The 70703-nt window shown below is 39.9% G+C and overlaps 1 protein-coding gene across 1 annotated transcript; it reads left to right on the top strand.

Moving 5' to 3' along the window:
- Window positions 1-36254: 36254 nt before the first annotated feature.
- Window positions 36255-57678, top strand: C2H6orf58 (chromosome 2 C6orf58 homolog). The gene is made up of 6 exons (XM_063443166.1): window positions 36255-36657; window positions 37225-37311; window positions 43421-43605; window positions 48939-49069; window positions 52573-52811; window positions 56828-57678. Exons 1-6 carry the CDS (start codon window positions 36348-36350, stop codon window positions 57007-57009), a joined length of 1134 nt encoding a protein of 377 aa, XP_063299236.1. The 5' UTR covers window positions 36255-36347; the 3' UTR covers window positions 57010-57678.
- Window positions 57679-70703: the final 13025 nt, after the last annotated feature.

The raw sequence follows: 70703 nt of genomic DNA, 5'->3' as shown, positions 1-70703 counted from the left end.
GGGTTCATCAACATCGATCTTTCCATGCGACATTGGGAATCCTTCTGGAGACAGAGGCAGAGGCCTGATTTATGGCTAGTAGCTCGTTGTCACCAACGTCATAGTTTGATTCGGCCTGGGTCTGCCTTTTGGAGTAAAAGCCAAAAGGATGTAGGGTATCTGTCTCTTCATCCATTTGAGACAGGATAGCACCAATGGCTGTATCAGAAGCGTCGACTTCGAGAAAGAAGGGCATGTGCTGTTTAGATATGCGCAGTAAAAGAGCAGTAGTGAAAATGCGTTTTAATTTATTCAAGGCAGTCTGTGCCTGGTGAGTCCAGTGCCATTTAACATCTTTCTTGGTGAGATTTGTGAGTGGTTGTATGACATGAGAAAAGTCACATATGAAATGTCTGTAAAAATTGGTGACTCCTATAAAGCGTTGTACTTGTTTTTTAGTTTGAGGTTCTGTCCATTGTTGTATTGCCTGAACCTTGCATGGATCCATCTCTACTTTGCCAGATCGGATGATGAATCCTAAGAGCTCCACACAAGTTGTTTCAAAAATGCATTTCTCTATTTTTGTGTATAACTTGTGTTATCTAAGATGTTTCAGTATTTCCAGAACATGGTTACAATGTGTGGGTAGGTCAGGGGAAAAGATCAAGATGTCATCTACGTAAATGACGACTTACTGGTCCAAGAGATCTCTAAAGATGTTATTAAGGAAATGTTGGAACGAGGCAGGGGCATTGCAGAGACCATATGGCATCACTGTGTATTCATAGAATCCATATCGGGACCGAAAGGCGGTTTTTCACTTGTCTCCCTCCCTTACATGAAGGAGATTATAGGCACCCCTTAAGTCCAGTTTGGTATAGACGGAGGCTGTTTGTAGTCTCTCGATTAACTCAGGAATGAGAGGGAGGGGTATTTGTTTTTGACTGTGATCTTGTTCAGTTACCAGTAGTCCACACAGGAACATAAACTGCCATCCTTTTTCCCCACAAAAAAGATTCTGGCCCCTGCTGGAGAAGTGGAATGACGGATAAAACCTTTTGCCAGATTTTCATTGATGTACTCTGTGAGGACAAGAAGTTATTTTTTTCGCCAAGGGTTATATTCTACCAAAGGGTATGGGGTCCCCAGGTAACAGGTCTATGGGGCAATCGTATTCCCATTGTGGTGGTAAAGTATCAACCCCCTATTTTGTCAAAGACATCAGCGAAATTGTGATAAACTTTGGGAAGCAGAACCTATTCACCTCTCTTCATATCATTGTCCAGTATGGAATGCAAAAAGCCTGTGGTGAGGTTATTACGGAGGCAGTGCGTGGTGCAGAGAGTGGAGGAGAAGGACAAGTTACCCGAGGTCCACTTAATAACCGGAGCGTGCTTGCGTAACCAGGGAATAACCGGGAATAAAGGTGAGGGAACAAGATCGAATACAATATGCTCTTTGTGTTTCCCTATAGAGACAAGAATGGGTTTGGTTTGTTTAAGCAAGGGGCCAGATTTCAGAAAAGACCCATCTACTACTTGTATCTTTGGTTGAACCTCTTTATTGATCACTGGTATTTGTAGGGTAGTGGCCAAGGAAGAGTCAAGGAGTCGATTAGTGCCCAGCATTTATGATTAGCTGTGTTCCACTGTAAGGAGAAGAAGACTAGTTAGGGAGGAGTCGTAGTATGCTAAGTAGAAGGTAGGAGGGTAATGCTTATTTGCTTACCCCTTGTGGCTCTTGGTTTTTCTGGGCAGGTCTTCACGTTATGTTATGAATGTCCACAGTAAAGACATAGGTTTTCTCTCTTTCTACTTTGTAATTCAGCAGGTGGTAGAGGACCTTGAGTCAGTCCCATTTGCATTGGTTCTTCAGTCATGTGTGAAGCAGGGAGTGACTGGAACCTGGGAGCACAGACTCTTGCAGTTAGGGCGAAATTCAGTTAGGTTGCTTTCTCATGACGTCTCATGTAGCCATCTGTCGAGCTGGTTGGCTTGTTGTATAAAGTCTTCCAGCGAATCAGGAATGCCAAAGTGGGTGAAGTCATCTTTGAGTGAGTCTGAAAGGCCCAAGCGGAACTGGTTGATAAGTCATTTTCATTCTACTGGGTATCTTTGAATAGCATTTGAAATCAGTGATGTATGCTTCTACCGGTCTGTGTCCTTGACGTAATGCTCTGATGGCTGTCTGAGCAGTATCCTGTCTTTTGAGATTGTCATACATGGTAGACATTAGTGCCACAAAAAAAATCCCAGTGTAGTACAATAGGATTGTTAACCATTAATAATTCATGTGACCAGTGGCGTACTAACGGGGGGGTGGGTGGGGGCGGTCCGCCCCGGGTGCCATCAGGCAGGGGGGTGCTACCAGGGCTGGCCAGGCTTGCTATTCTGTGAGCTGTGTGGCTGCACCGTTTGCCATAGCAGCAGGGGCGCCGGGCAGCCGACACAGCTCACACGCAGGAGCTGGAGATCTGGCTGCACGGCGAGTTGGGGGCGGAGCTAGAACGGCCGTGGGGGCGGTGCCAAGCCGGATGCGGGGGCGGAGCTACATGCAGCCTCATACTGCTGCACACAGAGGGGAAGCAGGAAGGAGTCCCTGCTTCCCCAACTACAGCACAGGAGGCACTGAAACCACTCCTCCTCCAGCACAAGCTTACTGTAAGTGAGAGAGAGAGTGCTGTGTGTAACTGTGATTGTGACTGTCTTTGACTGTGTGTGTGATTGCCTGCCTGTGATTGTGTGACTGTGTGTGCTGTCTGTGACTGTGTGAGTGACTGTCTGCCTGTGATTGTCTGAGTGACTGTGTGTCTGTGTGTGTGCTATGTGTGACTGTCTGTGACTGTGTGAGTGACTGTCTGCCTGTGATTGTCTGAGTGACTCTGCGTGTGTGTGTGTGTGACTGTCTGTGACTGTGTGAGTGAGTGACTGTCTGCCTGTGATTGTCTGAGTGACTGCGTGTGTGTGTGTGACTGTCTGTGACTGTGTGTGTGCTGTGTGTGACTGTCTGTGACTGTGTGAGTGACTGTCTGCCTGTGATTGTCTGAGTGACTCTGCGTGTGTGTGTGTGACTGTCTGTGACTGTGTGTGTGCTGTGTGTGACTGTCTGTGACTGTGTGAGTGACTGTCTGCCTGTGATTGTCTGAGTGACTCTGCGTGTGTGTGTGTGTGACTGTGTGTGTATGTGTGACTGCCTATGATTGTGTTTGTGTATATCTGTGATTGTGTGTATCTCTGTGTATGTGTTTAGTAGATAGCTCCCTTATTTGGTGACTGTCTGTGACTGTGTGTGCGACTGTCTGCCTGTGTGTGTGTGTGTGTAAGAGACCGTCTGCCTGTGATGGTGTGTGTGTGTTTGTGACTGTGTGTGTATGTGTGATTGTCTGCCTGTGTGTGTGTGTGAGACCGTCTGCCTGTGATTGTGTGTGTGTGTGTGTGTGACTGTCTCTGTGTGTGTGTGTGACCGTCTGCCTGTGATGGTGTGTGTGTGTGTGTGACCGTCTGCCTGTGATGGTGTGTGTGTGTGACTGTCTGCCTGTGATTGTGTGTGACTGTCTGTGACTGTCTGCCTGGGATTGTGTGTGTGTGTGTGTGACTGTCTGTGACTGTGTGTGTATGTGTGACTATCTACCTGTGATTGCGTGCGTGTGTGTGACTGTCTGCCTGTGACTGTGTGTTTGACTTTCTGCCTGTAACTGTGTGTGAGTGACTGTGTGTGGGACTGTGTGCATCTGACTGTGTCTGACGGTCTTTGCCCTGCAGTGAGACGGCAGCCGGGATATGGTGTCATCACGGCCTTGGCGTTATTACAGGGCGTGTGAGGGGCCTGTGCAGGAAGAGCACAGAGATCCCAGCAGCAACCACTGACCACCAGGGACTGAGGATCCACTCCAGCCGTTCTAGAGCAAGATAGGGAGGCTGGGTGGACATCTTATTTATTAAATGTGTGTGTGTATATAATGTTTGTGTGTGTATGTGATTGTGTGTCTGTGACTGTATGTGTGTGGGTCTGTGATTGTGTTTGTGTATATCTGTGATTGTGTGTGTGAATGTGTGTATCTCTGTATATGTGTTTAGTAGATAGCTCCCTTATTTGGTGTCCTTAAATATTGCAATCTAATATAAGGATAACAAATAAGGGATTTATCTACTAAACAACTGAAAATAAGAAAAGGGCGTTTTTAATTTTGATCCTTTAGCTGTTTAGTAGATAATTCCCTGAATTGGTGCCCGTATGCTAGATTTCCATATTTAAAGATACGAAATGAGGGTGCTGTTTAGTAGATAGTTCCCTTATGTGGTGTCCTTAAATATGGCAAGCTCACATAAGGATAGCAAATAGGGAAGTTATCTGCTAAACAATGATCAAAGTTAAGAGGTGTCAGCCAGCCCACAACAAGAAATCTGGGTGGCTAATGTGAATTATATGCAAATGTGTTGTCAGATGCCAGCATGCAGAGCACAGTGTTTCTGCGTGTGTGTATATGTATCTGAATGTGTGTATGTGTATATGTGCAGACATCTCAAAATCTCGCCAACACTACACACCAATACACTCATGCATTTCAACGTCAACACTACATACAAACCACACCATTATATATAACCACATCACTGCATTCAAATACCACACAACACACAAATGCATGCTTGCATTCAAACACCAACACTACATACAAACACACACCCCCCTACATTCACTCACTCATACTCCATACAAAAACATGCATACATTCACACACAAACACTGCTCAGTGCTAAATACATTAAATTTTTTAGTTTTTTTACATTTAAAGTTGAGGGGGGGTGCCAAAAATAGGACCCGCCCCGGGTGCCAAATGCTCTAGGTACGCCCCTGCATGTGCCCATTCTTGTGGACGACAAGAGAGGAGGGATATCAAGGTATGTACTTTGATGGATTCAGAGTGGTACATGTGTGCTTGTAGATCGAACATCAGCTCACAGGACATGATAACGGACCGGTACTTTAAGTGATCACCTGTAAATTTTTCAGGCATGGTGATCCTAGGTTTAGGTGCCATAGCGTATCTTCTGGAAGAGGCAGTAGATGGGCAGTTGCAGCAGGTATAGGTGCCCTTGCTTGTGTTTGCAATTCTTGGAAATCTTGAGTCAGGTTGGACACTTGCTTCATTAGGGTATTGAGCTTTTCAGCCACGTCTGTGAGCTCCATTTTATAGCTCAGTTGTTCTGTCCGGGAATACAGTTTAGAAGATGAAGCCCAAGTTGCAGATAGATGCTGAAGGCAAAGAACCAAGTTTGCAGTACCAAAGGATTAGATGAAGAGAGTAGTCGGGGAAGCCAAAGGTCAGGACAGGCGGCACAGGTTCAGAAGCTAATCATGGCAGCATATACATATGGGTTAGCTCCTTCCCTTACAGTGGATAGGACAGGAATAAAAAAATGCATTTAATAGGAGTATCCATGTATATGTCTTTTTCCTTTCTTACAGCCCTCAGGAGGGGAGCTTTGATGCTCCCTATTTCTAATTACTTTATTTATTTTATTTCTAGCTTATTTGAGCTGAGTACTTGTTTGGCTGCTTTCAGGCTCTTCCTGTACCTCCTGGGGAGTTAAGCATGCCTTGAGTACGTTGGAGCCAAAAGTTAATTTTTTGGATCTGTTGGCTTGAGCTGGATCTCTTAAAGTGCCTGTGTCTTTGTTTACATTTGCCACAGGTATGATTTTATCTTTCCTCCCTCAGATGCTGTATTCTTATATTATGTTTAGGAGATATTTATCATTATTTTTATTTGTATTATAGTAGCCCATTATGAATTCCCCTTCTAGAACCCATTTACCCCTTTCTGCATCTAGGTGAGTATGGGATCGTATATTTCATATTTACAGTTTTTTAATTACTTTTCCTAAATCTGTCCTTTTATGGTAATGAAGAACAGACTGTATTATCTCTCCAGAGGAAGAGAAGGGAAAAAGCTAATCACTGATCAGAGTGTGAGGGGAAAGCAGTTGAGGGTAAACAGCTGTGCATACTCTGTCTACAGAAGAACAATGGACAAGCTTATCCTTATGGTAAGGAAGACTTTGGAGATACCAGAGGATTTGTCTAAAGTGGAAAGTTCAGATAAACACTTTGCAGATCTAAACAGACAAAAGCTTTCCTTTCCCCTTCATAGGGCAATAAAGGATTTGATCACTATAGAATGGGAGAAGCCAGAAAAGAGGGTTCCTATGCAGGGTAGATTGACGAGACTTTACCCATTGGAGGATGACATTTCCAAAAGATAGACTACTCCTCCAAAGTCCCTATTTCTAGGGTGGCCAGGAAAACTATGCTACCTCTGGATAGTCCCGCCTCCTTACGGGAACCTATGGATAGAAAGCTGGATGCTAACCTATCCAAAATATATACAGCAGCAGGAGCAGGATGTCATCCCGCAGTAGCCCTCATGACTGTATCCAGGGCCCTGAAAAGTTGGATTAGAGATATCGATTTAGGTGTTATAAGAGGTCAGAAAAGATATAGTCTCCGTGATGCATAGCAACTGAATTCTTCACGGAAGCATCCCTGGATATTACAAGGATTTTCTCCCGTCCTATGGCTCTATTAGTAGCAGCAAGGAGAGCTTTATGGCTATGATACTGGGGAACTGACGCCTCCTCAAAAGCAAATCTATGCTCCATCCCCTTTGAAGGCAAACTGCTTTTTGGGAAAGCCGGCAAGGGGGTTTAACCTCATGACAGAGGAACCAAGAAGCCAGGCACCTCATGGGCAGATAAACAGCCTTTCAGAGATCACTATATTAGAGATAGTCAAAGCTACAGGCTTGGGAAGGAGTACAATAGAGGCAACTTATGGCGTGGTGATCAATCATCCTTTCCTTACTCCAGCCAAGCCAGGAATCAGTCCTTTCATCCCTCTGGTAAGAACTTTTGACTATCGGACGGAGTTAGGAGCTCGGCGTTCCCTATTCAAAGAGGTTTGGACTCAGAACATCCAAGATTCTTGGGTAGTGTCCATAATCCAGATGGGTTACAGGCTGGAATTTCAGCTCCAACCAAGAGGGAATTTCTTTATAACCACTCATATTCCCAAAGACAAAAACAAGACCATGGCATTATGTGATTGCATCAGGGATTTTACAAGCCAAAAGGTCATCATGCCAGTTCCAAAAGAAGAATGGTTCCAGGGGCAGTATTCACCACTATTTTTAGTTCTAAAGAGCAAAGACAAATGGAGGCTGATCTTAGACCTTAGAAGGGGCAACAAATATCTCGAGGTAAGATCCTTCATTATGGAAACCCTCAAATCCATCTCACCAGCTATCCCAAAGAATTATTTTCTCTTATCTACCGACCTCAGGGATACCTATTACCACATCCTGATCACCAGAGAACACCAACGTTTTCCTCAGGTTTGCAATAAAGGAGTATCTCTTCAAATTCCTAGCGCTACCATTTGACCTCAGCACCACCCCCAGGACCTTTTCAAAGGTCTTGGTCGTCCTCATTGAGAGAATGAGGATCCGGGATGTTTCTCTATTTCACTACTTGGACTTCTTAACGTCTTCGAGCCCCAGCGCCTGAGGTGTACTCACCTCCGACGCGATCCGCTTCTGGGGGACTGCATGGGCTGCATGAGGAGCTGGCTGTGGACTTTTTGCAGGGCCCACTCTTTTCTGGGCCCTTCCTGACTGATGGAACTCCAGGCCCCAGTCACAGTTGCAACCGTGGTTACCTTGGTAGTTACGCTGCTGATCAAGGTTGTAAAGAAAGGAGAGTGGCATTGGACTGACTGTATGCATATTAAGTTAATAATAGGTGCACACTTTAGAGAGTTTTGTATCTTATTAATTAAAGGAGCACTATAGGGTCAGGAACACAAACATTTATTCCTGACCCTATAGGGTTAAAACCACCATCTAGCCACCCTGGGCCTCTCATGCCTAAATATATAAATCTTACTTGTATTCAAGTCTGCAGCTGCTGTCTCTGACCCTGTCTGCCTTTAGACGTGCTCACTGCCTGCTGACATCATTCAAAGTGGTAGCATGATCTAATCACAGTGCTTCCCCATAGGATTGGCTGAGACTGACAAAGAGGCAGATCAGGGGCAGAGCCCGCACAATTCAAACACAGCCCTGGCCAATCAGCATCTCCTCATAGAGATTAATTGAATCAATGAATCTCTATGAGGAAAGTTCAGTGTCTGCATGCAGAGGGAGGAGACACTGAATGTTTGGATGCATTTTAGGCAGCCATGACCCAAGGAGGATCCCTAACAGCCATCTAAGGAGTGGCCAGTGATGTTATCACTAGGCTGTAATGTAAACACTGCATTTTCTCTGAAAAGACAGTGTTAACAGCAAAAGCCTGAAGGTAATGATTCTACTCACCAGAACAAATTCAATAAGCTGTAGTTGTTCTGGTGACTATAGTGTCACTTTAATTTACAAATCAAATAACACTTGAAAAGCCTCCCCCCTTCACATTAAAAGTGCCTCTCCTCCACCACACACCTCAATCTCTAGGCAGATACAGGGCCTCCCTCATCATATGTTTCCTAATGCTGCAATATTATGTCAATGATACCACACCACTGGAAAAGCTCAACTGTGCAACTGCTAAATTTGTGGTTGACAACGGCAGAACACATAAACTCCATGGAGGAGCTAATTTACAGTTAGGTCTGGAAATATTTGAACACTGACAGCATTTTTTTCATAATTATGGCTTTGTACACCATCACAATGGTTTTGAAATGAAACAACTGAGATGCAATTGAAGTGCCGACTTTCAGCTTTAATTCAAGAGGTTGAAAAGAATTATTGTATGAAATGTTTAGGAATTGACACCATTTTCATTTCAGGGGCTTAAATGTAATTGGACAAATGAACACAATCATGGATAAAATTTAAATTTTTTATATTTTGTCGAGATTCCTTTGCAAGCAATGACTGCTTGAAGTCTGGACATTTCACATGGACATCACCAAACACTGAGTTTCCTTCTTTGTGATGCTTTTCCAGTCCTTTACTGCAGCTGTCTTCAGTTGTTGTTTGTTCTGCCTTAAGTTTTGTCTTCAGCAAGTGAAATGCATGCTCGATCGGGTTGAGATGAGGTGATTCTACGTTCTACATTCTACGTCTTTGCCTTAAAAAAACTCTTGGGTTGCTTTCGCAGTATGTTTTTGTCCACTTTGCTTAATTTGGCTTAATCTGACCTGACAATATACACTTCAGAATTCATCCGGCTGCTTCTGCCACATCAGCAACAAACTTTAGAGACCTAGTGCCATGGAAGCAATGCATACCCATACCATCACACTGCTTCCACCATTTTACAGATGATGTGGTATGCTTTGGATCATGAGTCGTTCCAAGCCTTCTCCATACTTTTTTCTTCCCATTATTTTGGTACAGGTTGATCTTAGTTTCATCTGTCCAAAGAATGCTGTTCCAGAACTGGCTTTTTAAGATTTTTTAAATCTGGCCTTTCTATTCTTGAGGCTTATTAATGGTTTGCACCTTGTCGTGAACCATCTATATTTGCTCTCGTGAAGTCTTCTCTTTATGGTAGCTTGGATAATGATATGCCCACAGAAAGGGCTCTGAACTGTACACTGATCAGCCACAATGTTAATACAACTGACAGGTGAAGTGAATAGCATTAATCATATCATTACTGTGGCACCTGTCAAGGGGTGGGATGTATTAGGCAACAAGTGAATAGTTAGTTCTTAAATTTCATGTTTTGAAAGCAGGAAAACTGAGACAGATCTTTAGCAAGGGCCAAATAGTGATGGCTAGATGGCTGTGTCGGTTTTCCAAAATGTCTTTCAAAAAGTATTCACCACCTCTACATCAACGTTTCGACCCTTCAGGGTCTTTATCAAGATAATGACAGTGTCAAATAGTGCAAATATATATCAAATAGTAAATATCTAACTTACCCCATCTGTGTAAAGTGATTCCCATTTGACGTGTAGTGCTTGCTACGCGTGCGCATGCGTGGGGGCGTGTATCCGGACGTGATGACGTGATACGTATGTGAACAGTGAAAATGACCTACATAAAAAAAAGGGCTCATTTTTTTTATTTGTTGCCATGTTTTGTTTTATGATTGTGCCATTCTGTAACCTACAGTTTAATATGAATCCCGTAAGAAATAAAAGAAATGTGTTTTGCCTGCTCACTCATGTTTTCTTTAAAAATGTTTCACATATTTCCAATTCTCCAAGGTTATGCAAACTTTGGAGGACAACTGTACACTCCTTCATGGCAATGGTGTTCCCTGATGGCCATGATCTCTTTCATCAAGATAATGCATGCTGCCACACTGCAAACATTGTTCCAGAATGGTTTGAGGAACATTATAAAGAGTTCAAGGTATTTCCCATATCTCTTTCCAATTAAGCATCTGTTGGATGTCCTGGAACAACAAATCCGAACCATGAAGGCCCCACCTCACAATTTGCAAGACTTGCAAATCTCAGTGCTTGATACCACAGGACACGTTCAGAGATCAGCATCTGTGATTCCTTCTAAAGCCAAGAGATTTTTATATGCACTAAAATCTGAAGTGCCAAAGGATTTTATAACTTTCATATAAAAAGTCTCTGTTGCCTCAAATATTGGTAGATGCTGCATAATTCATTTCATCCTCTAGGTGGCAATGTAATATAATGTAAGCTAGTGTCTGAACGTATAGTAATGGAATGAAAATGACTAAAGATAATATTTAAATAGCCTGTACATTTTTGAGGTTAGATTTTTTTTTACTCTGACCTCAATTGCTGTGGTTTTGGTTTCAGCCAGAAAAGAGTGACCATGGTTAATGTTTTAGTTAAGAATCTAAAAAGTAGAAAACATAGTTTTTTCTTCAGTCATGCACACATATAATTTACATTACCCACGTAAGGATAGAGGCAATTTCCAATTTTTTAACCAAAATAAAACCTGGAATTTGTGCTGTGTGTTTATTACACTGTAATTTAAGGGTGCCCCCATATTTATTATATATTGTTTTATGAAGTACAGAAAGAGCTTTCTTTTAATAGCCTATATGTATACCTAACACAAACTCAGGGATGAATAAAATGTTAATAAAATTGGAAATTTTGCTTTGCTTTACTTTTACACACTAAACTCAAATAGATTCACTTATTAGTCCTGATTGTTCAATATCTTTAATGTCGAAAATCTAAATACATTAAATTACCGTATATACTTGAGTATAAGTCGACCCGAATATAAGTCGAGACCCCTAATTTTACCCCCCAAAAACTGGGAAAACTTGTTGACTCGAGTATAAGACTAGGGTGGGAAATGCTGCAGCTACTGGTACATTTCTAAATAAAATTATATCCCCCAAAAATTATATTAATTGAATATTTATTTACAGTGTGTGAATGTGTGTATATAATGCAGTGTGTTTGTATGAATGCGGTGTGTGTGTGTGTGTATGAGTGCAGTGTGTGTGTATGAATGCAGTGTGTGTGTATAAATGCAGTGTGTGTGTAGGAATGCAGTGTGTGTGTGTATGAATGCAGTGTGTGTTTGTGATGCAGAGTGTGTTTGTGTGTGTGATGCAGAGCCTTGGTGGGGGGGTGGGCATTTTTATAATTTTTTTTATATTATTATTTTTTTTTTTTTATATTATTAATATTTTATTAAAATTTTATTATTTAAATTTGTATTTATTTTTATTTTTTTCGTCCCCCCTGCCTGCTTGTTAGCTGGCCAGGGAGGGGGGCTCTCATTCCCTGGTGGTCCAGTGGATGGGCTGTGCAGTGGGGGAGGGGGGGGGGCTGGCAGGAAGCTGTTACTTACCTTTACAGCAGCTCTTGTCAGCTCCCTTCTCTCTCCTCCGGTCCGGTCAGCTCCCCTGTAATTCTTGCGGTCTCTCGCGGCTCTAGCGAGACTTACAGTGGGAGCTGACAGGGAAGCTGACCGGACCGGAGGAGAGAGAAGGGAGCTGACAGGAGCTGCTGTGAAGGTAAGTAACAGCTCTTTGCCAGCCCCCAACAGGACCGCCAGGCTTGTAATGAGCCCGGTGGTCCTTGTCTGTATTATGGCAATGTAAGTTGCCATAATACAGACATTAACTCGAGTATAACAAATTTGCTGAAAAACTCGTCTTATACTCGAGTATAACGGTAGTTGGCGCTAACCCGAAGGCAACTAACCCCATCCCTACACCAACACTTACATTAACCCTAACCACATCTGGAGTGCTGAAGGTTGCCTACTGTCAGGAAATACTGGGATCCTATACGCAGAGTGTAATAGAAAAGTAAAGTGTACCGGAACTTAGAATGGCCGGGTTGACATCACAAGGACAGAGAATAAACAGGTACAAGCTGAGGTCAGGGGAGCCAGAAATCAAAAAACAACAAGGGTACACAAGCTGAGGCAAAGGGTAACAGAACGAAGAGATGTCAAACAAGCCAGAGTCAAAACCAAGAATACAATATTAGAATACAACACGCTATTGGAACTATAAGACCCACAGGGCAATGAGTCATGTCCTGAAGTTCCCTTTTATACTGTCTTCCTTTAATTTGTAGCCACCCCCTCAAAACATTCAAATTCTAACTTTTTGGCAGGCCGTGACTTCATAACCGTTATGATGTTGGCGCGCACGCGCTGCGTCATAAAAAGGGTCAGGGCTATCGACTATCGGGGCTGGCGCAAGAATCTTGGAAACATTAGGAGGACTTCTGGAAAGATCCCAAACCTCCTGCAGGATGTCATCAGCGTATGGCACAACCTGTGCACACACATAAGGTACCCTGACACCTACACCTGCATTACACTAACACTTACCCTTACCCTTCACCTAATCCTAACTCTAATGTTATCCCTAAGACTTACTTAGAAGGATTTCCCACCTTGCACGGTAGTGGACTTGTGGACAGCTAATATATTTGGCACAGCTGAACCATTTCTTCCAGATTTAGCAAATTTTTGGGATGCTCAAATTTTGGCATATGTCAGTTTAGTTCAGCAAAATTTGCGGTACTAAAAAACTAATTCAGACTAACCAAAAGTGCAAGACAATGGGTCAATAAGTGTTCTGCATATCACTATGGTGTAGGCCAGTCAGTAGCAGACTCTGTTGACAACTGAAAAGAAGAAAAACTACCACAACAAGAGGATATAGTCTTCCTAATATGGTATATGATATAATATCACTGTGGACCAGGACTCTGAAAGGTCGGTAAACTTAAAACAGCTTTTTATTTGGCCATAAGAGATAAATTAATGATAAAACAATTGGTCCTACGCATTTCATCCCAATGTTGGGACTTCCTCAGGGACCATAATTGTAAAAACAATGACAACTTCTGCCCTTTAGTCCCCTTAAATAGGGCTACTCATTAAAGTTAATTGGTGGTTCAATGGGTGTCTTCCTTTTCTCTAGAATCTATTGGTCCACTGGATCAGTTCAATCACTTGTCCGCCGGCTTCAATTCTCCGATAACAACATGCACTTCCGTGAGTTCCATTTATGACTTTCCTCACTAGGTCCAAGATGGTCATGCATTTTACCATAGGTCTAAGAACATCCCATAATGAATATCGATCTCTCCCTGGCGTTCGCTATGGGTTTTATATTCAGCATTATTTGTAAAGGAAAAAATACGGAAAATTTTATCATACTTACCGTAATTTTCTTTTCCTGGCTATTATTCATGGCAGCATCACTTATGGGTAGCTCCGCCCCAATCAGGAACAGGACAGGACAAAATCAATTAGTCCAGACCAGACTGGGTATAAAAGGTCCCTCCTCCTTCTATCCCACAGTCTAGTCCCAAAGCTAATTCTAATAACAAGGGAGGGTTGCTGATGCTGCCATGAATAATAGCCAGGAAAAGAAAATTACGGTAAGTATGATAACATTTTCCGTATTCCTGGCTAATCATGGCAGCATCACTTATGGGTAATACCCAAGCTTCACCATAGGGTGGGAAAATAACAGAAACTCCAAACCAAAAAAATGCTGAAAAAGTTTAATTTAGATAGATTCCACAGAGGACAGAACACCTCAACCAAAGGCCGTAGAGGAAGAAGCCAAACCCAGATGGAAGAAGGAACTTCTGCCCAATAACCCATGATGTTGCTAAAGCCCTTGTAGAGTGTGATTTGATCCTACTAGGAGGAACAAGGTCTTTCAACTGATAAGCCTTGACTATAGTCTTGGAAATCCAACGACTCAAGGTGGAAGTAGAGGCTGCCTCCCCTCTCCTGGGGCCAATCGGAAGAACAAACAGCTGTTGAGACTTCCGAAATTGAGTAGAAACTTCTATGTACATAAGCAGACACTGCCTGACATCCAAATCATGAAGTTTCACTTCCTCTGGAGTAGAAGGAGATGGATAAAAGTAAGGAATAACAATTTTCTGTAAGATGTGGAAATTCAAGACGACTTTCGGCAGAAACTCTAGTCTGGTCTCAAGATCACCCTGTCGTGGAACACCTGGAAGAGATTTTCATCGCAGGAAAATGCATGGATTTCAGACATGCGCTTTGCCGTAGTAACAGCCACCAGAAATAATGTCTTATATGTAAGTAAGACCAGACCCAGCTCATCTAATGGAGCAAAGGGGTTTTCAGATAATGCCTCCAGTACCATAGGTAAATTCCACGGAGGAGAGTAGTTCCTATTCGGAGGCCTTATACGGATGGTAAAGATTCCAGTAATCAGAGGATCTGATGCCCAATATTTGTTGCAGAGGGCAGATAAAGCCGATGCTTGGACTTTAAGAGTACTAAGACTCAGTCCCTTTCCCAGACCTGTATGAAGAAAGTGTAAAATATTGATGTTAGAAGGCTGAAGAAAATCCACATTATTAACTTGAGACCAGGAACGAAAAACTTCCCATATCTTATGGTAGCAGGAAGAAGTTGATACCTTTCTGGATTTAAGGAGTGTAGACACCTCAGCTTCTGAGATCCCTTGAGCTAGCAGTCTCTCCTTTTCAAGAGCCATGCCCCCAATTTCAGCTGGCTGGGGTTGGGATGAACAGCTGGTCCCTGAGTCAAGATGTTTGGTCTGAGAGGAAGAGGCCAAGGAGGTTCTAGGCTCATCTTGTTTAGCAAGGGAAACCAAGGTCTGCGAGGCCAGATTGGTATGATGGCAATGACTTTGAGGCCTTCCTTCCATATTTTCCTCAGTAGTCAGTAGATCATTGGTAGGGGAGGGAACGCGTACCCCAGATCGAATTCCCATGGAAGAGACAGGGCATCCTGTCCTACCGCTCGATGATCTGCATGAAGGGAGTAAAACCTCTTCACCTGAGTATTGTGGTATGAAGCCATCAGGTCGATCTGGGGTACACCCCACCTCAGGGTGATCAAGTGAAATATTTCCGGGTGCAGTTTCCATTCTCCTTGGAGAATCCTCGTTCTGCTGAGGTAATCTGCCAAAAAATTCTCTGGTCCCGGAAGATAAACCGCTTTTAGGCCTTGTAAATGCAGTTGCGCAAACCTCATTATCGGGGACAATTCCATCAGTAGAGCATAGCTTCGAGTGCCTCCCTGATGATTTATGTAGGACGCCACTGCTCTGTTGTCTGTGTGTATCCTCACCCAGGCATCCCTTAATAGAGGACAGAACCCTATTAATGCCTTGAGAACTGCTCTCGTTTCTCTTAAATTTGAATGAAGTTTTGACTCCTTCCATGACCAAGCTCCTTGAATCCATGAGTCGTTCAAGTGTGCTCCCCATCCCAGGAGGCTGGCATCTGTTGTAATGGTCATCCAAACCGGCTCTTCCAAGGGAAAACCACGAAGAAGGTGTTCTTCTCTTGTCCACCAATACAGCTCTTTCGAAATCCTCGGGAGAGAATGAATCTTCTGATCCCAATTCCCGGAGTTTGTCTTGAACTGTAAGAGAAAATGCCTCTGAATGGGTCCCATCCTCCACTGGGCCCATTTTACTAGGCTTATCGTGGAAGTAAGGGACCCTAACAGGCTCATGAAAACTCTTGCTGTGACGAAGGATTTCTGACGCAGGCTTCTGATCTTCTTCACTATACGTTCTTTCCTGTCTGTAGACAGAGATACCATTCACCGAGTCTATATTTGCTCCCAGGAAAATCATCTTCTGAGAAGGCACCAAAGAACTCTTTTTGGGGTTTATCAGCCAACCATGATCTTGAAGGCATTTGATGGTTAAGGCCGTGTGGACCTTTACTATCTGACTGGATGGAACTATGATCAGAAAATCGTCCAGATAGTGAAAAAGCTCGATGTTCTTTGTCCTTATAAAGGCCACCAGTGAAACTAGAATTTTCGTGAATGTTCTGGGCGCCAGACTTAAGCCGAAAGGAAGTCCCTTGAACTGGTAATGATTCCCCGAAATCCAAAACCTCAGAAACTGGCGATGACTGATGTGAATCAGTATCTGATAGTAGGCGTCCTTGAGATCGATAGAAGTCATCCAGGTCCCTGTCTTTATATTGGGCAGGATAGTGGTAATGGACTCCATTTTGAACGTTCTTGGATCTAAATATGTATTCAGAACTTTAAGGTCCAGAATTAGATGCCATTTCCCCTGAGGTTTTGGGGCCAAAAATATCGTAGAGTAGTGGCCTCTCTAACGTTCTCCGTAAGGTACTTTCTCTATGACCTGATTCCGTAGTAGTTGTGAAATAATGTCGTTCAGAGCAACTTCTTTTCTTCCTTTTGCCACTCTTGAACGGATAAAGGAGGTTTGAGAAGGGAATTCTTTTAATTCTATATTGTATCCTTCTCTGAGGATAGAAAGAACCCAAGAATCTTGAATACTTCTGGCCCAAACCGGATAAAAGAAGCAAAGTCTGCCTCCTATAACATCTGGCTGGGCCAGCAAACGTTCAGAAGCTTTTATTAGCTGGTCTAGATCCTCTTCTTCTAACCGGTTTTGATGAAGTGGACTGATAGTTTCTCCAATTAAAATTCCTGGAGTATTCTCTTCCGGGCCTGTATGCTCTGACATCTCGAAAGGATCGGTCTCTCCTCTAACCGGTTCTCTGATAAGATAAACCAGTTTATCTACTGACCTAGAATCCAGTGATTTTGAGTCACACTCATCCTCTTCTTCCTCGGAATAGTCTTCCATCGTATCCGATTCCTCTTCTGATTCCACATAGCTTTCCACTCTGGGACGCTTAGAGATAGTCATCTTACTAGAGGCTTTAAACCCTTCAGCAATTGCTTCAGATATCCATTTCTTTAAGTCAGTCTGTGGGAAACTGTCTTTCGCTGCTTCCATCAGGCAAGGTCTGCACAAATTATTCCCTGGAGGAGCCACTTGGTTGCAGTTTGCAGATCTGTTAGATTTTTCTCGATATTTTCTGGGAGAATTCTCTGGAGATTTTTCTGGGCTGAAATAGAGGCCAATATGCAATATATTATAGGCCCGTAATGGCACTCTTTTCCCCCCTTGAATTAAAAAGAATATATGCGGCTCACTTATGTCCTCTAGAGCGAGATCTTGAGGCAGAGGGAGAAGCCATCTAGAAAATAATATGCTTATTGCAGAACAAATTATAAAGTAAAATTAAGAAAAAAAGAAATGATAATTTTAAAATAGGATTTTTACCTTAACCCCTTAAGGACCAAACTTCTGGAATAAAAGGGAATCATGACATGTCAGACATGTCATGTGTCCTTAAGGGGTTAAAAAACAGATTCTGGAGGAAAAAGGCAGCTTTCCTTGTCACCAGATGATCAGGGAAGAAGCAAGGATCAATTCTGAGTGATTTTAGAATTTTCGATTTTTTGGCGCGATATCCCTTTAACCCCTTAAGGACCAAACTTCTGGAATAAAAGGGAATCATGACATGTCACACATGTCATGTGTCCTTAAGGGGTTAAGCGCGCAACTATCCCGCGCATGCGCAGTATCGGCGGCGGCCGGTCTGCGCCTGCGCCGGAATCCGAACACAGAGAGACAGGATCGGAAACACAGCCCCTGCCAGCCAGGCTTACACAGAATCAGAAGAATGAAGCAGGTAAGAAACACCCTACCTCAGAAACAAACTAAAGAGAAAATTCATTAGGTTGAGCAGAAAACATTCAGATCAGACCCTTTCCTTCCAGGGGAAAACCCCAGAACAACTAACAAAATAGAATACAGAATCTCACCAATAAGAAAACTTACCCTAGCTTCTCCAAAAACACTGACCTCAGATCAGGGGGGGGGTTGGATGCCATAAGGGGAAATTTTTAAGGCAACAGCCGACCCCACATCATGTATAATAGAATAATGTCTCCCATAATAGTACAGATACTAATCTGTACTAAACTCAGTTAGTCCTGCCCGTGCAGGCTATTTACTGAGTTCTTCAGATGAAGAGAGGCTGAACTTCATCTGGAGGCCCATGGTACACATGGGAAGGTGGCCCAAAATAAAACATCCTGTGTGTCCTGAAAGGACAGGAAAAAAGACTGTGGGATAAAAGGAGGAGGGACCTTTTATACCCAGTCTGGTCTGGATTAATTGATTTTGTCCTGTCCTGTTCCTGATTGGGGCGGAGCTACCCATAAGTGATGCTGCCATGCATAATAGCCAGGAAACAGCTCTTAATGCTGATCATTTGTTGCATTGAAAGTCTGTCTACTCAAAGGTAAAAGGTGATTAATTCATATTTAAAAAGGTCATATTATTTTCTTCAAATAAAGAATAAGAAAAATAGAAAAGGAAATGCACACACTTAAAGCGGCACTGTCATGGCCGAATCCCGTTTTTTTTTCACCCCCCTCCCGACTCCACTACATCTAACTGACCCCCTAGTCACCCCCAAATTACCTATTTTTTATTCTTTATTTTCTGCCCCAATCTATATTCAGGGCGCCGCCATCTTTGTGTGGGTAGAGTAAGTCCCTGCGGGACACGTCATCTGCCCACACAAGATAGCCTGTGAGATTCAGTTAAACACTTGGGCATCGAACAGGAATTTCATCTATTCATTCGTCAGATAGACGAATGAATGAATAGCATTGTCGGATGAACAAACAAACACTGAGTATCAGTGTTAGTTCGTTCCTTTAGTTTATTACAAGGAGGGAGGAGCTACCGGCGTGCAGCTCCCTCCTTGTAATATGTAAAGATAGAAGTGGCAAGGAGCTGTGCTCCCCGCCACTTCCTAAGCCTCCTATGTCCCTCCTCATTTTATGACCCCCATAATAGCATAAGGGAGATTAAAATGTCTGCTATACCACGAGTAGGGGCATGTCTACTAAACACTGAGCAGCCTGTGGCTGCTCACTGTAAAAAAAAAAAAAATACTATCCAGCCCCCACCCTTGCGCGGTGGGTGGGGGCCATAAATTACAATGGGGGGGACCTACTGTCCTTCGCCCCGGCCCCCACCCTTGAGCGGTGGGTGGGGGCCATTAAGATAATGAGGGGGACCTACTGTCCTCCCCCCTGGTGCCCACCCCTGGGCGGTGGGTGGGGGCCATAAAGATAAGAAGGGGGGACCTACTGTCCTCCCCTCTGGTGCACACCCCTGGGCGGTGGGTGGGGGCCATAAAGATAAGGAGGGGGGGGGACCTACTGTCCTCCTCTCCGGCCCCCACCCCAGCACGGTGGGTGGGGGCCATAAATTACAATGGGGGGGACCTACTGTCCTCCCCCCCGGCCCTCACCCTTGAGCGGTGGGTGGGGGCCATAAAGGTTTTGGTGGGGATTTAGAAACAATTGTCCAGCTGCCATATTATTGCTAAACATCACCCTTCATGCTGTTGAGGTCTTTTTAAGTATTAAATTAGGCTGGATGTTTCAAATAGTTGCAATAGCAATTACATTTTTTGCCCATTCAAGATCCAGTTAATATCCAGTATCCATTTGGTGTTTAGCAGATTTGCTAATCCTGTATATAGAATTTGCATGCAAAAATCACTAATTTATAACCAGACACAGAATAGATTCTACCAATAAGCACCAAAATTAATGAAGTTCAATGAGATTTGGCAATAGTAAATATGAGAAGCACTAATTTGATAATGTTCTCACGAATATTGTCCATACACAAAAAATGTGCTGTTTAGTGAATAACTCAGTTAAAAACTAGTGACCACCTACCTCCCCCCTCTACCACATCACAGGCAACCCATCATTCTGCATAATCGACTCCGCTTGGATCACTACTAGCTTCAGGCTACCACTACGCTGCACGCTACAACACATACTTACAAATGACACTATCCCTCCACTCTCAGAACTGCCCATGCCGGAGCCCCCAGACCTGATGACAAGCTTTAGATATCACCAACTAGTCCACATGCTCAATCAAGTACCGAACCTATCTTCAGCCGCAAGAAAGCTCACCATATTTGAGACGCTATGCACTCAACCCTCACCCCCACCCCATGCCATCTCACTGCTATATCGCCTTCTGATTACAACGCAAGATAACCAAACACTCCCTTACTTCGTTAGACACTGGGAGAGGGACCTAGGCCATCATTTGACTCAAGAACAATGGGCCAAAACCTTCATATTGATGCATAAATCCTCCATTAGTACAAAATACCAGGAGTCCAAATACAAAATGTTATCTCACTGGTATAAAACACCAGAGAAAATTGCCTCCATAAACAATTCCTGTCCATCAGACGATTCGGTTGAGTTCTCCCCGGAGAGCTACCTTCTCCATCTGACCCCCCTGCCACTGGCTACCTACAAGAAAACAATCACCTCATTTCTGATTAACGCCGCACGTAGCCTCATCCGGACCTTCTGGAAACAAACCTCAGCCCCCTCCACCAAAGATTGGATCACTAGAGTGGAAGACATCAAGAGCATAGAGGAACTCATCCTATCGGCAGGTGGGAGAAACCAAACGTACCAGAAGATCTGGTTTAACTGGATGCAATAATGGCTGTCAACTAAACAACCAAACCTTCCTGACACAGCAGAACGGAATTCATCACGGACATTGTAACACACAATACCGGACCAAGACCAGGCTCCTCCTTACCCTGATGACCAAAGTAACGAGGGGGCCGCTGCTTTGGATGGGGGGAGGGTGAGATGGGGGGAGAGATGGGGTGGAAAATACTAAACAACCTACCCAGCATACCTCCTCCTCATCCACCGCTCTACCCTTTTTCTTTTTTTTTTACTTCTCCTTCTCTCTCCATCTCCATCTCACACTCCAACTTTTTCTTCTACACCACCTCTTTACCTGCCTCTTTTACCATCTTGCTCGCCCCCCTTCCCCCTTCCTTTCTCTCTTTCACTCTCACCAGTTCCTTCCTACACCCGTAGACCACACAACCCCCCGACGCCATACTCACCGCTACCACAGGTAGACTGAAGTCACTACATATTCTACATATTATCGTAAACTCTGAGGTTATTTATCTTTAATTTTTTCCTTCTAATATCTTCCCCAATGGTCCACCTGCCAATGAGCAACCAATTTACTATACAACAGAGATGGTAGTTCATATGGACCCATAGGATAGCTCGCTATAAATGACGTGCTGTACAATTGTGCTCATGTTTCAAATCTTCATTTTGTACTCTGTAATAACGCCACACTACCAATATTGTTTATTATTGTTTACAAGCATGACTTAATAAACACTTTTCTTGAATTAAAAAAAAAAAACTAGTGACTGTTCAGCTAATATAATTGTAGTTGCTGACTTTAGAATGGCTTACAAAACAAAATCAAAGACGTTTTTATGACTTCACACAATTCATAACATAATCATACAAAATTACATTTCTATTCTCTCAGATGAGTCTATAGCTGATCGCTGCTGGAAGTTAGGACTCCTAAGTATATATTATTCTGGGGTGACTTTCAACTTACTATTTATAGAGAAGCTGAAATATATCTGATGTCAAATGAATGAAAATATTGATTGTTTTTTCTTTTTCAATGTGGCTGGAGAAATGTAATGTTATCATATAAATCTGGAGGCTGAGACAAAATATTGTTCACTGTTTTGAAGTGATATATAGGCATGTTTTTCTTTGTAACATTGATAAGAATATTTTTTTTCTTCTTTTCATTGCTGTTTTTCAATCCGATCATGTTTTTTTCTATTGATTACGTTTCTGGACATAAATATATTTTCTGTAAAATAGAATTTTGTGATGGATTTTTGATTTAAGGGTTAGAAGCTTCAAAGCTATGATTTATGCTGCTAAGTGTGCGTTGACATTACCTGTTGACACATTGTGCAATTATTAATTTATATATAAAAAAAAATTATGAGGAAATGTCATCAAATAGAGTCTTTATTTAGTAACTATGAAGACATGTTACATGAAATATAATCTATTTAAAGTATACTATTTAATGGGATTTTTTGTAAAATTATCAAGAACATGTTCAAGCAAAAGATGATGCAAAAATAGCTGTGTTGGATTTTTTACATTTCGGCTATTTTTGGCCTGAAATTCTTATCTCATTATCATCATACTATAGCAGGTAAATAATTAGAAGGTAATTAACTAAGGTGAGAATTGTCAGGAATTCAAAATGATTTCAAAGTGAATCTAAAAGGTTAGGCCAAAGTAGTGAAACTGCAAAAAAATTTTGCTTGATAAAATTATCAAACTAAGTCAGCCATGCTTCCAGTTTGACTACTTTAAACTTAAATTTGCTTTGTGTTTTTTGTTTTGTTATTCATTTATTTTATTTAGAATTTATGTAAAGTATGCATGCGTCAACTCATAAAAAATGGAGATGCGGGGGGGCAGGGCCGGACCGCCATGCTGAGAGGTCGCATACAAGACGAGCTCCTGCAGAAAAGCGACATTAATGCCCGTCAAAAAGCGAATAATATACCCATCTGCAGTCTAGAAGCAGCGGTCCTGCGGGCAAAGAGGCACTGGTGCTGAGGTCACTCTGACCACAAGCGTTCTGACCCCTGAGAGGGCACATCGGCATAGCTGCATCTGAGGCCTACCCGAGCGGTGAGTGAGGTGGACGGCCGCCGCCTCACTATCCTGCCCTGTGGTTTCCCTTTGGAACTCTGACGCCACACAGTACAGGCCTTGTTCCCCCCCCCCCCTTTGGACCGGTGGGGGTCATCCCGGTCCCAGGAGACTGTCCCCACGACCCGCAGCACCTAAGTCACAGAGGGCCCCATAACCAAAATGGCGGAAGTGGCAGGCAGACCTGAAATGGCGGCACAGCCAGAGACCACTGTGATAAGGTGAATGGGGTGGTCTGTGAGGGAGTCTATATTTCGACAGAGAGGCATATGATTTTTAACCCCAGGGGGAGTGTATGTTTCTGTGTATATAACCAGAATGAATATTTAGTTATGGGCCCCTGGGGTGGAGCATTTGGAGAGCAGGGTGGGCCAGTGCTCCACTCCGCAGTTTAGCGGTTTTCTTGGAAGACATAGATCCAGGCCAGGGTTTTTGGACTGTCTCCAACCTACTGCTCAGCTGCAGGTAATCAGTTGTAGCAGTGGGAATAAACCCCTCCCTGCTAGGCAGGTAAGGGGAGAATGTTTGTTTCTCTCTGGAAGCAGCAGGCTGACTAAATACTGGAGTGCTGAGAGTGGACAAAGACTCTAGGTTGGTGAAACCAATAATTTTTGTTCTAGTTTAACCCCTGAGAGATAGGGAACCTAATGTTAGTTAGTGCTCAGACGAGCTAGGTTTTTATTTATAGGGATCTGTGTTATATTTATGTTTTCATTTGCTGCTGCCTCATGTGTAAACTAGCAAATAAAGTGCATGGAATGAAATTGCATTAAAAGACTGTGCATGTTTTGCCCTAGAGGACCGTGCTACCTGCAGACAAGGATCACACCACCATGTCACAGCAGATCAGAAATCTCAAGACTATACTGATGGTTGAAAAGCAGAAGGGCTCATTAACACAGCTTAATCACCACTTACTGACCTACAAACATGTGGGATTCCAGGCTCCTGCGGCAATGTACAATCGAGACCTGCTACCCAGTCCCTCAGCATGCAACGCTGATAACCCTGCCGACCTGCATGACACTCCTGCGTTCCAGCTGCCTCCCAGGGAGGATCGGGCAGAAGCAAGACATCATACACTGAGAGTACACTCACCCCTCTCAGCACACATCATGCTGGACTCACTCCTGACATGCCAAAGGTTTTGCAGATCGGGGGTTGGATACGCCTGCACTGTCTGGAGGTCTCTCTTAAAGTCTGGGCTGCATTCAGCGGAGATGGCTCCTGACAGCCCTGCCATCTATGCAACCTGATGTACTCTCTCTACACTCTAAGCAGTTAAAACTACTTGCATAGCTTAAGCTTTTTTCATCACCTACTCTCCTATTAATTTAGCTCAGCATTAAGTTTCTCATGTCATAAATCACTACAATTGTGCTGTTTATCATATATGCAAATCCAGCACTGCCACTTTTCTAACATATCTTGAACAATAATGTTTTACCTACTCTGTGTTTTACTACTCAGACCTGTCGTTATTATACAAAAACGTATGTCACTCCCTTATGCACAATTAAGCGTAATCATATTAATGTCTAGCTATTACTGCGGTGATACTCTACATTATAAGCATAACTTAAATATATTCACAAAGCATGTTAAACTTGAGAGTTATAGGACTAGCCAAGTATAATGCAACTGACCCCTGAGACATAAAGGCTTTTCTGGTAACCTTACCTTTTTTTTTTCTCAACATTATAAAATGTCCATTGTTCCTCATGTCGCACAACTACTACACTCTATTTGATGTTGTGCATGCACCAGCTGTTGTGGCAGTGCATCCTTGTATATCTAACCTATGCACAAATAAAATAAAGAATACATTTTTTTTTTTTAAATGGAGATGCAAAAGAGGGTGTTTCCAAGTGTATCCAGTGATGGCATGTCTCGAAATGCAACAAATCGTAAATTACAATGCAATAGGAAAAACAAAAATGCCTTGCACATACAGATGGTATTTATTAGTATACAACAGTGGCAACCTTTGGCACTCCAGATGTTGTGGACTACATCCCCTATAATGCTCTTAAACCATAATGCTGGCAAAACATCATGGGAGGTGTAGTCCAAAACATCTGCAGTGCCAAAGGTTACCTATGCCTGGTATACAATATACTTTGATATATGTCTAATAAAGGCGCATTACAAAAGCAATGAAAAGAATAAGAAAGGAAAACATGCATAGCAAATGGAAGTAAAGACATGTGAAATTAAGAAAGTCCAAAAAAGAAGGAAAATCTGAGCTGTCTCCAAAAAGGCCAAGAACAGAAAGGACTATTTTGCTGAGTAATAAAACAAAGACCAGGGAGTTTCCAGTCTCCAGAGGGAGGCACCTACCCTTCCCAAGGGGGACAGCTAGAATAAGAACACTACAAACAATGCAAAGTACCCTCCGGTGTCCAGCATCCCCTGAATTGGGGCCTGTGTGCTTGTGTGTGGAATATTCATTAATCTTACCATCTCAAAAATCCAAAAGGCAAGGCCGAATAAAGGGAGAAAGTGATATTATTAAAATGAAAGAAGAGAGACAGCAAGTTAGTTTGAGAGAGAAAGAAACAAGTACTACTCTGGAGACCACTCCAATTGTTTCTTATATCAGTACCTCTTCATGTATGGCAACAGTTCCATTCAAGTGTTTGTTGAATGGCAACACAGGTACATTTAATTGTATTTATTGAGGTACTGATGAGATCATCTGAACCAAATTTTATTTAATGAGGAATAGCACAAAAATCACTACAGTGGTCATTACTATCCTCTTGCAATAGGACTGGTTACATGGTAAAAATAGTGCTAGTGGTACCTGAAATCTAATTGTGATAAAAATGAACTATTCACCATGCGGAAATAATTAAAAAGAAAGGTTTTAATTCTGGCATTGCTGGGAGACAGATAGAATGAACATCCTGCTGATCACAGTTAATAAGAAAAAGGTCAAGCAGTAGACATTGGGGATAACAAATCTGCAGAATGGTACTGACAGAGATGACTGCCAACTCATTTGAATATCACTCAGCAATCATAGGATGACATCAAGTAACCCACTAAAAAAAATGGTAGCTATGGTGAAGTGCATGGCAAGGATAGTTTGAAACAGGCTCTTAGGGGCATGGCAAATTTAGAAAAAAATAAACAATGAGGGCTTGCTGAGGTGGACGTTTGCAAAATACCATAAGGATTAGACCATAAAGGACTGGAGTAAGGTCATCTTCTCCGAAGTGCAATTTTCAGCTTTGCCCAAAAATGTTATCTAATAGTTAGACAGAGAACCTGAGAGGCCTACAAGTCACATTGTCTTAAAATTCACTGTGGAATTTGGTGGATGATCATTGATAATCTCAGAAAGGTTGCGCAAGGCTCGGATTGTGCAGATTCATCTTTGTGTTGGATCCATTATTCAAGCCTCCTACAATGTTATCTCGTAAGAAAACTTGTTTTCTTCTGCTCTGACAGTTGTTCCCCAACTCTGAGGATTGTTTTTCCAGTAGGAAAATGCTCCTTGTCACACAGGTAGGTCAATCAAGGTGTGGATGTTATATCACCAGATCAAACCCCATTCAAAACCTCTGGAATGTGATTAAGAGGAAGATGGATGGTCACATCATGGTCCACCAAACAAAGCTGAACTGCTTGATTTTTTTTGCTCCAGGAGTGGCATCAAGTCACTCAACAGTAATGAGAAAAACTGGTGCATGCTATTATGCATGAAAGCTGTAATTGAAAATCAAGGTTGTTCCACCAAATATTGATTTCTGAACTCTTCCTAAGCTAACACATTTTTTTTTTAATTCTTTATTTTTGTTGTGCAGTGGTACAAACACAGGTAATATGTGACATATGACATATACATGAGCAGTGTAGGGAAAACATAAAGCTGCATGTCAAGGTAAGCTGCACATTTTTTAAACAAAAGGATGAACAAGAAAGAAGAAAAGGCATAGGGAGTCAGGCTGGATATTCATGATTTGTCCTCAATAGGTAAACAAACTTGGTATGCATGGATGTACAGTGAGAACACAATCATGCTAGATCAACCATGCATGGGTCAAGTGAAGTGAAGAACAAGCTGATAAGGCAAGATTTTTATACTATAGGCATAGCATATACCATATTAGTTAGCTACTTGATGATTAACTGAAGAATAATGTCATCTTCTGGTAACCATGCCCTTGCTTGTAAACAACAACAACAACAACAATAATAATAATAATAATAATAATATACTGTTAAAACATTTTTATTGTGCTGTTTAAATATAAATATGAATTTGTTTTCTTTGCAGTATTTGAGGTTGAAAACACGGCTTCATTTTTGCTATTTTGATTGGATGTCATTTTCTGCAAACACATGCTAAAATAAAAATATTTTTATTTGGAATTTGGGAGAAATGTTGTCAGTAGCTTTTGTAGAATGAAACAAAATATTAATTTCACCGATCAATCTTGAGCTTTGCTGGAAGTTTAATTTATATTTTGATGGCCATTGTATGGTACCAAAAATCTCTTGGGGATTTTTTTAAACTGTACATAATGTTTTGGAATAGCATTTTGTAGTATTTTAGTCTTGTTTTGTTTACACATTGGTGCTAAATACTATAGTCATAGCTACTAAACTTATGCCCTATCTTCCCATGGAAATAACGTTAATAAACAAATCATAAAATAGGTCCACCTGGGAAATTGAAGGATCACAAATTCGAGAAAAGCAATTAAAAATGCTGTAGCTTTCATTCCTGAGGTAATATTGTTTTTAGGTGTATATATTTATAACAATTCTGCAGAGATGAAAGGTGGTGAACAAAAACATATAATTCATTGTAACGATACAGACTTGGCATTCAGAGAAGTAAGATGTGGTGAGGGCACTGTTCAAACAAAGCGGAGTATAATTCTACATAAGGTAAAGTGAGAACTGATTGTAAGGTGTATTAACAATATCACAGTTCTAAATATCACATGCCATGTTTAAAGGAGAAGGTACGGCTGAGTTAGGAAAGACAATGGTAAGGTGAGACAGGGTGAAATGCTATATGACAGAGTAATTAACGAGGCAGAAACATTAACCTAAATGAGCAGGTTTGTATAGGACTAGTGACTATGGGATAATCTGTTATGGGTGTAAAAGGATTGCAGAACAGTAATTTAGGCACCATAACAGCTTCATCAGAATAATGTTGTATGGTGCAAGTAGATTCAAGGTATTCCTAAATGGGTTATATTGTTAACAATATGATTACTCTGGCCATGAACATTCTCTCCATGCCCAATGCTTTTATGAGGAAGCCTTGGACCGAGCTAGTCACCACTGATAGATGAAGAGCATCTGCTCTAAGTCAATCGCTAACTACCCATTGAGAAAAAAGAATGAATAAGATACATACTTTTTTTTACTCTCTTTTGTCAGTGGGAGTTACTGATAGTCTGAGATTTACAATTTTTGTCAAAACACTCCAAAATGGTTTGATACAATCCAGAGAGATGGCACCCAGACTCTTTGCTACATAACCACTACATTTAGCTGTTAAGGTTATGGAGCATAGAGCCCCCCTTTAATTTTAGATTCACACATTTCTAAAAGCACTCTCTATGTGTATTGCATTAAAAACTGGTATCGGCTGTAGTTCTTAGATGGACAATGTGCATGGGAAAGCAACCTGTTGCATGATCCTTTAAAGACAGCAGATTTTGGCATTCATAACAATCAACAGTCTACAGATGTACATTCTGAGTACATTCACATAACTGTTTGCCAATATGCAATCTAAACAAAGATACACACCTGCAAATATCTCATACCACTTTGTTTTTTAATCAAATTGAACAATGACATGAGATTAATAGAAAGAAAACAACTCTAATAAATTGAATGTCCATTGGTAACTGTGCTGAGCGAAAATGCAATTTAGAGTGTAGCGTTTTTACGCTCCAATAGCACTATAAAGTTGAATTACAGTTTAAAAGAACATTTCAAACTCCACATCCACAGCAGCCTGCTGTAGCTCTACCACTAAGCTAAGCCGATCAGAACAGGCAGCGCTGAGGCAGAGTACTCAACTGATGCTCTTAGTCAGTGAACCGGCCTTGCAGCTCAGTGGAGCTAATGGAAGCTCTTTGCAGGAGATTACCACTGCAGAAGAGTCACCTAGTAGAGTCCAAGACAATTGTCAAATTGTCCATAATCTTAATCTTGGAGGGAGCCAGGGCACTCCTAGCACCATAACCACTGCAGTGGGATGTAGGAGTTATTGAGCTTTTACCATTTCAATAGCATTCAATACACAAGAATTTTAAAAAAAAATGTATAGACATGAAAGTATGATGTTGAATAATATTCCTCTCATATTCATTGAAGAAAAATCTGATATACTTTGAAACTCTTGATATCTTGATGAGAAAAAAAATATTCTCTAGCAGCAATGTCACAATCTACTGAATTGCAAGTAAACAGATTGATTTACTAGGTATTAATCCTTCTTTTTTTCTGTCGTTTTAGCAAATATTAAAATGCTGGCTACTATATGGCATACACAAGAAACAAATAGCTTCCAAATGGAGCAAAACCACTCTGTAGGAAGCCAAAGAAACCGCCAAGCCATTTGATATATGATTATCCCAGATTACATTTTTATTGGTGTAAATACTATGTTTTGGCATGATATCTCACTAGACCTATGGTGCCAGTCAAGCTACTTAATGTGACCAGACTGGCCATTATTAAAACACTAGACTTACATATGGAATTCATATGAACAATTTCTGTCCACAATATTCATAGCTATGAACTAAAAATATGCTCTCTTCCAAACATACCAACGCTGCACATGGGGTGACAATTACAACCACTTTTATGGATATCTCCTATGTATCTTTCTTATTTACACCCCTGGGAGTGCTTCTACCTGAAGAAAAACATCTTGTTTTTTTTGCTCCCTTGCTGCTAACCCTAAGTGCCCAAATTTATTGGGAACACTGCACCCATTGATCATTTAATCATCATCTGGAAACATAAAGCACTTCAGCTTGTACTGCAAGGGAAATCATCACTTTTATAACTGGGGACAGAAACACCTTCCTGGCTTTCTTCCGCCTCCATTAGCTCCATGGAGAGTTAGAGCATGCCTGCCTTGTGTTGTATTATAGCTCAATGGGAAATATTGGAAAGACACAATTTTATGTGATCTGTTTTTCTCACTCTATTTACTGTGCATAAAATCAACATTTAATTACTGACACCTAGCCATCAATCATATTTTGTCCCATAAAGCATCTCTTTTCCTGGTGCTACAGTAGGAATGCCAAATCACAAATGGAACAAAACTGTTATCCCATTGTCCGTTTAATTTTTGTGATTTGGTCATATTGCGTTTCAGAGTTACACAATTCAGACAACATGCCGATGGCTCAAAAGATGACAAATGTTAATTAGTTTGAAAATTAACACACAGGTCTAAAATTGAGTGATTTCTGACATTTCTCTTGAATCCCACTAATATCCTAAATCTGGAGCCCCCCTATTATTCATAAACATCTGCTTTGTATTTTCTAATAAATCTTTAAAGGACCACTATAGTGCCAGGAAAACATACTCGTTTTCCTGGCACTATAGTGCCATGAGGGTGCCCCCACCCTCAGGGTCCCCCTCCCGCCGGGCTCTGGAGAGAGGAAGGGGTTAAAATCTTACCTTTCTCCAGCGCCGGGCGGGGAGCATTCCTCCTCCTCTCCTCCTTCCTAGCGACGTCATCGGCTGAATGCGCATGCGCGGCAGGAGCCGCGCGCGCATTCAGCCAGTTCATAGGAAAGCATTTACAATGCTTTCCTATGGACGCTGGCGTCTTCTCACTGTGATTTTCACAGTGAGAAGCACGCAAGCGCCTCTAGCGGCTGTCAATGAGACAGCCACTAGAGGCTCTAGAGGCTGGATTAACCCTCAGTGTAAACATAGCAGTTTCTCTGAAACTGCTATGTTTATAAAAAAAAAAAAAAAAAAAAGGTTAATCCTAGATGGACCAGGCACCCAGACCACTTCATTAAGCTGAAGTGGTCTGGGTGCCTATAGTGGTCCTTTAAAACATCCGTTGACTAGACATAACTGAAAGTTTGGGAATTTGAATACACTCCTTTGCACATGGATTCTTTTTTCAACTGTACTTATTGTCTCACCAGATCCAATGAGCCATTGGAACAATAAACCTAATTTGTACTACAGCCGTATACAACTGAACTTATGTGACTTAAGTTTAACAGACTCTGATAAAACCCCCTCTTCAGGCAGAGAAGTCCACATGTTTATTATTCTAACTGTAAAAAAAAAAAATTCCCGTTCCTTATTCTAAATCTCCTTTCTCCTTTGCTTCTTTCCAGTCTAAATGCGTGACTTTGTCTCCCATGTATAGTCCTGCTTATGAATATATTTCCAGACAATGGTTTGAATTGGCCCTAAATGTGTAATGCTATCATATGAAACACCATTTTTCTAAAAGAACCAATTTAAGTGTGTTAACCTTTCTTCACAACTAAAATGTTCCATTCTGTTTATTAATTTCGTAGCACTCCTCTGTACTTTTTCTAGTGCCACAATATCCTTCTTTAGAACACGTGCCCAAAATTGCACAGCATATTCAAGATGTGATCTTACCACTTATTTATTAAGAGGCAAAATTATACATCAAAATACCTTACTGGCCTTAGCAACTGCTGAAATACATTGTACACTGTTGCCTAGTTTGTTGTCTATAACAATACCCAAATTCTTCTTGGGTGTTATCCATAATTCACTACCGTTTAGGGTGCAAGTTGCTAGTGCATTCTTTATCCAGAAATATTTAACTTTGCATTTATATACATTAAATTGAATCTGCTATTTGAGTGCCCTGTCCTGTAATGTATCTAAATCCCTCTGCAGCGAAATAATATCTTGCTCATATTGTATTTTGTGTCATCTGCAAATGCTGAAACATGACTTTCAATGTCTATTTCAAGATCATTTTTAAATATATGGAATGGAAGGGCCCCAGAACAGAACCTTGAGGGATACCACTTACCACTTTTGTCCAGACTGAAAACGTACCAAGGGACACTATAGTCACCTGAACAACTTTAGCTTAATGAAGCAGCTTTGGTGTATAGAACATGCCCCTGCAGCCTCACTGCTCAATCCTCTGCCATTTAAGAGTTAAATCCCTTTGTTTATGAACCCTAGTCACACCTCCCTGCATGTGACTTGCACAGCCTTCCATAAACACTTCCTGTAAAGAGAGCCCTATTTAGGCTTTCTTTATTGCAAGTTCTGTTTAATTAAGATTTTCTTATCCCCTGCTATGTTAATAGCTTGCTAGACCCTACAAGAGCCTCCTGTATGTGATTAAAGTTCAATTTAGAGATTGAGATACAATTATTTAAGGTAAATTGCATCTGTTTAAAAGTGAAACCAGTTTTTTTTTTTCATGCAGGCTCTGTCAATCACAGCCAGGGGAGGTGTGGCTAGGGCTGCATAAACAGAAACAAAGTGATTTAACTCCTAAATGACAGTGAATTGAGCAGTGAAATTGCAGGGGAATGATCTATACACTAAAACTGCTTTATTTAGCTAAAATAATTTAGGTAACTATAGTGTTCCTTTAAGAACAACTCTCTGTACTCTATCTTGCCAATGTGCTATCCAAGAACCCACATTTTCCTCTAGACCATTTATCTAATAAGCACACTAACCTATTGTGTGGAACAGTATTGAATTGCATGGCAAAATTCAAGTAGATCACATCCACTGCAATACCATGATCTATACTTCTACTTACTTCTTTACAGAATGCCATTTTGTTAGTTTGACATGACTTGTGTTTCATAAAGCCATGCTGATTTTTGCTAATAACAATGTTCTTCCCAATAAATTCCTGAAAATGATCACTTGATAACCCTTTAATTAAGCCTTTAATTTCCAGGTAAATATTTTACATTTGGGAATTACATTTGGCTTACTCCAATTCCTGAATAAAAAGCATCCTGAAAGATTAAACAACTAAGGTTAGCATTTATAATTGTTTTTTGCATTTTTAATACACAAACAAATATCAATTCTAACTGTCGCTAGTGTTTGTGACTAAGTGTCTACTAAAAAAGACTGGACATACCCCTTATTGAATACCCTGGGTTGTCCACTTTAAAAAAATATGTACAAGTTAGGTGTGATTCAGAGATTTATGACAGATAACAGTGTTACAATGTCACTATTGATACATTTTAAAAATATATATTTTGAAACAGCAATGTCCTACTTGTACTTATAGCTCTATAACTTGCAAAAAAAGCTAAGAACATGTTAGCATTTGGGTATTTCTAAACTCAGGACAAAATGTACAAACTATTTAGCGTGTTTTTGATGGTTGTAGATGCGTAACAGATTTTGGGGGTCAAAGTTAGAAAAAGTTAGTTTTTTTTCATCATATTTAATAATTTGTTATAGTAGATTATATGATATGATGAAAATAATGGTATCTTCAGAAAGACCATTTAATGGTGAGAAAAAACAGTATATAATATGTTTGGGTACAGTAAATGAGTAAGAGGAAAATTACAGCTAAACACAAACACCACAGAAATGTAAAAACAGACCTGTTCCTTAATGGTAAGAAAATGGAAAAATGGTCTGGTCACTAAGGGGTTAAAATGTCTGCCTTTTCCTGCTCTTCATTAACTAACACACACACACATCTCTTTTTTTAGTGCACCTATGCTTTATTTTTATCTATTTTTTATTATACTTTTTTTGAATTTATGCACTTAAAATATTTGGGGTGGGTTTGGCTCTCGTTGGCTCTCACATTCTCATTTTCCGTTTAGTCCATTTAATAATGCCCTTTTGCAAGCATTATTGGCTTCCTTGCATTTTATATAGGATGCCTCTGTTTTGTTTGATTAAAAAAATTAAAATACCCTTTTCTTCTTTTTTAAGTTTTTGGTTACCTTCACACTAGCTTATATTGGTTTTAATTTGTTTTATCTATATTTATTACCCAATAGTACATACTAAGAAGTGCACCTTTCTAATATTTGTTTTAAGATATTCCATTTATCCCCAGTGAGTTTTTTTTTCAATAAATAGTTTTTGCCAGTCAATGAGTTGTAAAGCTGACCTTAATTATTGAAATCATCCTTTTTAAAATTACATGTTATACCCCATGTGCATTTGCTTTTTTCAGAAGACACCGTATTGTGATCACTATTTCCCAAGTGCCTCAGTACTTGAATGTTGGTCAAAAGATAACCAGGTCCAGACAAACGTCCTTTCTAGTTGGTGCTTGTACCAGTTGTGACATGAAGATGTTATTAAAAAACCTGATTCCTCTTGCTGAACTACTAGTCCCTCTGTCCCAATTCATCTCCAATAATTAGCATGTTACTCAGATGTGCAGCATTCCCAATTTGCTCTAACAGCTGTTCTTCATCATCATTTAGGTGATTTATAACATATTCAAACCAATAATTGATTTCCCCTTCTTTTTCCCCCATTATGATATTTGCCCATGTTTTCTGTTATGGGTCAATTCTACATATTAAGTTCTATTTCTTTCATTCTTTTTGGGCATCTAAAACATTTGAGGACTCACTGTACCTAAAGGTATTACTAGTTGATATTGTCAATATACTGCTGGGTAATATTCATGGGCTGACCCCTAGGGTAACCAATGTAATGATTTCATATTTTTGGCTTATTTGAAATGTTCTTGCTTATATGCATTATCTTTCTACCCCATGCATTTTGACAGTAACCCTGTTTTTCTAGCATTAGATGGTTTTCTTTCACGTTCTGCCTTCTGTTAATGGTTTAGTGAATAGACCTGCTTGTATAGGCCCATTGTTTGTTCAGCAAGCAGTTTCCAATTCTATACTGCAATTATAATAATTTACCTAGGAAAATAGCAGGTTGGTGAGTAGTGTAGACAGATAAAAATATATATCAGGGTATACAAGGACAGACTTTATAAGATCACTGGTTTACATTCAGAACAGCTCAAACTGTACATTAAAATAGCTCAAATCTCCATAAGGTGGAATGACACTATGACAAGCAGACTACACCTTCTAGCGATCTAGAGATTTTGACATGCAATATTTATATCTTACCATCATGAGGCTAGCTCTTATTAAGAGATAAGAAAGTCTCTTGTAACAGAATACCAATTTTCAATATAAATCAATGGAGAACTAATTGTTCAGTTACCATTTTTTTATGTTTATAACTTGTACTAGAATAAGACTCCTGTATACATAGTCATTTCCCGTTATTAAAGGAAAAGTCTAGGTTAGAAATGCATATTTTTATGCACTTGTACAAGTCAGTTATAATAAAAAAATATGCACATTAATTCGTTTTTGAAAATTAAGTCTCTAAAATCCTCTCACTTCTTAAAGTTTTGCAAATACGACTAGTCATCCCCTTTTTGTTTATCGCAAACCTGATCTTGTTGGGCAGTGTCCAATCAAATGCTTCTTATTAGACACAGTGAGCATATGTGGAAGCTATAGAAGACATACATCAAAATGATGATGATATTAGTAAAGAAAAAACATATATATATATAGCATCATTAAATAATTAATACTGGATATTTTACAAATTATATGAATCCAATAAAGTGCCCCTTCTCTGATTCCTGCTTCTTCCTGCAAAGCTTTATGTTTGAACGTTAATAACATACAGGAGGCTGCTGGCAGTGCTATTAACAGGTACTAATAGAGATGCAGGAGATAAGAAATTGTATAGTAAATATTCTGTGTACTGAGTGAACTTAAGACAGTTTTTTAAATACATTTTGAAGGTATGCTGAGTAAGTCACAGACAGTGGAACTATTGCGAGGGCTGCAAAAATAAAGTGGTTTAACTATTAAATGGCAGAACGTTTAGCATTTAGACTACAAGGGCTATATATATGTACCCAAACTGCTTAATTTAGCTAAATAGATATTGATGCTTAGACTGAGGCCTCAAATGACCACTAAGGTTACTCGGGCAACTTCATCTCAGTGAAGTGGCCTGGGTGCAATGGGCCTGTCAATTTAACCATTTAACCATTTCAACCATTCAACCATTCAAGGTAAAATATTTCTAAATTTGCAAAAACTACAATGTTTAACATTAGCGGTTATACACACCTTCATTTGTCTTGATTCTTCATTGTTGTTCTTGTTTTTTTTTCAAAAATGTTCTGGAGTTATTTTGGGGACAATGTCAAGTGACTAATTCCAAGTACAGACAGATTATTTGCTTAGCAAACACAGATGGTTAAAAAGTCACCACACTATCCAATTCTCTTTTGCTGTTATAATGATTTACCTGAAAAAGCAGCAGATGACTTTTGGAGACAAAGTTTAAAACACATATATAAAGCTTCACGCATTCAGTCGTTATAATATTGCTGCATATCTAACAGTGTATATTCCAGATGGATCTCCTGTATAAACGAAATCTATCACTGCTTATATGGATAAGTTTGTGTTTAAGCAAAGCCGATGTTACAGCTTATAATGGAGATGGATACCCCCCTTTGTGGAATATAACTTCAGGAAACATAGAGGATTTCCGCAATGAGGCTAACAAAACAACTATCAATTTCTGGAATTATTTAGACAGAATGTCGGCATATAGAATTTTGCTAAATGTTTCTGGAAATCTCTTGAATATGACTGAAACAGAAAATAAGAGAAATGTGCTGTGGGGATTGCCTTTACAGCACGGCTGGCAGTACCAAACAGGTAACTGTGTCCGATAACGTGTCAAGCTAATTCTATCAAATAGGAGGAAACAATAAATAATATAACAATTTATAAATGTAGCATAAAATTAGTTGCCAGAGCTAGATCTCAAATTTACCAAATGTAAGGCATGCAGTGCATTGTGGGAGTTGCAGTTCAGTAGTTCTCTGAATTATAACTGAAGATTTAACAACTTAAGTTTAATATGTGGTATGATGCAAAAGGGAGCTCGAAATGGAATGTTAAACTTTGAAGTGTTATAGATCAACTTTTCAAAAACTTTTATTTTTACTGTATAGTGAATTGCATCATTTTAACACAAGAAATAGCCCTGAAATAAAATGGGATATCATTTTTGTCACACTTTGCTGTTTTGTTTTGTTGTTAGCAATTGTTTGGTAATGTTTTCTTGGTTTGGGGTATGCCTATGTAAAATATGGTACTAAATTGCCATACAGAGTTCATACTGTCTTAAAAGGACACAGCAAAACAACTTTAGCTTAATGAAGCATTTTTGGTGTATAGATCATGTCTTATGACTCAATTTTCTGCCATTTTCATATATAGGGAGGTTAGAGGATACATCAAAGATGGAGACTCGTGCACATAGAAGCATGGACCGAACTATGATTTCACCAAGAAGCTGGTGGGCTTGTGAGTAGCATATGTAAAAATCACATTTGTTTTCCTACTATTACTTAACTTGTACACACTAAAAAATATATATATGTTTAATTTAAACACTTGGATCTCTTGAGGAAAGGATCACTTTCAAATATGATTTATGAATGTCTTTCAGAATTGGGTTTATCATCCCTTGTGGTAAATCAATTACATATACAAAACAAGCCAACTTGTATTTATTTTTGTCTCTTACCTTGCACAGTTTGTCTGTTCATGTGTTTGAAATATACACATTCACATTCAATTAATTTAATTGCAATATAGGTATTAGCCTTTTACTTGGCTAAAGGCAACTTCCAACTTGTTGAGGTAGAGAAACTCAGTCTCACACATGCACGTTATCATAATTTACACAAATGCTTGAAAACATAGTCATACTCACGCATGCATAAATATGATTACACACTCACACCCATGAATGAAGACATATGCATAACCACTCTGATATATGCAAACACACGCACACAAGTATATGAATAGGGCTTCCAAGTGGGTCATTTTATTTAAAAGGGTTCCTCTGAGATCTGTGATAGAGTGTTCTAAATTATGAAGAATAGTTCATGGCAGGGCCCAGTGGGAATGGAGGGATCAGTGCTCAGTAAGCTTTCTGGCTAACCCTCTGTGGCCTTTGAGAAGATATGACTTGGTAGGCCTCCAGGCAGGTCTTGATGTGATTCTGATGATGGGGATATACAATGCCTCCTGAGCCTCAGGTAACTAATTTTTTTACCATCATCAATTTACAACAATGTATTATTTTATACTATCTTTTGGAGATTTTTAATTTTTTAAGGGATTTAAATTGCCAGTGACTAAGGACTTGTGGCTATTGCTTGGCATTACTCAGCAAATGCATGACAGGTGCATAATCATATCCCTAGACATTAAGAATAAAAAAAAAACATACATACCCAATAAGACATGGACACCAATATGTTGGGTAAAATTCTATGCACAGCTTTTAATATAATATAATATCAAATTTAATACGAAAAGTCATTGTCAAACAAACACTATGACACAGTATATAACTAACCCCCCACAACATTACAATGACCCCAAATTAACAACATAATGACCTTACCAAGATAACAACATAAATAACATCATGAAACATAATAAAGTGCAAACAACTTGCCTGAATGATCCAGTGCAGGGGTATACTGAGATACCCCTACACCCATAGGTTCTGAGCCACAGGCCAGCTCGAAACCTACCATACCAGCTTTTAAATCACATACCAACTTTTAAAACACATAATTAATTCAATCACTAGTAACAACCCATTCAACCCCCCAATTTACCTATCCAGCACCCGCCGCTGTGACCAGATGAAAGTCTGTGAGAATGAATAGAATTATATGTATCAGCCTGCCCATCCCAAATAGCTAGCCAATCCAAACACACTTACTATAAATGCCCACCTCCTAGCTCTGCCAAGGCCCTAAGCTGTGCTACTCCATGGGCTACAATAACTGCAAGTCTTCAATAGCATTTCCTATATATAGAAACAACACACAAGGAGTGTTGATGGTGCTGATTGCAAAAAGAAATAATGAAATCCTGCTTTTGTTCACCCAGTGTCCAGTGTCTCCCCAAACCACAGAAATAGATAGTAATAATACAAAAAGAGACAATGACAGTGCACACATAAATAGGACCTCCTAATGGAGTTTAGATCCTGGACATCATTTCATACAAGCCTTCAACAGCATTTCTTATATAGATAACAAAAAGGCTTATAAGAACGTGGAAAAAGCTAAATAAATTAACAACATAATGACCTTACCAAGATAACAACATAAATAACATCATGAAACATAATAAAGTGCAAACAACTTGCCTGAATGATCCAGTGCAGGGGTATACTGAGATACCCCTACACCCATAGGTTCTGAGCCACAGGCCAGCTCGAAACCTACCATACCAGCTTTTAAATCACATACCAACTTTTAAAACACATAATTAATTCAATCACTAATAACAACCCATTCAACCCCCCAATTTACCTATCCAGCACCCGCCGCTGTGACCAGATGAAAGTCTGTGAGAATGAATAGAATTATATGTATCAGCCTGCCCATCCCAAATAGCTAGCCAATGCAAACACATTTACTATAAATGCCCACCTCCTAGCTCTGCCAAGGCCCTAAGCTGTGCTACTCCATGGGCTACAATAACTGCAAGTCTTCAATAGCATTTCCTATATATAGAAACAACACACAAGGAGTGTTGATGGTGCTGATTGCAAAAAGAAATAATGAAATCCTGCTTTTGTTCACCCAGTGTCCAGTGTCTCCCCAAACCACAGAAATAGATAGTAATAATACAAAAAGAGACAATGACAGTGCACACATAAATAGGACCTCCTAATGGAGTTTAGATCCTGGACATCATTTCATACAAGCCTTCAACAGCATTTCTTATATAGATAACAAAAAGGCTTATAAGAACGTGGAAAAAGCTAAATAAATTAACAACAAGATAACAACATAAATAACATCATGAAACATAATAAAGTGCAAACAACTTGCCTGAATGATCCAGTGCAGGGGTATACTGAGATACCCCTACACCCATAGGTTCTGAGCCACAGGCCAGCTCGAAACCTACCATACCAGCTTTTAAATCACATACCAACTTTTAAAACACATAATTAATTCAATCACTAATAACAACCCATTCAACCCCCCAATTTACCTATCCAGCACCCGCCGCTGTGACCAGATGAAAGTCTGTGAGAATGAATAGAATTATATGTATCAGCCTGCCCATCCCAAATAGCTAGCCAATCCAAACACACTTACTATAAATGCCCACCTCCTAGCTCTGCCAAGGCCCTAAGCTGTGCTACTCCATGGGCTACAATAACTGCAAGTCTTCAATAGCATTTCCTATATATAGAAACAACACACAAGGAGTGTTGATGGTGCTGATTGCAAAAAGAAATAATGAAATCCTGCTTTTGTTCACCCAGTGTCCAGTGTCTCCCCAAACCACAGAAATAGATAGTAATAATACAAAAAGAGACAATGACAGTGCACACATAAATAGGACCTCCTAATGGAGTTTAGATCCTGGACATCATTTCATACAAGCCTTCAACAGCATTTCTTATATAGATAACAAAAAGGCTTATAAGAACGTGGAAAAAGCTAAATAAATTTACGAACACATATTTAACAAGTATGAAGAGATCCCTGCCTCTTTCACTATTGAAGTTTGGGACAGGAATCGTGAAGCTGCTATTTTGAAAAACACTGTGGAGTATATACACACCATTGAGCTGTTATGATCTGAGCCTCCTCTGGTAGCTCAGGAGTTTTCCTACCTTTTTGGTTATGTTACAATATGACTTTATGAATTAAGCTGTTTTCTATATGTAGGAAATGCTGTTGAAGACTTGCATAAAATCCTATTAGGAGGGTTACTATTTATGTACGTGCTGTCATCCATCCTTTTTTTTTTTTTATTATTGCTGTCTACACTGATCAGCCACAACATTAAAAACACTGACAGGCAGTGGTGTATTTTTGGTTTGTGCTGCCCTAGGCAGGACTAAATTCAGGCCCCCCCAAAATCTAAAGCTCCAAAAAGGTCAGAGTCAGCAACAACCCAGAACCGGTCCACTACTTCAGCCATATCTGAGCACAGCACAAACCTTGAAAGAAAGCATCTAAGCCAAATGAACCCGAGTCGTCTGTGTACAACTGAAGCTACTCGTTAGAAACCTGCCATTCCTGCCAGTAAGTAGGCCTATTGTAGTGAGCTAAAAAGAACTGCCGGACTGCCAAGTCTGCCTTAAGGGGATGAGTGACCTTAATAAAATGATACAGAACTTTCATATCTACTGTGGACAAAGACAGCCACCGGCAGAAAACCGTACCCAAAGGTATGAAGCAACATGCGAATTCCAAGTGACCCAACAAGGCTTGCATAACCCTCAACCTGATCTTTGGGGAGCCCATAATGCTATCAACCACCCTGGACAAAACAACCGTTTTCCCTCCGGAATGAGAAAAAGGCAGTCCCTGGTATATATCTCTATCCCCAGAAAAGGATCAAAAAAGGGTCCAAGGGAAACCTAAAATCAGCACAAACTGCCTGTAAAGTTTTGAGCAAAGTAAGACATACCTGGGAATCAGAAAAAAAAACAGAAAGCAGGTTGCCCCAAATTATTTAATAGATTGTGATTGGCCACAGACAATATAAGTAATAGGAAACAAATAAATAGTAAGCAAGTACTAGCAACAATGGTACAGTCAAAAATATGAAACAAATATATACCAAAAATTATAAAGTAGTACAAAGTTAATATGATCCTTATCAGGGGGATCAAGGCAAGCCTTCTTGAATCCATGTGTACATTTAAAAGAAAACAGAAACAAAGGATCCAATAGTAGCGCTACAGAATTTGCTGGTGCTATATAGATAATAAAATAATAATAATAATGCAATTTGTCAGCTCAAATGGGACACGTACAACACATAGGTGCATAACTGCCAGCTCACATAGAGGGGAACTAAATCCAGCTCCAGTGTATTCAGTGTACAGTGGTTTAGATCCCCACGTGTAGGAAATCTCTTATGTGACCTTCCCAACAGTATAGTAACCCTATGGAACATACAACACAAAAGAAAAAACACAATAGTGCTCTCAGTATAAGTAAGTGTAAAGGTGATAATCAAAACCTTACTTACAATGTTTAGAGCAAGTAGACCACTCTATATATAAAGTGTAGGTGGTATAATATCCCTCTATGATTCTTTGTCTGCAGAAGTAAGAGATTATTGACAGGATGTCTGGTAAAAAAACAACAACCATAAGATAGAAAAAAATATATGGCAATACCAAAGAAATAAGGTACCCAAACAATGCTTTATTGCTTAAAAACAAATTAATATAATCCACAACACATTTCAACCAAAAAAGCTTTAAAATGTGAAAAATGCGGATGTGGATTATAATAATTTGTTATAATTGCTAACAATTAGTACTATTTCTCTTAATTTTACCATGTATTTATTATTGACCTATATCAGGAGATAGAACTCCAATAGACTTCAGTGTATTGCGCCTGAGCAGATGGAACTGGGATGATGGAACTTATTTTTATTTACTTTTTGTCTTACTCGATGGGACTGAACGAAGGAATGGGAGTAACTATAGGATTAGTAATAGCTTTTCCGCATTTTTATGGACTTTAAAGAATAACCTTTGATTGGTACTTTACTATATAACAGCTCCCAATCATGATTTTAGTAACCTCTCAATTCCCATAAATACAAAAGGTTTGGAGTTGTAGACAAGGGGGACCACAGCTCTAGTCTGGTTAACCGAGGTGTGTAGAAAACCTGCTTGCGTATTTCATCTCCCTATCAACATACAGATATTTGAAGAATAGCTGCAAGTGATTGTAACTCCATCTTTCCTTAACATAACTTAATAGGTATCCAAAATGTTCTATTTTATGTCTTGCTAGATTATTTTTTTCCTATATCTACCTTCCCTTTGACAATGTTATGTTTCCCTGTATAGCTATTACTTAATGTTAACACAAGTCCATCTCTCCAAAACAAATCCACTAAACTCATGTCACGGGTTTGTGGTGAATGGGCTCAGTATGCAGCGATTGGACAGAACACAGTCTCTTAACGTTATTCTTTATGGATCAAACATATGATATTAAATGAAAAGTCAGAAAACCACACTAAATAATGTAGGACTAGGACCCTTGCTGGCGGGCAGGAAGCGAGTGTGGCTCACCCTGCACTCAGGGCGTGCCTCTGAAGAGCTGCGGTTCCAACTGGAGGCTGGGAGGAGTGCTTGGCGTATTCCCCACTCCCAGGATGCCAAAGTCCACGTGAGTGAGTCCAGGGCACACACGACTCTCCTGGCATGCAATGACAATTCATAAGTACATCATGAAGATCACTGGCATCTTTGGGAGCATTAGTAAGTCACTGACCATGATAATGTGTCATAAAATGCACTGTATTGTTTTAGCTGGACCATGTTACGAAACACCAGGAAATTATTGATGAATTAACATGTAAACCAACAATTTCTTGATTGCAGGTATGAATTATTATTTGTCAGCCATTCCATTCCTCGGAGCAGTTGATGCAGGATTATTTAAAGGGATTACACATGAAATAGAGCTAACTTACCCAGACGAATCTGAATCTGATTTTTGTTACAGCATTAAAGACTGTAAGGCTTCTTCTTCAGAGGCTATGGAAGAGTGGAAAACCTTTTTTGAGGTATTTTCTAATATATATTACCTACTTAATGTGTTTTACGTTTCACGTGTTGCATGTTAATAACTAAAGCAATTTCATCCTATATTGTAAAGGTGCATATATTGTATCAGCACTACATTTCTAAATAGCATTTGTAATGTTAGGGATTTATTATAACTGTAAGCTGTATACAAAGCCACTATATAAACATGTGCACAGATATATGCTGCTGAATTAGAAGGATATGCCCATACCAGAGGCGCAGGAAACAGCTAAGCAAAGACTGACAGCACTGGCAACCAGACTGAGCAGATACACCAGAGCAGCAGAGGCTAAGAGAATCAATGCCCTCTTTACCAGAGAACTATCCAAGGTGTATGCACAGCTACAGAGTAAGCACCACAGCTCCTCGCAAAACCCACCCAGAACTGAGACTGAACAGTACTGGAAGTATATCTGAGAGAAAGAAGCATCTCATAACACCGAGGCCCAGTGGCTACTAGACATGAAATAAGACCACTGCATGCTGGCAGAACAGGAACCAGTCACCATCACAGTTGAAGATATCCAACAGAGAGCAGCACTCATGAAGAGTTGGTCAGCCCCACGACCTGACAGGATCCACAACTACTTGATAAAGAAGTAAACAGCACTGCATGAATGCCTAGCAGCACAAATGAACCAGCTACTTGCAACAGGCTCCCACCCTGACTGGCTAACACAAGGCAGAACAATACTGGTCATGAAGGACCCTCAGAAGGGAACAGCACCATCCAACTACTGACCAATAACCTGCCTCCCCACAACATGGAAACTCCTGTCAGGCATCATAGCCTCCAAGATCCAAGGGCATATGAGTCAATATATGAGCAATACTCAGAACGGGATGGGAAACAACACCAGATGATCAAAACACCAACTACTGGTAGACCAAGCAGTTACAAAGGATTCTAAGACCAGACAGACAATCTGTGTATGGCCTGGATTGACTACAAGAAAGCCTATGACACAATGCCACACACGTGGATACTGGAGTGCTTGGCTCTCTACAAGATCATCAAGGCAATAAGAGCCTTCATCATGAACTTGATGGGCAAGTGGAAAACAACTCTAGAAGCCAATTCCAGGACAATAACGCAAGTGAACATCAAATGTGGCATATACCAAGGTGATGCACTATCCCCAATGCTGTTCTGCATAGGCCTCAACCCCCTTAGCCAGATCATCAAGAAGAGTGGATATGGATACAGGTTCAAGAGTGGAGCTACCGTCAGCCACCTAGTCTACATGGACGAAATCAAGCTGTATGCCAAGAATGAGCGGGACATTGACTCTCTCATCCACCTAACTAGGATATACAGCAAAGACATCGGAATGTCATTCGGACTAGAGAAGTGCGGGCAGATGATAGCAAAAAGAGGAAAGATGATCAGGACAGACGGAGTTGAAGTTCCAGAAGGCCAAATAGAAAATGTAGAAAACAGCTACAAGTACATGGGGGTACCACAAACGCCTGGTAACCATGAGGAAGAGGCAAGGAGATTAGCAACATCCAAGTACCTACCTGTCTAAATCTGTGTTAGTGAGCACTTCTCCTTTGCCGAGATAATTCATCCACCTCACAGGTGTGGCATATCAAGATGCTGATTAGACAGCATTATTATTGCAAAGGTGTGCCTTAGGCTGGCCACAATAAACTCCTTTGCATAGAGTTGATCAGGTTGTTGATTGTGGCATGTGAAATGTTGGTCCACTCCTCATCAATGCCTGTGTGAAGTTGCTGGATATTGGCAGGACCTGAAACACACTGTCATATATGCCAATCCAGAGCATCCCAAACATGCTCATTGGGTGACATGTCCGGTGAGTATGCTGGCTATGCAAGAACTGGAATGTTTTTTAGCTTCTAGGAATTGTGTACAGATCCTTGCAACATGGGGCTGTGCATTATCAATTTTAGTTTTAAAATACATACATTTCATAAACTTGTCATGTGTTGCTACAGTGGCTACTATAAAACCTCAAATTCAATATATGATATAATTATAAAACTCAGAAACTTTTTGCTTGACATATTTAATACTTTGTATGCCAGGGAAGTTCTGGCTAAGGCTGTGTAAACTGAAATGAAAGTAGTTTAACTCCTAAATGACAGAGAATTGAACAGTTAGATTGCAGCACCTATACACTAAAATTGCTCCATTACAGGGACACTATAGTCACCAAAACAATGTTAATTTATTGAAGACATTTTGGTATATAGATCATGCTCCTACAGTCTAACTGCTCAATTCTCTGCCATTTAGGAGTTAAATCAATTTGTTTATGCAACTTTAGCCATACTACCCTGCATCTGACTTACACAGCCTTCCTAATAACTTCCTGTAAAGTGAGTTCTAATGTTTACAATTCCTTTATTGCACAGTCTGCTTAATTTATAATTAAGCCAATAGCCAATAGCTTGCTAGACCTTGCAGGAACCTCCTGTGTGTGATTAAAGTTCAATGTACACAGCAGGAGATAAAAACCTCTAAAGGAAATTGACATCTGATTAAAATTAAACATTTTTTTTTCATGCAAACTAGGTGTGAACAGGGATGCATGGACACAGGGCCAGAGCGTCCATAAGGCGGCACAGGCGGCCACCTTAGGGCGCACCGGCTCTGGGGGCGTAAGATTTCAGTGACCGACAGGAGGGAAGCTCTCCCTCCTGCCAGGCCACCTTCTGGACCCCCGGCGCGGCGTGCGGCAGTGGTATAATCTGAGGCGGCGATGGAGCTCTATTCTCCCGGCTCTGCTCCCTCGCTTGCCGTTTGCTGATGCCACGGGAGCCGGAATATGAGTTGTATTCCGGCTCCCGGCATCAGTAGACAGCCTGTGAGGGAGCAGAGCGAGGAGAATAGAGCTCCCTCGCCGCCACTGATTATACCACTGCCGCACGCTGCCAAGCAGCCCCACTGGACCCCAGGGACAGATCCACTCCAGGTAGGGAGGCTGGGTGAAAAAATTTTATTTACAAAATTAATAATTAGTGAGTGTATGTGATGTGTATCTGTGTCTGTGAGGGAGTGTATGTGTATTTGTGAGTGAGTGTGTCTGTGAGTGAGTGTGTGTGTGTGTATGTGTAAGTGAGTGTGTGTGTGTGTGTGTGTGTGTGTGTGTGTGTGTGTGTGTCTGTGAGTGATTGTATGAGTGTGTGTGCATGTGAGTATATATCTGAGTGTATGAGTGTGTCTGTCAGCATGTGAGTGTGTTTGTCAGTGTATGAGTGTGTGTCTGTCGTAAGTGTCTGTCAAATCAGTGAGAGTATGTTTGTTATTGAGTCTGTGTGTGACTATCAGTATCTGTCAATAAGTGTCAATCAGCGTGTGTCTGTCAGTGTGTGTGTGTGTGTGTGTGTGTGTGAATGACTTAGTGTGTGTCAGATCAGAAAATAGTGTGCGCTAAAGGGTCACTTCTCTGAAGTCAGATGTTTTTTGCGAGTGGTGGGTTATGCCAACAAAGCAACCCGTCGTCAGAAGAAGCCCAGGTAGGCGGGCTAAACGCGTCACACAGACGTCACTGGAGAGGTGGACCCAGAAGTGATCACGTGATCGGGACGGACGACACCCGGAAGTGACTGTTTGCAAGCGTTTCATTTGATGTACACATTCTCTTATGTGGGTAGCTTTGTTGGCATAACCCACCACTCGCAAAAAATATCTGACTTCAGAGAACACACCATTTGGATTCTAACTACACTGAGTGGGATATTTCCCTCTCAAGTGGAGCATTGCAAACCCAGAGCCAGGGGTGATGGGGCTCTGGTAAATGTGAGTGTTTTCCCTCACATCCTCCATTTTTATATTTTACTGTCCAGATAGTCTGCACTACTTTACGTCCTTATTTATTTGCAGATTTATTGTCATCAGTTTTAGCGCGCTCTTTTGGTAAACATTATTGATATTTGTGTATACTTTTTGTATCACTGTGGTTTAGTGCAGCTATACTGAGTGCTTTATTGCCTCCATAGTGCTCACACACTGCTGGTCTCTAAGAGTAAATCATGGTTGAGGTTCCAGGTTTGAGACTGCATTTCTGCAAATGGTGTTGGGAATTAGATCAGAATTATGATTCTCCGCAATGCTGAGAAGTACAGGCAGACTATTATCCATCACGCAATACCATCAGGGGAAACGTCCAATTGGCCCCAAATTTACTCTGCCGGCCCCAAACATACAGCCAAAATCATTAAGAAATATACATAAGTGTTATAAGAATTTTCTTTAATTTAAAGAAACAGAAGGAGTCCTGGAAGTAATGGTATGGCCCACATGAAGCCCCTATATCAACATAATCGACTCTGTCTGGGATTACATGAAGAGATAGAGGCAACTGAGGTTGCTTAACCCCTTAAGGACCAAACTTCTGGAATAAAATGGAATCATGACATGTCACACATGTCGTGTGTCCTTAAGGGGTTAAATACACAGAATAACTGTTAGTTTTTCAAGATGTTTTGAACAACCTACTAGCCAAGCTTTATAAAACTGTGTGCAAATGTGTGTAGAAAAATCAATGTTGTTTTGAAGGCAAATGGTGGCCTCACCAAATATTTGATTTGTTTCTTCTGTCCACTCACTTTGCAGTGTGTTAATTAATAAAAAAATAAACTAAGAACATTTCTTTTTTTGAAAGCATTCTTATGTAACAGATTTTTTTTTTACATCTGCCTAAAGCTTTTGCACAATGCTGTATTTTAGTATGAAGTCATTTATAACAAACCAAACTACAATATTCTACCATTAATTTGTCATTTTCCTGTATCTAGAAATGATAGATATATACATAATATATATTGAGTATATGATATGTTATATCATTATATAATGCTAAATAAGATATTTTATCAAACATATAAACAATAAATCAATTAATCAATCTTCACTTTTGGAATGATTACAATTAGAAGTAAAAATACATTTAGGGTTACTGTTAGAATAAGATTTTGTGTTAGTCCATAACCCTAATAGTAACAATAACCTTATATGTACAACCCTCCTCTTTTTTAATGTTCTTCCTATTCTTCCCAACCTATTCCATTACTATTTACAGCAACACCCTTTTATCTATTTTTCTTCCATAGAAGGGTGCTTTCTTCTATATGCTCCAGTTTTACAGAAGTTTTTATGACTTATTGTTGATGACAACATAAGAGTATGGTGCAAATGCCTTACTTTCTCCAAGTTTGTCTCTGATTATTGCAGTGAAGACTTATAGAGCGGATTCTGACGGGGTTGTGAGACAGCACAATAATATAAAGTGGTAATTTTCATATATTGTGTTTGTTTTTTCCGGTACTTAAATGTTCGTAGTTTATAAAGTCATCAAGTCAAAGAACTGAAGGACCTTCACCGCAATCTCCAAAGGAAGATGAAATCTTGCTGCAAATGTGGAAAGCTCACGTTGAATCTATAAAGAGCGGACTCACAAAATGTTCAAAACGGTAAAGCAATGTTAAGAAGTGCATATTGTTCTGAACTGAATTACTTGTAACCCCACAAACAAATAAGAGACAGCCTGTGTCAGCCACATTCCTTATTTAACATGTTTATTTATGCAACAATTATTATTGGAATACACGCTACTGGTAATTCATATTCCCTTGCAATCCAAGACCTAGTCCGTACCTCCACAAGCTTTCATCTATCTATAATAAGAATGCATTTTTCTAATTACACTTACTGTCTTAAATATAATTACATTATAATATATGTAAAAACATGCTGGGGATTTCCAGTAACTACAATGAACCAATATTTCCTTATTAATCAGGAGTGAGACTAGTGTATTCCTCTTTCTAGCTAAGCCAATTCACATCGGGTGGGGATTACCAATAAGTATTGTGTTTACTGGGCATCATGACAAGACAATTTCCCTTACATTACCTTTTTTCATGTACTTTTCCACCTATCTAGATACATTGGCAGATATTTATCAAAGTGTTCTGTTTTGAAAAGTGAGGTAATCCTCATGGAAACCAGTACAACCAGCAGGCCTATTCTGTTGGTGACTCACCTTTTACATTTTTGTAGCACTTTTTGGAATAGAATACTTTGATAAACCTCCCCATTGTGCAGAGTCTTCTGACACATTTTAATATTGGGGGTTGGTGGTGGTACCATAAAAGGGACACTATAGTCACCAAACCACAACAGCTTAATGTAGTGGTTCTTGTGCCTATAGCATATTCCTAAAAGCTCAGCAATGCAAAGACTGTTTACATTGCTGCCTAGTAACACCTCTAGTGACAGTCACTCAGATGGACACTAGAGGTGCTTCCTATGTCAGTGCTGCACTGTGTGCATTGGAGATGCTGAACGTTACCCATAGAGATGCATTGATTCAATGCATCTCTATAAGGAGATGCTGATTGGCGCAGCGGGGTATTTTGCCATGCATGCTCAATAGCCTCCAAATATGATCTCAGCCATGGAAGTTGGGCCAGCAGCAGCGAGACCATCATGGTGATGGAAAAAAAAGGTAAAAACCCTGCCACTATTTGTGACACCCTCTCCAACAGATAGAGAAAGCAAAGGGGTTTCAGTCCCCTGTCTGTACTTCTTTAACTGGGAACGACCATAATTTACCAAATCCCCTTGTGTGTAGTCCTTCCCCTAATGTAAATAGTAACAATCAGTTGAGTGCCCAGTCACCAAAGTGTCCCTTTTTTAAAATAAATAATACCATACTTGTTTATCTCAAAGTAAGAATAGGAAAGGTCACTATCTTTCATCATTTTTAATAAATGGTAATATCCAGCAAACTAATAAAAAATGTAGTTCAGTCTAGTTAAATAAAGGCCTTCTTCTTTTCAAGAAATACACTCCAATATGAATAAAAGGTGATTACACATGTTTATGGTAATTGTAATAATTTGTGGAGCTTGTTTCATTTCAGAACACTTTGTTTTGTAATGTCATATTTTCTAAGGCACTATCATTGTTCTTGACTAATGTGAGTTGTGTTTGGAATTCAAAGTGAATTTACCATTTCAAGCCAAAACAGTCAAACTGGAAAAATTATTCAAGCCAGCTATGCTTCCAGTTTGTCTATTTTGGCTTAAAATTCACTTGAAAATTGCAGACAATTCTCACTTTAGTGAAAAACCCGTGCATATGTTTGGGATCAACAAATGTTTGACACCTTTGCTGTGTTTGAGCAACTGTTTTAATGCACACTATATACAGATACAAAATATTCTGATATCCCTGGGGTTTGGGAATTTTTCCATCATGATAATCTACTTGTCCTGACACATAAGATAACTTCAGATCACCATGTCTGCCTAGAGTCCTGCACATTAAAAGTATTATTTACAAATATCTTAATTGTTCGGCATTAAATCCAAATACAAAACTGAGACAAAAACTAATCCCGACAAATTATCTAAATTACAACCTCCAAGAAACAGATTTTTCTCTAAGTATTTCTATGAGATTTACATTGTGGAAATTCAGGTTTTTTTTTCTTTTAATGAATAACTCTCTTACCCTTTCACTCCCCCTCAATAGTCTCTTCTTCTGCACCCTCCATTGTATGTGTTGTGACTATGTAAAATGTAAGTGTGTAATACGTGCATCTTGCTTGCTTATAATGTGTTTTTGTTTAATCTGTGTGTGATATCTATGTTGTGTGTAAGTTATATGTGGTGTTTCCTGCCTGTGTGTAACATGCACAGTGCTGTGTGTTTGATGTTTGCTGGCTGTTTTTAGTGTGTATAGGACTTTTCCTGGCCCTGTAATGTGTGTGATGTTTGCTGGCTGTGTGTAGTGTGCGTGTAATGTGCAATTAACATGCTTGTGTACTCTGCTTTGCACCCTATTGCAGTGAGTGGGCTATGGTCCCTGGGGTTAAATTCCATGGTGGTTGAGAGAGGGAGTGTATGGTCTGCACTATGTAAGCCACGGTGTCTCTTTGTCCCCCCAGCCACTGTGTCGTTTTGTCAGTGCACCCTAAGCGATTACATAGCTTGCCTAGCGGTAGCACCGGCCCTGACCAAGAGCAAAGATGGTCATCCGCAGATCCCCAACTATTGTAGCATTACACCTTCCATGAAGCTTCCTCAGCATTAGGACTGGCAACGCCTCACATGAGATACAGTTCTAAAATAGCTGGTGATCTACCTTTGGTCTGTCTTGATTTAAAGGTTGCTGCAGAGGCTCATTTTTGCAACACACAAGATATTCTGCATACATGCTCTTATACACTTTCTGGTTAGTGTTTCCCTTTTCTCCTTTTTAACCATGCTAGATAACATTGAAAGTATAAACCATCTCATAGAAAAATAATATATTTTCCAGTACAAGTTGTTTGGTTGTTGGGTCTTCACACTCTCTAGATGAAAAGCACAAGCAATATCAATCATTAGCTTTTATAAGAGAAAGGATAACAATTGTATTTTCTTTTGTGAGTGAAAGAATCATCAGTATTTTCAGCTCTCAACAGTGTTTGAAAATTGCTCCGAAGTCCAATTCCTCATCCTTCAAAAATGATCTCTCTGATATACCCATGGTTAGTGCAGACAACAGATTCTTTTACAGCTGATAGAACTTTGTCCTTTGAAGTTGCTTCTGTAATGGAGTCACAAAAAGAAAATGAGTTTGGAACTTTTTATTGAGGCATTCGCATATTTATTTACAGCTGTAAAAAATGAAATATTATTCATTGGATGTTGTTTAATGCAATGGTATACATAAAGTTCAAAACCTGCAGGTTACGAGAAAGACGACAGAAAACCTAAAGAAAATAAATACATTACCTATCATTACATTATTTAGACCTACCATTTTCCCAGAATGCACCTTGAATTATCTTCCCACTTGTTTGTATGGTGTTTAGAATGTCCCTTTAGGTGCTATTTCATGTTCTAAAAGTCACACGTGTGAATAATGCACACTATAACATAATGTTCAAAAGAGTTTTGTTTTTATATGCTTTTTTATGTAGACTAAATTATTTGTCAACACAAGAAAGAACCTTTGGAAGAAGCTGGGCAACAGCTGTTGAATTTATAGCAGCAACACAATTTTCCACGGACTTTGAAAACACTAATACATTTCAAGTTTATCTACCCCACCGGCTACTCACGGAAGAGGATAAAGCTCCTAACATTGCTGACTTCACACAAGGGCAAAATATGGTCTTGTCTTCTTTGCAGTTGATCAATAAAGTAAACACATTTTCAGGTAGGTCAACTTTTGTTTGCATCCAAACTCTGAGTGACATTGTTACTTTGTAACTAAAACCATGGAGGGCTATTTACTAAAGTGAGAATTCAAAATGAATCAACGTGAATTTCAAAATTAAAATGTATTATGTATTTTTTTTATTGGGGTTATATCTAAAATCAGTTAGGAGACACTCACAGCACTAGCTAGAACACCAGAATGTGCCCACAGTACCAGATTGCACCCACAACACTTCCGCACCTTATACATGCCAGTAATAATAATAATAATAATAATAATAATAATAAAAAACGGCCCTGGAGAGGGACCCTAACAGAGGTCATCTCAGCATCCGTTAGAGAGTCTGCTGGGAAAAAAAAATCATCTGTGTGTCTCTTAACCCCCGTTTTGTGTTTCTTATTCCATCTTTTGAATGTCTTACCCCTCTTAGTGTATTTATTACTTAGAGTATCTATTACTTTCCCCGTACTATATCCTCCATTTTTCCCCTTGTGTGTCTCTTTCCCGTTTGTGTGTTTAACTTTCCCCCAGCCCCTTTGTGTGTCATTGTCCCCTTCCACAGTTCCTCTGCTAGTCTCTTGATCTTCTTCCCAGCCCCTCTGTGTCATTGTCCCTTTCTCCAGCTTCCCTGTGTGTGTCATTGTTCACTTCCCAAGCTCCTCTGTGTCTCTATCCCCATCCCCAGCTCCTCTGTGTGTCATTGTCCTCTACTCCAGCCCCTCTGTGTGTTCCTATCCCCTGCCTAGCCCATCAGTGTGTCATTGTCCCCTTCCCCAGCCCCTCTCTTTGTCATTATCTTCTTCTCCATTCCCTCTGTGTTTCTGTTCCCCACCCCTAAACTGCTAAATACAGATACACACACCTTGACATACAGATGCGCACACACACACACACACACAGATACACACTGTGTGTGTATCTGTGTGCCAGTGTGTGTGTGTATCTGTGTGTCAGATATACAACTGGCACATACAAGCACAGATATACACACCTTGACACACACCGGAACATAAAAAATAGAACAGCGCAATTGGGGGCGGGGGTTCCACAACGTTGATACACTATGTCAAAGGGTTCCACTGGAAAAATTAATTGGGAACCCCTGGTCTCAGGCAAAGTAAAAAGATTTTCTTACCGTAAGAACAATAAGGATGTGAAATTCCTTGCCTGAAGAAGTGGTTTTATCAGAATCAGATGTTTAACCCCTTAAGGACACATGACGTGTGTGACACGTCATGATTCCTTTTTATTCCAGAAGTTTGGTCCTTAAGGGTTTAAACAGCCACTAGATACATACTTGCAAAAACATAATATAAATTACCGTATATATAATTTTTCAAGTGTAGGGTAATAGCTTCTTGATCCGATGATAAATCTGACTGCCATTCTAGGGTCAAGAGGGAATTTTCTTTTTCTAGTTTGTTGCAAAATTGGAAGTGCTTCAAGCTGTTTGTTTTTTGCCTTTTCTTGGATCAACAGCAAAAAAACAAATGTGAGGAAGTCTGAACTTGATGGACACAAGTCTCTTTTCAGCCTATATGGTTATTGTTTTTTGATAAATCTTTTTGAAAAATTTTCAAACAGTATTGAATAATTTGGAAAGCTTATTAAATCAAGGCCTATATTTCCAAAAAAAACAAAAAACAAAAAAAAAAACAGTTGTTACTGCTTAGGGTTGCCTTTCCCCATGTGCCTAACCAGCCTTCAGGCATCATTGTATAGAGGAAAATGATCAAACTATCAGGAAATTTAACCACCAATAGAATGTGCCTTCCAGTTTTGTTCCATGGTGACTGACTCATTTTTGCATGACTTTTCTGTTCATTGCACTTAGATATATCTGCCCCATATACCACAATAGCTGGAGATACAGAAATTAGGTATTTCTCAGAACGTAGGATGTAGATGTAACAACTATATTGACAATGCTCTATTTGCTGTAGCACGGTATTGAATGTTTCACTTCAGCAATCATATTCAGCATGTAAATCTTATAAATTCGACTGCCACAAGTCATCTCAAGGAAGATTTGCTATTTGCATTATTGTTATGGTAATACTTCTTGCCAAACTTTATATATTTTAATGGGTAATTGAATGTAAAGTTTGCTGACTTAATATTCCATGATGAATAATTGAATACTTCCACTACAAATGTAATTTTCTAAACTGATTTAGTCAAATATATTTTGAATTATTCTAAGAACATTCTTTTGAATTGCTCCCTTCTTACAGTTTATTCATTGGCTTATGGCAACTAAGAAACATGGTTGAAGTTTTACCTGTTCAGTCCATTCATAAGTTAGATAACTTTGACATTGGGTCTTAAATATGGAAATTGAGGTGTGGTACAATTATTTATAATACAATAATGCTTCAAAAAGTTTTTTTTTTTATATGAATATCAACAGAGATTCCTTATACTGGAAGTGTAAATTATCTATTTTAGTTTTTTTAAAGAAAATGATCAATTTCTAATAAAATCACAATTCATGCCCATCTATCGAAATGCATCCTCCACTCACAGTCTTTCTACTGTACAAAATGTTCAACTAATAACTCAGTCTATTATTTCATCTTTGCTTTTCCCGTGATGAGGTTTGTGCATTACTTAAATAACACGGGTACTTTATCCATTGAGAGGGTTCAAAATGAACACTTTTTCTAATGGGTTTTTGTCTACTCTTACATATACCATATATATGGGATTGTTGTGATATTTCCTGTCTAAAATCTGAGCAAAGATGTCTGTCTATATTATATACCAATCATTTTGCAAGGTATTTATTTTCAGTGATATATGGTTCATTAACAAGGAAATTCTAATTATAAGAAACTATTTTTTTAAAAAAAACCATAAAAAATAGTTGGTTTTAAGCATATTTGGTAGCTTAGCTACTCTGACCCACACTAGGAGAAGGAAGAATAGTTATTAACTTTTTTTTATTTATTTACCATGATTATACCAGTATAAAGAGACTTTTCACTTCTTAAAGCTGCTACACATTTAAGCTGCTATTTATTTATGTATTGATTTTTATTTTTATTTTGTATACTGTTATTTTATTAATTTGTCAATGTTTTACTTAGCATGTGCACAGGTTTTTTTTTTTAAAGGGACTCTCCAGTGCTTTTTTTTTAAAGGGACTCTCCAGTGCCAGGAAAACAATCAGTTTTCCTGGCACTGCAGGTCCTCTCTCCCTCCACCTCCCATCCCCAGTTGCTGAAGGGGTGAAAACCCCTTCAGTGACTTACCAGAGGCAGTAACATGTCCCTCGTTGCTGCTATTTCCTCCGCCCACGCTCCTCCTCTTCATCACGTCAGCTGGCGGGGGAGACCTAATGCGCATGCACGGCAATGCCACGCACGCGCATTAGATCTCCCCATAGGAAAGCATTGTAAATGCTTTTCAATGCTTTCCTGTGGGGATTTTAGCGACGTTGGAGGTCCTCACATAGTGTGAGGACGTCCAGCGACGCTATAGCACAGATAATCTGTGCTATAATCCAGGACGTGCCCTCTAGTGGCTGTCTAGTAGACAGCCACTAGAGGAGGAGTTAACCCGGCAAGGTAATTATTGCAGTTTATAAAAACTGCAATAATTACACCTGCAGGGTTAAGGGTAGTGGGAGTTGGCACCCAGACCACTCCAATGGGCAAAAGTGGTCTGAGTGCCTGGAGTGTCCCATTAAAGGTTTTTATTTATTTGTTTTATTAATATAAGAAACACTATTAATTTCAATAAATAGTTTGTTTTAATATTTAACTAGTCTCTTTATCCTGCATTAAAGGGAAACTCCAGTGCCCGGAAAACAATCCGTTTTGGGCTAATATATATTTATAATTCAGTGTTTATACTCATTGTGAACCCTGTCTGTCTCATAGATCAGCTAAATAATTAAAGCCAGTGTTCACTTTCTGAGCACTGTGGACAATGTCCCCTTAAGCGTCATTAGTAATGCAGATTAATTTGTTTATTGCTACACTTATGCAAACATATCTTTTTCGTTTAAGGTGGTCATTTGCTGCAACTGTGGAAGAAAGCAATGTGCTCAGAAGATGGCAGAATAATAGGTCGAGAGCTTATTCAAAATATAGCTACAGAACCAGGATTTGCAGTTTCAAAAATGATTGCAATAATTAAAGAGCTCATCAAAAACGTTGCATGCGACGTGTTAAAGAAAAAAGAAAAATAGATCATGAAAAAAATTATTTTAAAGATAATCCGATTGTGAAAATGCCTTGTTGACACAGTCTTAATAAGTCAATGCTGTTCCACCTAATTTTCCAATTAGTAACTCTTGTTTAGCTCATTCCCTTCTCATTAAGAAATGCCTTGCTGGAAATATAAACAAGGACTCTGCTAATTAGTGTTCTAAGTGATTGTAAGAGGGGAGATTAATACAAAGCAGAGCAAATAACTGGACTGAAACAGAATTCACCTCATCTACGAGGTTGCCTGGCATAGAATGAGCTTGTCAATTGCACAATAGTGTTCGGTGAATGCTGTGCTATAATAACAGGATACTTTCTGTACTGACTTCATTAAGTGTTTGCTGTCAAATAAGAGCAAACAGCAATCTCTTTAGATCTCACTTCACTGAACTGTGATAGCCTTATAACAGCCAACGCTGCATATTATGTACGCTAAAACACAATTGTTTGTTTTACATTTTCTTTGATCATGTTGTACCTGAATAATGTATTATAAGTTAAAATATCGGTAAAGGATACACATCTCAATGTAACTGAAGTTATAGCATATCAATCCAGCTACAATGATGCTGGCTTTTGGAACAAGTCTCATGCTCTCAAACCCTTCGGTTGCATTTTCATTGATTAATAAAAATTATAACAAAAAATTATGGTTTTTTTTTTAAGTCCATACATAACAGGGAGTTTTGTGCAAGTTTGATTAAATGTAACTTTGACCTTTAATATCTCCAGACATAACTTTCAATTACATGGTGTCATTCAATAGACACACTTAAAATGTTTTGTCATTATTTAACAATTTCCAAAGGATATAAAGTAATGAGGTTTAAAATAGGACATTTTTTTCGTTTAATTACTTGGTTCATAGATCAGAGTAATTATATTTTAACAGTTATCATGTATTATAATCTTAAAGTAATTACTGCAGCTGCCAGCTGTTGAATAATTAGATTAATTCACCCAAGAAATGTTTTGCAACAAGCTCTGTTTGTATCATTAACGGCGTGGATACAGGCCGACTGAAAGGACAATGCAATAACCTCCATTACTAAGGGAGCTGGAGAAGTGTTTTCAAAGAGTGATTGTGTGAATTGGGGGATATAGTCAGTAGAGATCTAATGTACCCAATATTATATTATATTATTTTATTTATGGTTGTCAGACCATATGGTAATGAGGTTGTTACAGTGCATGAAACAATTCCAGCCACCAAGAACAAAATATTAGTGGACCAGTCACTTTTAGCTCTTATATTCAAAACCATAAATACATTTCTTCCAAATGTTCTAGATCTATTGAGTTTTTACTGAACACATATCACTTGTATATGGTGATGGGCACTGAGCAAGTCCACCAGGTTGCAAGATTTAGATTACATGTTAGGTTAAAGAAAAAAAGCTGACTTAAGAAAAGTTTTGGTAAAAATTTCACAAACTTTTTTTAAGTTAAAGCCTAAATCTCCAAGGACTACTTTCTTCACATGCTTGTGGTTAGAATGTAACCGTTAAGAGTTTTAAAACCAACAGTCGGTTGTTGTGGCTAAAAGTAGCAAACAGGCTTCTTTGGTCCATCCCCGATACCGACCACCACTTATGTATCTACACTTTTGTAAATTATGTATATATCGAGAAAAAGTATCCCATTTATTTCCAATGCAACTTTACCAGGACTCAATGCATACATACTTCACCTGCAATTATCTGGTCAAGATGCCCTTAGTGGTTCAATACCTGATTCATCTTTCACAACAAGTATTTTTAAAAAAATTGCATACATTATGCTTACAGATGGGCTTTCGTGCTTAAATGGACACTACAGACACCAAAACAACTTCATTTATTATGTCAAGGGGTTAAACTGCTCTCAAACTGTTTAATCCCAAAGTTGCCACAAGCAGCGACATCCAATCCCCCCCAGATGGTATTCGGCTTCTGAATTTTCAGATTCAGGAAGTGCCAAGTGCACCGGGTAGGGGCGACACTGATTTGTTGAGAGCGGGCAACTGACACTCTGACACAAAAATTCAGAAGCCGGATGCAACCTGGGGTGGAGTGGACATTGCCACTGAAAGCAGCTTTGAGGTTGAACCGTTTAAGAGCGGTTTAAACAAGTATGTCCCGTCGAGGCCCTTACGCTCTGCTGAAGACTTACGTCTATCTTCTGTCCGTACTCCCACCTCTGATGCTCGCCTTCAAGACTTCTGCACCATTTCTGTGGAACTCACTTCCCTCCTCAGTTAGATGCTCACCCAGTCTCCACTCCTTCAAAAAATCATTAAAAACTCACTTCTTCATAAAAGCGTATCAATTAAACTGTTAATAGTCTCCGACTGATTCCTCTCTTGCCACTGTCACTAGTCTAATACTAGTCTTACCTTTTGTGTCACTATACCCCACTCCCTCTAGCATGTAAGCTCATTGAGCAGGGCCCTCAACCCTTCTGTTCCTTTGTGTCCAACTTGTCTGGTTACAACTACATGTTTGTTCGTCCACCCACTGTAAAGTGTTGCGGAATTTGTTGGCGCTATATAAATAAGAACATAATAATATGCCTGGAGTGTCCCTTAAACCCCTTAAGGACCAAACTTCTGGAATAAAAGGGAATCATGACATGTCACACATGTCATGTGTACTTAGGGGGTTAATTCTAGTTAAATATAAAATAAATTTACTTTTTAAAATGTAGAATATAGTGAACGTTTGCAGGCATTCATTTGTCTTTTTTCTTTACACCTGATTAGTCAAGCTTCATTTTTACTGTTTAGCATTGAAACCAGGTGTGATTTAACATTTACTACCCCCTATTAATCTATAAGGGATATGTTAAAACTTTTGGCAGCCACTAATTATCAGTCACTTTAAAGTTTATAGTATGGAAATAGCCGGTTAGCACTGTTTGAGACAGCTATTTATTGAACAATCAGTTAATGGTTGTGATATAGAAGTAAGTATCAAGTTAGAAATAGTTGATTTAATTTTGGAAATTCAGTTTTCAACTCACCCCACATCACAGTTTAGTGAATACTCTCTATGTCCTGCCATTTATATCACAGAAACTTAAATGTAAATCACGCATACGTAACCAAATGATGAATAATGGTGTTACTAATGTGTATTATTTATTATTATTTTTAAGATAATAGGCGTCATATTTATTTGTTTTTAAGCTAACTTAGATTGGGTTAGTAAAATGAACAACCTATATATTCAAAGAAATCTAATTTTGTTATTTATATAATTGAAACCCATTGTTTTGAAATCTTCATTATTTGGAATTCCAGGAAGGGTTTTTATGGCAGAGAATAAGACAGGGTTCTTGAGGTTGAGTAAAGAGATTTTTAGTTGATGTTCTTGACCACAATGGCCTGGTGATGTCTCCTGAGTCCAATTAAAAACGGCATGTTTCTGATGGGAAACAGGTCCGTTTACTAAATTAACTGGTTGTATAAAATGCTTTTGAGTGTGGTAAAAGTATCTAAAAAGGTGGTCTTTATGTCAACTCTTATTTAATCACAAAAAGTGATACAAATGTACTCAGAAATAAAAGGTTTGATGTTGCTACTGAATATTGATTGTAAATGTAGTGAAAGGTAATATAAAGTATACCATTGAAATTATTTCAGTCTTTAGTTTAGTTTAGTTTTTGAAAGGCAAAAAGGGGGGGGAAACAAAAAAACAAAACAAAAATAACAAACAGAAACAAGTGCAATACACCCAATTACCCTTTCGTGGTTTGTTTTTGTTTGCTTAAAAATTTTTTGAGAAAATTTTGATATTTATTTGAATAAAAATGAAGACAGCCTTAATTTACATTTTCTATGTTGCTATCTTGACCTGTTACACATCCCACTGTTTTTTTACTGCTTTGTAAACTGCATATATATCTGTTAGAATATCATGCTGGTTTTTACAAAATCAGTGCTGTCAAGTATTGTCTGCTTCTTCTGTTTAAGTATACAAAGATCCTACAGTGTCCCCTCTCAGTATGGTAGCATAAATGCCGCTTGTCATTTTCTTAGTTCAAGGAAGAGTCCCTTTTGGATTGTCATTCGGGAAAGAGCTAAATATTTTTGCCTAACATAGCAAGGCAATTTGTTTAGTGAAAATTACCATATTTACTCTTAAAGTAAAAAATAAAATCATAAAACCTAGGGACCACTTCTTTAACCAAACTGGATCTGCTTCCTCCACATATGCTCAGGTTTATAGCACTCCCTTGTTAAAGGGATACTTCAACACCTTCTTTAACAAATAGCATTTTTTTCAGTCACAATGGCCTAGTGGGCAATATTTTTTAGCCACCCCATTTATTTAAAGAACAAAGGTATAAAAATAAGGTTATACTTATCTGAAATCCAGTGGTGGGCAAAGCTCCCAGCACTGCTCTCCATTCATGTCGGTGCCGGCGCAAGGTCCAGTCAAATGCTTCTTCATAGAGAAGCATTTTATTAAGCCATTTCATCAGGGCTTAAATGGAAGGTCTTTATTGAAACCTTTAGGATTAATATTGTTTCATTTAAACCCCAGATATTACTTTACAGGCTTTGAGACCCCTTTCCCTGCATAAGTAGGCTTTAGGTAAAAGCAGGGGCCATTCCCAGGGTTTACAGCTCTGCCTACGGGCATTTTCTGCAAATGTAGTTCTGATGCTTTTTATTTTCTACCAATTATTTTTTTTTTACCAAAAATCAAGTGGGAACCATATCTTCAAAATAAGTGACAGCACTGTTTGATAGCTAACATTGTACATCAGTAACACATGTATTGTGTTTAATTAATGTTCAAGAGCTCTTTTGAGGATATTTGACATTCTTCTTCAACCTCTATGACCACATCTTGACTTGATAGAAAGGTACTAGAAACAAATTAATTATTGGCTATGAGACCCTTCTTCAGTCCCCCAATGAGACATTTCTATAATGTAAATAAGAACTGTGCTAGACAGCAGGATATGGCATCCAAATGCCTTCATAAAAATGTCACAAAAATAGTTATGGTGGTTCATATGCTAAATGATAAACATCCTATCTTGATGATTATTATTATCATTAGCATTTATGTAGCCCCAACTTAGTCCGCAGTACTTATCATGTAACTCTTACAACACTGTTATTTCAATGTTACTATGCTTTCCTGGTGAGACCAAGTCTGCAAAAAAGTATTTTTTCCCTTCAATTTATACGGTTGCAGTTTTTATAAATAGATAAGCATTTGAGTAAGTGTGTAAGTGGAGAACACTGCCTAGTATAATCTACTTCATTTTCCTGATCCTCTAAAATGTAGGCGTATGTTTCTAGGTAATCTTAGTCTTTTATTTAAACATTTACCCATTTCTCTCTTTCCACTCCACTTTCTGTATCATCTCCTTTCTGCATTATTATATATATCATTATCACTCCTGGCATTCCTTCATGTCCCTATTACATGTGTCCTGTACATCCCCTTCCTACACTGACTGCTGTAGCAGAGCCAGTTGGGACCATTGCGGAGGTATGTCAATGGTCTTTTCTGTCCAAGGTATCATCTCCAATCACATGTCCTTACAGTATATTGTAGGCCTGCAGCATTGATAAATCCAAGAACAGAGGTGGCACAACTGTGATTATACAGTAACCTTTATTGCTGTATCCAGCAGAGCAGCAATGTTTAATGCTTATGCCGTAGTCATACATTCTTATCACTGACAGTATGCAGTGTTGCTATGTGTGTGGATAGGAAAACAATCCATACAGCATAGTATAATTTATGGGGCCTGGCACAGGAAAGATTACAACCAAGCCTCCAGCACAGTGAGCCCTGATGGGCCTTGCTACAGTATATTAGTAAAGTGGGATGTATTAGTTTTAGTGGCGTCACAAGGCAGGTACAGGGGGCCATGCTACAGTATAATAGTGGGCTATGCTACAGTATAATACTAATGTGGGAGGAATGTATTAGTTTTAGTGGCATCATAAGGGTGTGCATCATGGGGGGGTTGACACCACCGGCACCAGGAGGGCCGGCGCATCCATAAGGCGGCACAAGCCACTGCCTTAGGGCACACCGGCCCAGGGGGAGCTAGATTGGAGTGACCGGTTGGAGGTGGGCACACAGCACTCCCTCCTGCCAGTCACTTAGTCAGTGTAGAGTGACCAAGCGGAGCAGTGTGCACCACGGTATATGAACTTCTGTTTCCTGTACCCGGCCGGACTGAAAGGAAGTGCTCACTGAGAGAGCACATCCTGTCAGTCCGACCAGGTACAGGAAACTGAAGCTCCTGTACAGTGCTGCTCCGCCTGGCTACACTATCAGAAGGGTAGGAGACACACAGGGGGTGGGGGAAAGAAACCCTATGGGACAGTTGAGGGGAGGGGGGAGAACACTATGAGATGGGGGGGAAGAACACTATGGGACAGGGGAGGGAGGAAAGAACAGTATGGGACAGGGGAGTGAGGGGAGGAAAGAACAGTATGAGAAGGGGGAGGAAAGAACACTATGGAACAGGGGAGGGGAAAGGAAAGAGCACTATGGGACAGGGTGGGGGGGAGGAAAGAACACTATGGGACATGGGATGGGGGAAAGAACACTATAGGACAGAGGAGGAAGGGAGGAAAGAACAGTATGGCACATGGGAGTGGGGGGAGGAAAGAACACTATGAGATGGGAAGGGAAGGAAATAACACTATGGGACAGGGCAGGGGGGAGAAAAGAACACTATAGGACAGGGGAGGGGGGAAAGACCAGTATGGGACAGGGGAGCAGGGGGGAAGAAAAAAACAGTATTGGATGGGGGGAGGAAAGAACACTATTGGGCAGGGGAACGGGTGGAGGAGAGAGCACTATGGGATGGGGGAAGGAAAGAGCACTATGGGATGGGGGAAGGAAAAGAGCACTATGGGGGGTACTAAGGTACAGGGGAGGCAAGGGAAAAGGAACACAGGTGGGGGGGACCACTAAAAGAGAAGGGAGAAGAACACTAAGAGTGGGGGAGGAACCTTAATGGGAATGGGGGGCACTAAGAGACAGGTAAGGGAGGAAGAGGAACACTAAGGCACAGGAAAGGGAGGGGAGAGGAACAATAAGGGACATGGAGGGGTTTGAAGTGACACCATCCCTAGTGAAGCCACTGATGTCAAACTAACTTGTTTGCATTCTACAAAGAAGTAAGTAGAAGTATAGATCAGGATGTTGCAGTGGATGTGATCTGTGTGGATTTTGCCAAGGCATTTGATACAGTTCCACATAACAGATTAGTGTTCAAACTCAAAGAAATCGGTCTAGATGAAAATCCATGTTCTTGGGTAGAACATTGGCTTAAAATAGAGTACCGAGAGTTGTCATTTATGGTACATTTTCAAGCTGGACAGAGGTGGCAAGTGGTGTCCCTCAGGGTTCTGTTTTGGGGCACCTTCTATTTAACATGTTTATAAATTATCTTGAAAAAAGCATTGAAAGTCATGTTTCAGTGTTTGCAGATGAAACAAAACTCTGTAAAGTAATACAATGTGAGCAAGATATTACTTTGCTGCAGATGGATTTAGATGATACAATGATACAAACAAATTGTGTAAAAATCTATTCACAAACAGGACTTTACATAGGACATAAGGTCATGTGTTTAGACTGGAAGCAAGAAGATTTAGTCGAAGGCAAAGGAAAGTGTTTTTTACTGTAAGAACAATAATGATATAGAATTCTCTGCATGAAGAAGTGGTTTTATCAGAGTCCGTACAGATGTTTAAACACAACTAGATGCATACTTGCAAAAACAGAATATTCAAGGATATAATTTTTCAATGTAGGGTTACTGCTTCTTGATCCAAGGATTAATCTGACTGCCATTCTGGGGTCAAGAGGGAATTTTCTTCCTAGTTTGTTGAACAATTGGAAGTGCTTCAAACTGTTTTTTCTGCCTTCTTTTAGATCAACAGCAAAAAAACAAATGTGAGGAAGGCTGTACTTGATTGGCACATGTAATTTTTCAGCCTATGTAACTATGTCATGTCTATCCAGCCTGTGTTGTCCTCACTGCACTACAAAATAAAGAATGTAAAAAATAAATAGGTAAAGCCAAAACCTTCAGGAAGTCCTTCTAAATATCTCCTATAGAGAATATGTATACTGGAAACAAGAAAAATTATTAATATTCCAATACAAGAAGAAGCAGCTGAATTGCAATGGAAAATGGTGAGGAGATGGTCTGGAATCAATACACACAAGTCAACAACTAGATGAGATCAATGTGATACATACGGACAGCAGGCAAATTTAATTAATACGTTGACCAATAACAACACACAGGAATATCTTATTTAGAATAAAACTGATCAATAAGACATAAAAATATTCAGTGATAAACCACACTTGAGTAGAAAATGGGGAGAAGTGAGATGAAATAGCCAAAGCTAAACATGTGTACTTGACTATTGTAATAGAAAGCAGCTGAGCTTACTGAGAAGGCAGACCCACTGTATGTCCTATGTAATGTCCATGTGTCCTATTCTTCCACAAAATGATAATTGTCGTATATCACAAATGGATAGACTATAATACGACCATAGGAGGATGTCAAATTCTCTCCTATCCGATTCATTGAAACCAGCATTGCAATTGTGTTTCTACAATACTTTTTCAGATTTTTTTTCATACAGCTAATCTACTTAAGCTGATAATTGCAGTTGTGACTTCTAGAGATTTATTATTGTGTACTTTTAGTTCTGAACATTTTGTCCCGAATGGTTTCTTTCTGCTCAGTAAGCTATGCGGTAAAACTTCTTAAATATTTCAAGTTAACTAACAGTTCAAAGTCACTTTTGCTTTAAAAATAAATCATATTGCCATTGAACCTCCTTATTATTTCAATAAACTATAAAATGATGTAAAGACTGGGAGACCCACCATTAACATTGATGCACTGATATGTCTACATTTAAAGAATATCTCTGTTCAGTATCAGACATCTCCTATCCATATTGCCTTCAATGTCTGACACTCTTTGACATATTTTCAAGTGTTCAAAGATTCTGATAGTCATTAATGTTTGATTAAATATAGTTCAGCCTGTCCTAGCTGTATGTTATTAATGACTTCTTTCATTATGCAATTCCAGGTAGAATTTAACCTGTTACAAGACTAGTTATTCACCATTAATAGGACTGTAGGGTTATATAGATAGCAAGAGACAATACTGCTTAATTTATCAGATGGTTTCACAGATTCACTCTGCAGTAATTATTATGTTAAATATTCTGTAAAACAAATATTTAATAAAATATTTCTGTTCAGTTTTATATAATAACATTTTATATTTATAGAATGTTTATGTATCCCAATTTCCATTCCAATCAATGTAACGCTGCAACATTTATTATAATTTAATTAATATTTTAATCACTAGAAACCAAATGTGTTTTGCTAATCATGAAAATACTATCACCTACAGTTGCAAGAAAAATTATGTGAACCCTTTGGAATGATATGGATTTCTGCACAAATTGGTCATAAAATATGATCTGATCATCATCTAAGTCACAACAATAGACAATCACAGTCTGCTTAAACTAATAACACACAAAGAATGAAATGTTGCCATGTTTTTATTGAACACACCATGTAAACATTCACAGTGCAGGTGGAAAAAGTATGTGAACCCTTGGATTTAATAACTGGTTGTACCTCCTTTGAAAGCAATTACTTCAACCAAACGTTTCCTGTAGTTGCAGATCAGACATGCACAACGGTCAGGAGTAATTCTTGACCATTCCTCTTTACAGAACTGTTTCAGTTCAGCAATATTCTTGGGATGTCTGGTGTGAATCGCTTTCTTGAGGTCATGCCACAGCATCTCAATCGGGTTGAGGTCAGGACTCTGACTGGGCCACTTCAGAAGGCGTATTTTCTTCTGTTTAAGCCGTTCTGTTGTTGATTTACTTCTATGCTTTGGGTCATTGTCCTGTTGCAACACCCATCTTCTGTTGAGCTTCAGCTTGTAGACAAATGGCCTTAAGTTCTCCTGCAAAATGTCTTGATAAACTTGGGAATTCATTTTTCCTTCGATGATAGCAATCCATCCAGGCCCTGACACAGAAAAACAGCCCCAAACCATGATGCCCCCACCACCATACTTCACAGCTGGGATGAGGTTTTGATGTTGGTGTGCTGTGCCTCTTTTTCGCCACACATAGTGTTGTGTGTTTCTTCCAAACAACTCAACTTTGACTTCATCTGTCCACAGAATATTTTGCCAGTACTACTGTGGAACATCCAGGTGCTCTTGTGCAAACTGTAAACGTGCAGCAATGTTTTGTTTGGACAGCAGTGGTTTCCTCTGTGGTATCCTCCCATGAAATCCATTCTTGTTTAGTGTTTTACGTATTGTAGATTTGCTAACAGGGATGTTAGCATTTGCCAGTGACTTTTGTAAGTCTTTAGCTGACACTCTAGGATTCTTCTTCACCTCATGGTGCAGTCTGCGCTGTGCTCTTGCTGTCATCTTTACAGGACGGCCACTCCTAGGGAGAGTAGCAGCAGTGCTGAACTTTCTCCATGTATAGACAATTTGTCTTACAGTGGACTGATGAACAGCAAGGCTTTTGGAGATACTTTTATAACCCTTTCCAGCTTTATGCAAGTCAACAATTCTTAATCGTAGGTCTTCTGAGAGCTCTTTTGTACGAGGCATCATTCACATCAGGCAATGCTTCTTGTGATAAGCAAACCCAGAACTGGTGTGTTTTATTTTTATTTTTTTTAATTCTTTATTTTGTTGTGCATAGGTTTTTCAAACAATGATGTGCCGCCATGTCAGGTGGTGACAGGCTTTGGTATTATATGCTTAGAGAGGTAGTTACATGGCATAGAGGTAAAAAGCACATTTTCCAATAAGGAACAACAGGAAATTTTAACAGTTAGGTTAGTCACAGTGAGGTTAGTTTAGTGTTGTGTGATGTTTGGCTATGTAGTCTGTGTGATTCGTTGCAGTCTACTATGGGACTAGCTGGACTTGGTAGGGTATTCGTGCCGGGCAGGCGTGGTGGCTTAACCGCATTACGGTGGCTTGCATCAGTGATGTGTTTGGATGGTCATATGTGTTCAGGCTTCAATGCTTGCATCTGTCGTGCTATGAGTATATTAAGCCTGTTGCGTAGACATTGTGTGCATCTCTGGTGTTTTGGGCCTTGGGTTGTGCTGTCATTGGGGGTGTCTCGCCTTGTTCTGCCTCAGCATTGAGGTTGGTTACCCCTAACCATGGGGGTGGCGGGGGGGGGGGGGGGGGTTGACGGCTTTGCGGTTGTGGGGCTTAAGTTCGCATTCGGGCATCATCGGTGCTGTCCGGTCTTTGTGATATTCTAGGTCTGGGTACCTGAGTGTCTGTCTGTGAGTTAGTCAGGTCAGAAGAGAGAAGAAGCAATAAATCATAATGAAAGGCATTATAAACATAAAACATTAAACATTAAGTTAACTTCTGTCGGTTTCTCCTTCGCTGGGGTGAGGGTAGCGTGGGAAATAGTCCGACATGGTCCAACCTTGGGTTTTGCCAGTGGGTTAGTGTCCATGGAACCTAAGACCCCAGTCCACCTGTTCCCGGGGCATGAGGGGAGGCGATCGTGTTTTCTCCATTCTCTCTGTGGCGTTTCGGATTCTGGTTCGACAAGCCGAGGGTTTTCAGGTAGTTGGCTGCTTCCTCAGGTGATGTGAGGACTTGTGTTGTCCCTGCATGGATAACTTCCATGGAGCCTCCTGCTCCCCACCTGTAGGCTACACCTGCAGCGCGTAACTGAGTGGCAGTTTGGCCATATGACTTACGCCACAGCAGTGTGGCTCTAGATAGGTCTTGGTAGAATGTAAGTTCTGAGTCTTCGAAGGACAGCGGTGTGCGATCCTTAAGCGCCGCCATGATATGGAGCTTGTCCTGTACTGTTACGCATCTTAAGATGACGTCTCGAGCTGCTGGTGATTTCAGGTGTGTGTAGGTCGGGAGCCGATAGACTCCATCTATGGTGAGTTTCTTAGCAGTTGCGTGTGGGAGTATGCTGGTCAGGAGGCGCCTAGCGTAGTGTAGCAGTTCTTCTGCTGTAATTGCTTGTGGGATTCCTCTAATTTTAATATGTGTTTGCCTTTGTCGGTCTTCTATGGTCGCCATTTTAAATGCCATGAGTTTTTGGTGATGCTGTATGTTTTGTACCTGTTCTTCCAGCGTTGTCAGGTGTGTTTTGACCTCCACCACACTTAAGCTGATAATTGCAGTTCTGTGTCAGTTACCCGGTCTGTGACTGTTTGCACCTCCGTCCTGAGGAGGGCCGTGTCAGCCGCCCAGAGCCTGTGTATATCAGCGAGTAGGAGTTTGAGATCGCCTTTGGTGGCAGGTGCAGCGTCGTCTGGAGCTTCAGGTTGCTGTTTCAGCGTGGTCTTCATGGCCTCTGAACCGCCCTGCTCTATGTGGGGAGTGTGGTCCGACTCCCAGTCATCTCCCGCGGGCCTGGGAGCGGGACGTGGCTGCGCCGGGTGTTTCAACAGCGCGCCTATATCTCTGCTGTCAGCCGCTGGTTTTTGGGACCTGCGCCCCATTGCCGGTGAGAGAGCCGGTGGTTCCGTAGGTGTGGGGAGTAGTGGGTGCCCCTCTCTCTCTGTCCGTGGTCGGAACAGGAATTCCTCTAGGTCCCGGATCGTTGGTGTAAGGTAGGCCCCGGTTTTGGGTTTCCGCTTAGGGAGCTTGTGCAGTTGTAAAACCGGCATCTATCGGTGCCTCTTGCTGTTCTGAACCCGTCTCTGTGGGTTGTAGGGCTGGATGGGTGCCCGTTTCAGGGATTTTGCCCAGATTTAGTTGTTGCAGTTAGGAGACTGTAGAAATGGCGTCTCTGCCAATGGTGTGTGTTTTTTATAGGGCAGGGCAGCTTTAACCAACACCTCCAATCTCATCTCATTGATTGGACTCCAGTTGGCTAACATCTCACTCCAATTAGCTTCCACCTGCACTGTGAATGTTTACATGGTGTGTTCAATAAAAACATGGCAACATTTCATTCTTTGTGTGTTATTAGTTTAAGCAGACTGTGATTGTCTATTGTTGTGACTTAGATGATGATCAGATCACATTTTCTGACCACTTTGTGTAGAAATCCATATCATTCTAAAGGGTTCACATACTTTTTCTTGCAACTGTATATTTGTTAAAGAATTTGTGTTTTGTACTGTTTAACCTTATTGCAGTGTCTTGTTCTTTATGCTAAAGCAAATTTACAGGTCAAGTTAATTATTTCCAAGTCAATGATAGCTCTTTCTGTCATTCTATGAGCCATTCATCTGCCTGTCCATTACAAACAGAATGCCACGGGTGTCAAACCCAAGAATTTTACATAACATTTATCCAAAAAAGCACTGCGGAATAAGTTAACGCTATATAAATGCCAATAATAATAATCCACAAAATTAAAACTAACAGTAATGGTCATTTTAAAGAAATCCACACCAATACAACTCACAGCAATGAGAGAATGTTATAGACCAGGGGTTATCGACCCAGTCCTCAAGGACCCCCTACTAGTCCAGGATTTAGGGATTACCTGGGTGTGTCTAAGGTTTTTCGAAAAAGAAAAAAAAAACACCTAAGACTCGAAGGTTTTTCTTTTTCTAAACACCTTAGACACACCCAGGTAATCCCTAAATCCTGGACTGGTAGGGGGTCCTTGAGGACTGGG

This window comes from Pelobates fuscus, chromosome 2 (assembly GCF_036172605.1).
Source record: "Pelobates fuscus isolate aPelFus1 chromosome 2, aPelFus1.pri, whole genome shotgun sequence".
In the NCBI taxonomy this organism is placed as follows: domain Eukaryota; kingdom Metazoa; phylum Chordata; class Amphibia; order Anura; family Pelobatidae; genus Pelobates; species Pelobates fuscus.
Note: the sequence above shows the minus strand (reverse complement) of the source record. Positions and strands in the feature narration are given on the sequence as shown.

Excerpts from the sequence above, each read along its gene's own strand:
- C2H6orf58 (XM_063443166.1), top strand. The coding sequence starts at position 36,348 with ATGGATCTCCTGTATAAACGAAATCTATCACTGCTTATATGGATAAGT. Across the intron at positions 43,606-48,938 it reads AGTGGAAAACCTTTTTTGAG|TTTATAAAGTCATCAAGTCA; the intron begins GTATTTTCTAAT and ends AAATGTTCGTAG. Across the intron at positions 52,812-56,827 it reads TAAAGTAAACACATTTTCAG|GTGGTCATTTGCTGCAACTG; the intron begins GTAGGTCAACTT and ends TTTTCGTTTAAG.